This window comes from Xenopus laevis, chromosome 6L (assembly GCF_017654675.1).
Source record: "Xenopus laevis strain J_2021 chromosome 6L, Xenopus_laevis_v10.1, whole genome shotgun sequence".
Taxonomy (NCBI): Eukaryota; Metazoa; Chordata; class Amphibia; order Anura; family Pipidae; genus Xenopus; species Xenopus laevis.
In genome coordinates this window covers 45,740,316-45,812,404 of record NC_054381.1, presented here as the reverse complement: position 1 = coordinate 45,812,404, position 72,089 = coordinate 45,740,316, and the positions used below count along the sequence as shown (strand labels likewise).

The 72,089-nt window shown below is 39.5% G+C and overlaps 1 protein-coding gene across 1 annotated transcript; it reads left to right on the top strand.

Annotated features, from left to right (window-relative positions):
* Positions 1 to 30,027: 30,027 nt before the first annotated feature.
* On the top strand, positions 30,028 to 63,447 carry dazl.L (deleted in azoospermia-like L homeolog). The gene is given in 11 exon segments (NM_001088303.1): positions 30,028 to 30,092; positions 35,991 to 36,116; positions 36,201 to 36,292; positions 39,905 to 39,956; positions 48,407 to 48,464; positions 51,933 to 52,063; positions 54,884 to 54,961; positions 55,040 to 55,090; positions 56,585 to 56,698; positions 60,282 to 60,377; positions 62,034 to 63,447. Coding segments are annotated over 11 exon segments (861 nt in total). The 5' UTR covers positions 30,028 to 30,089; the 3' UTR covers positions 62,094 to 63,447.
* The last annotated feature ends 8,642 nt before the right edge of the window (positions 63,448 to 72,089 follow it).

The window sequence follows — 72,089 nt, the reverse complement described above, 5'->3', positions numbered from 1 at the left end:
ACATTAAATAAACTCAATAAGCTGACTTTATTTCCAATAAGGATTAATTATATCTTAGTTTGGATCAAGTACAAGCTACTGTTTTATTATTACAGAGAAAAGGGAAAACATTTGTAAAAAATGTGAATTATTTGATTATAATGGAGTCTATGGAAGATGGCCTTTCTGTAATTTGGAGCATTCTGGATAATGGGTTTCCGGATAACGGATCCCATATTTATTGTGTAAATGTTTCAAATCACAAAGGCTAAACCTCACCATTGTAGTGTTTTTAGGGGGAGATCTCCAAGACCAGCAGTTTTTCTTTAAGGGGGGGTTCACCTTTAAATTAATGTTAGTATATAATAGAATGGCTAATTCAAATCAACTTTTCAATTGACCTTCATATTTTCTTTTTTATCGTTTTTGAATTATTTGCCTTTTTCTTCTGAATCTCTCCAGCTTTCAAATGGGGGTCACTGACCCCATCTAAAAACAAATGCTCTGTAAGTCAACATATTTACTGTCATTGCCAAATTGCTATCGCTCATCTTTCTATCCAGGCCCTCTTCTATTCGTATTCCAGTCTCTTGTTCAAACTGATGCATGGTTGTTAGGGTAATTTGAATGCTAGCAACCAAATTGGTAAAATTGCAAACTGGAGAGCTGCTGAACAAAAAGCCAAATAACTCAAAGCCCACAAATAATTAAAAACAAAAGCCAGTTGCAGATTGTCCTAGAATATTACACTCTACAATCTACATCATACTTAAGGATTATTTCAGTAAAGAAGACATCAAAGTCAGATACATAGCCCGGTATCATGAACACAATATCCTATGTATTGTGAAAAGAAAGTAATACGAGTGGTGTTTTATTCTTCCTAGATCAAAAAATGTATAAGGCCTAACAATTCAGACAAATTTGTGAATATTTTACTGTGTTAACAAATGTGTCCTCTGAGTGTGTCCTCTATAGCAGGGCAGTCCAACTGGTGCCCCCCCTTGTGTGGCTCCCACATGAAAGTCTGCCTGCTTTGTCTGCTTTCCATGTGTACGATTTAAAAGGTATCACTACAGAGATTATCTGGCCCCTGCATTATTTAAACCTCAAATTCAGATTTATACCACATCTAATGTTCACACCCCTAAAGCCCTGTACTGTTCATACCTGAGACCCAGACTGAAACTGCCCACATTGTTCACCTGTTCACACCTGATAAAACTGCGGAAGGGGCACCAGCACTGTGTCACTGTATGTAGCACATATTAGAGTGGTTTCCCTGTCTCCTGCACTGTTCTGCCTGCCCTATACTCTCTTTGTGCGACATACTCTGCCTGCCCTATGCGTCCTGTGTGTGCCATACTCTGCCCGCCCTATGCTCCCTGTATATCCCATACTCTGCCTGTCCTATGCTTCCTGTGTGTGCAATACTATGCCTGCCCTATGCTCCCTGTGTGTGCCATACTCTGCCTTCCTTATGCTCCCTGTGTGTGCCATACTCTGCCTCTGCTATGCTTCCTGTGTGTGTCATACTCTGCCTGTCCTATGCTCCCTGTGTGTGCCATACTCTGCCTTCCTTATGTTCCTTGTGTTCCATACTCTGCCTGTCCTATGCTCCATGTGTTTGCCATACTCTGCCTTACTTATTCTCCCTGTGTGTGCCATACTCTGCCTTCCTTATGCTCCCTGTGTGTGCCATACTCTGCCTGTGCTATGCTTCCTGTGTGTGTCATACTCTGCCTGTCCTATGCTCCCTGTGTGTGCCATACTCTGCCTTCCTTATGTTCCTTGTGTTCCATACTCTGCCTGTCCTATGCTCCCTGTGTTTGCCATACTCTGCCTTACTTATTCTCCCTGTGCATGCCATACTCTGCATTCCCTATGCACCCCTTTGTGTGCCATATTCTGCCTGTCCTATGCTCCCTGTGTGTGCCATACTCTGCCTTCCCTATGCTCCCTGTGTGTGCCATACTCTGCTTGTCCTATGCTCCTGTGTGTGCCATACTCTGACTGCCCTTTGCTCCATGTGTGTGATAATACTCTACCTGCCCTATGCTCCCTGTGTGTGCCATACTCTGCCTGCCCTATGCTCTGTGTGTGTGACATACTCTGTCTGCCCTATGCTTCCTGTGTGTGCCATACTCTGCCTGTCCCTATGCTCTTCTGTGTGCCAAACTCTGCCTGTCCCTATGCTCCTGTGTGTGCCATACTATGTCTGCCCTATGCTCCCTGGGTGTGCCCTGTTCTGCCTGTGGAACATAAACCTGCTATTTGTTCTGGGGGCTTTGTTCGCATTTGAAAATTATTGTTAGGAGCCCCTAATCATGTGTTTAATCATGTGCTTGGGGGTGCTGTGTTATCCACAGAGGAGGAGGAGGAGGCATATGGATTTATGGGTATGTCTTAATATGACTTAACTTTGTTCACATAAGAGTGATATCCCTGCAGTGAGCAGCAACCATTTGTGCTACCACCAATAATGTGGACATGGGGGGCGTGGCCTGATGGCGACCTAGCTGCACGCACTAGCAGAGAGCTCCGAGCCGCTGCCATCCTGTCAGCCCATTTTTTCGCCTTACAGCAGCTGAAATTGCTCTTACCTGACGCTACATTATCTGCTGCCTTCCAGGTGCACGACGATGCGCAGAACAGCACCTAAAACTAAGCCAGATGCGGCCGCAAGACTTGAGCAGTTTGCCCGCGTGCCGAACCAAGATGGCGCCGCCTCACCACCACGCACTCCGGAGCGGTCTCCTGCAACATTGCCGACCAAGGACAAAGGCCCGGCACCCGACCCTGCTCCGGCGGTTCCCTCGCCAGCTGACCTGTTATCCGCAATCACGCAGTGCCAATCCACGCTGGCTGCCACGTTTACCTCCAAGATTGAAGAACTTAAGGTAGACCTGTCGCTTATTAAACAAGATATGCAGGCCATAAGGGAGCGCACTGGGCAGCTAGAGGAGCGGGTGGGAGGTCTGGAAGACCGCATGGTGAGAGTTCCAAGGGACTTGTCGCTTGTGCAGGAGCGCCTGATAACAGCTATGGACCGTATTGAAGATCTAGAAAATAGGCAGAGACGGTCTAATGTAAGGATCCTGGGCCTACCGGAGCGCGTGGAAGGCACTCATCCTGAGCTCTTTATAGAAAACTGGCTCAAAAATATACTGGGCAGTGAGAACTTTTCAACGCAGTTTGTGGTTGAGAGGGCACACAGGGTTCCTACAAGGCCCCTGCCTCCTGGTGCTCCTCCTCGGGCGTTCCTTATCAAGCTCCTAAACTATCGGGACAGAGATGCAGCCCTTAGAGCAGCGAGGAATAAAGGTGACATACAGTTTGAGGGGGCCCGTGTCTCTCTCTACCCAGACTACTCCACTGCCGTTCAGAAGAAGCGGAGCTCCTTTCAAGGGGTCAAGAGACGACTGCGGGATAAAGGGCTTCAGTACTCAATGTTGTTTCCTGCCAAACTCAAGGTGCTTGATGGCAACAGCTCTGTCTTCTTTGATAAACCCGAGGCGGTTGCTGACTGGTTGGACCGCAGAGTGTCCCCGCCACGGAGTCCACAGCGTTAACGTTAACAGACTCAGCGGTCGCTCACATCTGTGGCCTGAAGAAGACCCTTGCTGATGTTCTGGTACAGTATAATTCGTCAGTGCCTAGTTCACCTGTTGATTTTCTAATATTTGAAGTTGACTACCATTGACTAAGCCTGATCCGGCTTGTATCTTTATGATGGGACAATAGTTATTGGAGGTACAGTTCCTTACTACAGCTGCTTTGTTGAAACTCTGCTGTCTGTTGCTGTTTACTCTATGGAACTTTACAAAGTGTGGGCTGAATTGGCCTTGCCAACTGCGAGAAGGGGGCCTCCAGTACCCCTCAAGTGGGGGTCATCCGTCCCTCTATGGAAGGCCTCTTAGGGGAGAGTGGAGTATGACACAACCAGACTTTCCTTCTTTTCCTCCCTATGTGCCTACAGTTGTTTTGCCCCAGGACTTCCCCACGCTGTCAATTGCTGCAAATGATAGGGGAGACTGCCATCCTTGTCATCTCTTTGGGACTCGCTGGGCCGATTCTCCGTGCTTACTATTTCTTGCCTATACTTGTACACTCAGAGTAAGGTGTCTACTTCCTCTATGGCTCGGTTCTCTGGACTGGGCTTTGCTTGGACGTAACTCAGACCCTACCCTAGTTGGTTAATATGTTGGGGATGTATGTATCTTCAGGTTGGGGGAGGATACCGGGTGGGGGGAACATGTCTTTGGGGATTACTTGCTGTGTATCTTCTGTCTTCTTAATCTATCTCTTCTTTTCTTCTCTATGTCTCAAGGGCTGCTTGTGGTATGTAGCGTGCCGAACTGTGTTTCTGTATTGGGCCATTCATGCGGATGAGCCTGACCCTCGGGGCTGCCCGGAGTTGCCTCCACAGTCCTGTGTAACATCATCTTATAATGGCAAGTAACAAGTTTCAGGTATTAACGTGGAATGTGCGGGGGTTGAATGATAGGATCAAACGGTCTGTTATACTTGACACTGTAAAAAAGTCTGGCGCTGACCTCATTCTTCTCCAGGAAACCCATTTAGTGGGGCAGCGGGTGCGAGCTCTTAGGCGCCATTGGGTAGCTGCAGTGTACGCTTCCGAATACTCTACTCACTCCAGGGGTGTGGCGATCCTTGTTCGTAAATCCATACACTTCCAACTTGATAGCCTCACCACAGATCGATTTGGCAGGTATATTATCCTACAAGCTAAAATTTGGGGGACGTCCTATATAATAGTAAATGTTTATCTTCCACCTCCGGCAGACCTACACCTATTAAATGAAATAGTATTGAAAGTGGCTGAGCTTGGCCAAAAACCAACAATATGGGCGGGTGACTTTAATATGGTGCTAAATCCGACTCTGGACAGACTTAAGCCCAATCCCCATGATTCCCCTTCCTTTGCCCATTGGGTGGAAACATTAGGCTTGGTGGATGCGTGGACTTGGAAGAACCCCCACTCTAAACAATTCACATGTTATACGGCAGCTACGGGAGCCCTGTCTCGCATTGATCTTTACCTAGTCTCTACTGAGATACTCTCAACCCTGAGAGAAGTACGGGTTCTGCCTAGAGTTTGCTCGGACCATACCCCCATAATGTTATGCATTGGTGGCACCTCTAAACCCCCAGACCTACTTTGGAGACTTCCTCCAAAGTGGATACAAAACCCAGAAGTAGCGGAAAAAATTCCAGTGGCTTTGACTCAATACTGGGAGACTAATGAGGGCTCGGCGTCAGACTTAGTGGTGTGGGATGCAGCCAAGGCCTATGTGCGGGGAACGTATATTGCACTCATTAAATCGATTAGGCGACAGATCGATTCTAAAGTAACTGCAGCGCAATCTAGATTACAAAAGGCGGAAAGGACTCTGGTTGACTCCCCCTCCGAAGCCGCAAAAGCTGAAATTGCGGACTCTCAAAGGTTACTAGATCTGCTTTATGTGGATAAATACTCCCAGAGGGACCTATGTAGGAATGCTGCCTGGTTTGATAAGGGTGATAAAAATGGGAAGCTATTAGCAGTACTGGCTAGGGGGGCTCTCTCAAGTACAGTGATCAGAGGTGTCAAGAATAGTGCTGGAGAGTTGATTACAGAGCAACAAGACCTTGCAAATACTTTCGGGCAATATTTTCAGTCCACCTATGCTGCCCCTCCTGCTAAGCCCTTCTCTGACCTCGTAGAATATCTAAATGGTATTGTGTTTCCCCATCTCACTGTTGATCAGAGAGCCCAGCTGGAGGTTGATATTAGTCAGGAGGAGATAGATAGAGCAATTTCGGATCTTCCATCGGGTAAAACCCCGGGCCCTGACGGTATTCCCAGTGAGTGGTACAAAGCCCATAGAACGGTTCTCACATCTAAACTAGGTGGTTGGTTTAACGACATATCTCAGGATAGGCTACTTCCAGAATCTTGCTACCAGGCGTACATTATTTTGATCCCCAAACCTGGTAAGCCGCCAGACCGGTGTGACTCTTACAGGCCCATATCACTTTTAAATTGTGATTTAAAAATTTTGGCGAAAATCCTTTCTAATAGGCTTAAAGGAATTATAGAGGAGCTCATACATCCGGATCAAACAGGCTTTATGCCGAATAAATCCACTAATATCAATCTGCGTCGCCTATATACTAATCTTTCACTTGTGCATGACAATGTGGGACAAAGAGTGGCAGTATCACTTGACACCGCCAAGGCGTTTGACACCGTTAGCTGGGAATATTTATGGGAGGTGTTGGCCCGATACAATATAGGCCCGAGATTTAGGGTGTGGATCAGAGCCTTATATGCACATCCGCAAGCTTGAGTTTTGGTGAATGGAGCACTCTCCACCGCCATAACCTTGGAAAGGGGAACACGTCAGGGCTGCCCACTCTCACCACTACTGTTCGCCCTGGCAATTGAGCCACTGGCTATTCAAATTCGGGCTAACCAGCAGATAGAGGGGCTTAAACTTGGGGCTGTCACTGAAAAAATGTCGTTATATGCAGATGACATGTTGATATATCTAGCAAATTCTAACTGTGCTTTGACTGCACTCCTTTACACAGTAACTGCTTTTGGTGAGTTTTCTGGGCTGAAGGTAAATGAGAGTAAATCAGTGATATTTCCAATTGATCCCTCCCCTGAAAACTGTCCATCGACCATAGGTAATTTGCAAGTGGTTGACTCATTTCGGTATCTTGGAGTCATTATCCATAAGGACCTGTCCAAATATATTACTCTCAACTTGGATCCCATAGTGAGGTCATTTAGCGTAAAACTGGAAACGTGGCAGGCCCTTCCGCTCTCACTCCCTGGCAGGGTGAATTTGTTTAAAATGGTCTATCTACCAAAGTTTCTGTATGCATTTCAGAACTCTCCGGTAACCCCGCAGTTGAGTTGGTTCAAACGGATAGACAGTCTATTAAGGAATCTCTTATGGGCAGGGGGACACCCGCGTATTGCCTTAAAAACCCTATGTGCTCCAGCAACGGCGGGGGGATTAGCTCTGCCTGACCTCAGACTCTACTTCTTGGCTAGCCAGCTGGTGTTTGCACATTGGTGGATAAATCCTAAACTAGATAATCAGGCGGTGGTACTGGAGGCCGCATTGGTCGGTTCCTTTGAAGCGCTAGCCCGGTCCTTGTATAGAGGTCCGTCTCGACCCCAAACCAAAATAATTCCTATGGTAACAGTGATTCGAGCTTTTCGGAAGGCCCTCTCCATGGGGCTGCGACCCTCCTCTGTGTGGTCGGTATGGACACCGTTATGGGGTAATAATAATCTGCCCCACTTTCAGCTTATCCCTGAGGTCAGCTGTTGGGCACTGCATGGTGTTAAGGTACTGAAAGACGTAGTGGACAATGGGGATCTTAAACAGTTTCCAAGACTTAGGCAAGAATTTAATCTCCCATCTAACATGATCTTTCGTTACCTACAACTTAAACATGCTTTTATGGGGCAGTTCCCTACTCGTCCAATACAACTAAAAGAATCTACTCTAGAAAAGTATCTTCTTAGAGCAGACCTGCGAAAACCACTCTCCTGGTGCTACACAATCTTGCTGCAGGCATGCCCCAACCCGTTGGAAAAAGTTAAACAGAAATGGTGTAGAGATATTCCTGAACTAGATGATGAAATGTGGAGTGATGCACTACAACAAGTACCTGGAATAACGATCTCAATGCGAGATAGATTTATACAACTCAAATTTCTCAATAGGGTATATTACACCCCTTATAGATTAGCCAAATTGTATCCTACAGCCTCTGATGTTTGCCCAAAATGTGGAACCTCTGTTGGTACTTATATGCATGTATTTTGGGACTGCGCTGAAGTGCAACGGTTTTGGATAGAGGTATTGCAATATATGGCTGCAGAACTTGATCTGCCCAATATCCGTTCTCCACTTACCTGCCTCCTTGGTATAGTTACAGATCACACATTAGGCTCCCACTTGAAACTTTGCTACTTACAGCTTCTGTACTATGCTAAGAAAGCGATTTTACTGCAATGGAAGTCGATGACTGCTCCTACTCTTGGCTTCTGGAAGCAACTGGTCAACGAATCTCTTCCTAAGCAAAAACTTACCTATCTTGCTAGAGGTTGTCCCCGAAAGTTTGATGCGGTATGGGGGACCTGGGTGATGGCCCAGGATCAGTGATCAGCCCCGTGGGATGTTTCAGTTGTTAAACGTATGATGCATATGTCCTGTAAAGTACTGGTTGGCCCTTGAGACCACTCTCTCTCTCTTTCTTTCTTTCTCTCTTTTTTTTTCTTTCTTTCTTCCCTTCTCTATCATTGTACTTTTTTGTTGTAAAAATGGAAAAATAAAAACTTTTAAAAAAAAAAAAATAATGTGGACATGGGTCTGGTTTAAAGTGGGTGTGATTTAAAAACAGGGAGTGGTCAACACTGGCTTCAATTATCGGCCCTCCACCACGTAGGCCAGAAAACATCCAGCCCTCAGTACCACAGAAGTTGGACAGCACTGTTCTATAGGCTAAGTAACAGCAAAACAGTATAATCTATTTAGTTGGCCAGGGTTACACTATGGCTACATCTTGAGATGTTTCAGTGAAACAATATTGAATTAAGAAGTGGTTCGTGATGTAAGCAAATGCCTTCCATGGCCTCCTAATCAGATCAAAAGTTCACTGATAATTTATGGTATGCTATGGAATGTAAAGTGTTGCGTGTCATAAAGACTACAAGATTTTTCCTTCTTGAAAAATCACCCGATATTACACTAGGAAACAATTCAAAGGTGTAAAAGTGCTGTGCAAACACATACAAGGGGGGCTTTAGAGTATGGCTATACAACTGGTGATTATATCATAAACTTGTAACTTAAACGCCCTGTTTTTGGACAGGGAATGTGCATTAATCAGTCCCTCATTTTCCATATGTTTGAAGCAAATTTATCAAGGTTATTTGCACTGTACTCAGCTGTCGCAAATTGCACCTCAGATGTAGTACAAGTGCTAGTAAAATTGGGTCATGGAGGACTATATTTAGTTTTTTTTATAATTTAGACATAATCTGAAGGAAAACAATAGAATGATACATTTTTTCGTGGGTTGTGTATGGCGTACAGTATACAGTTTATACAGTGACTGAATGTGGCCGCCTTAGAGTTGCTTTAATTGTGAACATATTCATCTAATAATTCATCCAGCGAGGCTTACTCCCAGCAAGCAACATTACAAAAATAGCTTATGAGTGTGCAAATTAATGATGGAAGGCTTCTTTTCGCTGAATAACCTCGTTAAATGCATTCAAGGGTAGAATTGCTAGGAGAGAGCTAAAATCATATACATAAGCTGAAGGGAATGTTGCCACAACATTAGCTACTTGCTCTGGAGGGAAATTCTCGTTAGTAGATGTCTTCAGTGGTATTTGCGTGAATATGTAGACACTTAAGGGGTAAGGATAACAAGTAAATGTAGTGAAAAGCAATTCTAAGCATGTTGAATTAAATGCAAAACAGTGGTCTAACACACCCATATACAACTACAGAATTGTACATGCTAAATTACTTTTGTCAAATACTAATGTATGTATATATATATATATATATATATATATATATATATATATATATATATATATATATATATATATATAATCTTCAAAGTGGACCAGCACACCAAATTTTCAATCAAAGAAAAGTTTATTCAAACATCACTCACGTGTCCAACGTTTCGCCCACATTAGGGCCTTTATCTTCATCCTTGATAAAGGCCCTAATGTGGGCCGAAACGTTGGACACGCGAGTGATGTTTGAATAAACTTTTCTTTGATTGAATATTTGGTGTGCTGGTCCACTTTGAAGATTATATGCCTTCATTGACCAAGCACCCACCTCTGACTAACAAGGAAGGAGTGCAGGTACTTTCAGAACATATATATATATATATATATATATATACACATACACATAAATTTGTCTACATGAATTTTGTGGTCATGGCCTCATTGCACCCCTGCTTAATGGTTTAAAATTTAGTAGAGAAACAGGAGGGTTGTGGGAGCACTCTAAAGGCTTTAAAGTATATATATAAGTATAATAAATGCTATTGCATATGTACCCAAAACAGGGGTTATTTTGTTACAAAGTCACGATCATAAAATTGATAAGCCACCATACCACGTCAAGGTAAACCTCGAATGGCGGTCCCTAACTTGTTTTATTTTTTATGTGCATTTTAGCATTACCTGTAATCAATGTCCATTGAACACTGTTTTTTCACCGAGGGCTAAATCCTCCCCAGCCAGCAATCAGATTATTAAAGGAAGCCGGAAGCTGTGGCATAGCTTCAGTGGTTGTAGCACCCCATACCCCCCCTTTAAACTAGTGGTGATCCTATGCTTTTAAAATTGGGCGTTTGTTTTGGGAATATCTCTCCTTTAAAAGCCTGATTGCTGGCTGGGGAGGATTTAGCCCTCAGTGAAAAAACAGCGTTCAACGGACATTGATTACAGGTAATGCTAGAATGAACATAAAAAATAAAACAAGTTAGGGACCGCCATTCGGGGTTTACCTTGACGTGGTATGGTGGCTTATCAATTTTATGATCATAACTTTGTAACAAAATAACCCCTGTTTTGGGTACATATGCAATAGCATTTATTATACTTATATATATACTTTAAAGCCTTTAGAGTGCTCCCACAACCCTCCTGTTTTGATATTATATACAGTATATATAAGATCAGATGGAAAATCAGCCACTCTGTTGATTGCGAATGTGTGCTCTTTTATTTCACACAATGATTTGGAATCTTATACGACGTTTTGGTGTATATATATATATATATATATATATATATATATATATATATATATATATATATATATATATATATATATATATATATATATATATATATATATACACATAAACCAGATGGACTGCACATCCATAAGAATAAAATACGAAGCCTGGGTGCTAGTCCTGAAAAATAAACAATAACTGCAGTAATTGACAGCACTCCTAGCACGATTCCAACACATCAAAAATGAAGTAAAAAAAAGTGGAGAATCCAATGTTTCGGTTCCCCACAGGAACCTTCGTCAGGTTCCCCTGTGTGTCCCCTGTGTGTCCCCTGTGTTTCGGTTTCTGTGTGGAACCAAAACGTTGGATTCTAATAAACACTTTTTTTCTTTTTTTACTTCATTTTTGCTGTGTTTGAATCGTCCTTGGAGTGCTGTCAATTATTGCAGTTATTATTTATATATATATATATATATATATATATATATATATATATATATATATATATATATACACAGTATATATGTGTGTATATATATATATATATATATATATATATATATATATATATATATATATATATATATATAAAGACAAAAAGAGAGCGAGAGAGAGAGGTCAATGCACCCCTACTGTAATTTAAATGTAGTTAGGGTATATTGTCTCTCCAGTACTGGCTTGAGTGCCACATTCATGAGTGACAGAAGTATTATAAGGTCTGATTTACGAACAAAGGTGTTAAATTGCACCAATTACCCAGAACAAGCAATCAATCTTAGTGTTATGATGATGTGCTAAAATGGATTCAAAATTGAGCATGTTGACATCATTCATGAAAGATAGTTGTGTCCATACATGTTCCTTCCACATGCCTAGCTGAGGTAAGGTAGCAGGTAGTGTTAATTGCAAATCACGAGCTAATGCTGTTATTAACAGTTTGCACACTAGGGGGCATATTTATCAAGGGTCGAAGTGAATTCGAGGGAATTTTCAAAGTACAAAAATTCAAAATTCGTAGTATTTTTTTGGATACTTCGACCATGGAATAGGATACTACAACTTCGAATTTACTTCGATTCGAAGTAAAAATCGTTAGAATATTCGACCATTCGGTAATCGAAGTACTGTCTCTTTAAAACAACTTCAACTTCAATACTTTGCCAAATTAAACCTGCCGAAGTGCTATGTTAGCCTATGGGGACCTTCTTACACATCAAATAAAAATCCTTAGATCGTATGCTAAAATAGTTTGAATCGTTCGATTTGAATGATTTCTATTCAACCACAGGATTGCCAAATGAAAAAAACGTTGAATTCGATATTCGAAGTTTTTTAATTCGATGGTCGAATTTTGAAGTTTTTTGTACTTTGAAATTCGACCCTTGATAAATCTGCCCCTAGAAGTGTACAACACACACTTAGGGGCAGATGTATTAAGGGTCGAATTAAAAATACAAATTTTCGAATTTTTTTGTATGGTCAAAACTCTCAAATTCAAATAGTGAATAATCCAAACTCGATTCGAATTTTAATTCAATTTCAAATTTCGAGATTTATCAAACCTTGAATTAGACTATTCACCACCTAAAACCTGCCCAGATCATGTATAAGTCAATGGGAGAGGTCCGGTGACTATTTTTAAGATGTTGCTAACTAGCCTTCCTGACATTCAAGTTTTTTCGGAGAAAAAACTCAATTCAAGTTTAGTTGAGTTTAATTTGAATTCAATTCGATTTTTCAGGTTGGTAATATTAATTTGAGTTTTAGATATTCAATTTTTTTTATTACATTACCCCCTCAATGGAATTTCGAGCATATTCGAATTTATTAGAGTTAAAAAAAAACTCACGTGAATTCTACATAGACTAAACATGATCATTAGCACAGAATATTTAAAGGAAAAAGCACCAAAGTTTGGATAACAAACCGCCAATCAAATAAAGGGGCATATCTTGCCAATAGGAAAAGCTGATATATACAAGGTGAAAGTTTAACAAGACCAGGTACCCGCCTCCATGTTTCTGCTCCCAAAGGTAATTCAAATTTCATCAGAAACAAACATGAATAAAAGCACAATTAAATAAATGAACTAATTAGAGTCAATACAAAGTTAAATAAACTAGTGGTGGGAAGCTAAACATTTAGAATAAATGGGCAGAAGTACATAGCCTTTATCAGAAATAACAGTATACATCATATCCATTATTCATGCCAAATGGAAACCTGGTAGCCAGTACAAAAATCAATTAGGTTTCATGGTAAAATAATTAATAAATACTATATCTTCCCCTCTCTCATGGTTATTCTCTTAATGCCACATATGGTAAAGAGATTACCCGACCCACATTCATAATAATGTCTCGCAACATTAGTCTCATTCTTATTCCTAATGTTATTAATTTGTTCACAAGTTTGTTAATACCATTAGAAATAAGTTTTTATATGCCTATTTGGGAGATTGCTTCCTGAGTGCCTGCCTTCCATCAAACACAGTTGGATTCGCTCCCCTAGCTGAAGGTTTAGGGTGGTGAACCTGGGCCTCCCCTTGTTCTAGATGATTTTTTTTAAGCACTTTTAGGACTTCATATTTCCTTCATAATACACAAAACTGTTGAAGTCACTTACAGACAAATGGGTGCAGAACCATCTGAAGCTCAGTGGAGCTCAATTATTACAGAGGTGCAAAGGTTTATCACAAACAAAACTATTGGATTCATTTAATTTGCCCTAGATGAAGGGGACGTCACTCTAAGTGCTCATTTACACAACACTTGCATACACTCTTAACCTTGTGCCAGATTAAAAATGTAATTCCCAATTAATAGACCAGCAAAGCTCCTTCTGCCTGCAGCCCCGAGCAACATCTCAAAACTAATTTGAACATTTTTGAGTTTTACAGAGATTATTCATTAAAGGAGAAGGAAAGTCATTTTCCACTTACTGGTGCCAAATGTTAAGCACTCCAAGTGCCCGGGCCGGTCCTTCTATCAGCAAAAAACTTCACCGGGCCAGGGTTCTTCCAGTGAGCAACACAGAGCGATTCTTTCAGTGTCGGGCCAGTCCCCGCGCAGCGCCATCTACGCATGCACGCGGCACCTATTCATGCATGCGCGCTCATCTCGTCATAGTAGGGGGTCAGAGGGGGCCCTGGACAGTCCGACCCTGGATCCTCTTCCTGCTTCTTCCTCTTGCGATTGCATGCTCAGTAGAGTGAAAAGCCGAACTTTAACGGAAAAGATGGCTATTTCATTCTACTGCGCATGTGTCTGCCCCCGGAATTTTGAATAGTAAAGAAGCAGGAAGAGGATCGCTCCGTGGTGCTCACTGGAAGAACCCTGGGCTGGTGCAGTTTTCTGCTGATAGGAGCACCATCCCGGGGTGTCAGGTAAGTAAATACAATCACTTGGAGATGCCTAACATTGGGCACTGCCAAGTGGGATATGACTTTCCTTCTCCTTTAATCAGCCACTGCACTCCAGTAGAGCTTACATTGTAAGGTTACTATCACATTCACATAATACACTAAGGTCAATTTCAGAGTACCTGTAGGTGTGAGAGGAAATCACAAGTAACCCAAAAAGCTATAGAGAAACATACATACTCCTAGCTGCGGGAAAGATCTTTCATGTGCACATTTATTTTAATAAAAGGTAATAAGCAGAATATGATCTTCTGAACTTTAGGTTTATTTTGCTATTATCAATACAGGTTCTCTATACAGTAGCTGCCGTAGGCGAGCCCCACCCACAACCCTAACAGTCCAACACTGACCTTAAAACCTGCTGGTAAAACTCAGAGCCATGATAATTAAAGCATTTGGTAAAACTTATCCTAAAACCCTTCCATGTAAATCATTTTCTTTAATTTGGACTGTTCTGCTGCTAAAATACAAGTAGAGTGGAGTCTCACAGTATACCAGGGGCAAGCAGTAAAATGCTAAAGAATGTATTTCTGAGCATCCTGTAATGGAATAAAGGCTAATTGATATGAATAGCTGCAGAACATATTAAACAACAAGGGATTAAAATTATCATTTGCACATTTCTTATAAACTGTGAAGGTATAAGTGTAATTATCAGTTAGCTGTATGCTAAATATTTTCATGCACAGACACTTACTGTTCATCCTAAGGGGCTCACTTGGGTTGTGATGTGATTTGCAGGTGTGGGAGATGCTACTGCTCTTTTATTGATCTACGCTAGCCCCAGTGGTTGCTAGGCAATGCTGTACTCTATTATGCCCCATAATACTATATTATATGGTGCTCTACACAGGGAAAAAACCCATTAAGACTGCATTGCATATTCATTTTTTTACAGCTATATGAGAGATAAATTGGAGACTGACCTTCCAGCATGGCAAGCATGGATTCGCAGCAAAATTTGTATGAATTCTTCCGCGAAACTGCCACGAAAATTTGCTGCGAAAAACGCCAATAAGAAAAAACTCCCATTGACTTTATTGCATTTGCAGAAAAATCACTATAAGAAATAACGCCCATTGACTTTAATGCATTTGGAGAAAAAAAGTCTCCATAAGTAAAAACGCCTATTGACTTCAATGTTTTTCCTATAATTTTGACATTTTGGCAATATTTTTCACAGTTTCGCAAATATTTTGGCGAAACGGGACAGATTCACTCATCATTACTGATTATTTTTCCTGCTTAACGCAGCTGAAGAAATGTTGAAACGTATTTGATGAAATATGAGTGGCACCAGCCTACCATATGCTATAGTAACCCATCTGTGGCCACGTGGTTGATTAGGTTGCCCAGGGTGGCTGTGTGTTAGGGTGATGGCTTTCTGTGATGACATTGTTCATTTCAAAGTAGAATTCACAGGCTTTGTTTCACAGCACTGTTTAACAGTGGCTCCCAAACTGTGAGGCTTGGAGCAGTGATGGGGGCTCAACCTAAAGAGATTCTGTAATAAATGTTCCTACCGCACACTCGCCTTTCCTCTCACTGCGTTGGTGGTGCTGGTTTCTCCGTTGACCCCGGCCAGGTCCCTTAGCAACAGCAAACAAGAAACGGATCCGCACACACGCTATTATCAGCAGTTGGGGGGACACCCCTCTTTATTATATCACCTCGTGATCAACGTTTCGGGGGGATAAACCTCCCTTCATCAGGATGATAGGTGATATAATAAAGAGGGGTGTCCCCCCAACTGCTGATAATAGCGTGTGTGCGGATCCGTTTCTTGTTTGCTGTGGCTCAACCTAAAGGCCAGTTAGAGTAAGGATGGTGGATAATACCCATTTGCTGTCTTACATAGACTTGAAAGTCATATCAAAAGTCAGTAGTGGTAAAAACCTATTTGCAATCAAGATATTATGGCTGACTAACATTCCAATGTTTTATTATACAGTACCGAAATGGAGTGCTGCTTCCAGTATTACCTATTTGGTGTTGGGTGCCTTCAGGTGTATGGCCCTGCTTGTTAAACCAGTAGTGGGTTTATTAATTTAGCTCATAAATGGCATTCCAATGTTTTTTTTATATCTTGTAAGGGGACCTGTGACTCTAAGAAATAATTCCAGATTCTTTTCTATTGTGTGTTGTCAAACAAAATAAACTTTACAGACACTATATAAATTATTTAAATCTTTATTTGCTTCAGTCTTGGAAATCACAGCAAGCAGGCAGGTGCTAATTTGCAGACACTGTTATTAAGGTAAGCTTTGCATCATGCCAAAATCTTATTATGTGCCAGAATTGGGAACCTGGTGCCCATAGCTATGCACTGGCTATACACAATTAGATTGTAGGAAGGGAGGAAGAACGTGAGGAATGCAGGTACATCTAGGAAGTGCAAAATAAAAGTAATTGTCAGGGCAGGCAAAATATGATTCACAGCTCAGATTCTTAAATACCTTTCGGCATGAGTAAAACCCTGCATTGAGTGTACTTATCATGCTAGGGTTTTTGCAGGAAACAAAGTAGTATTCTCACACCCATTTCAGCAGTTTCCTTTGGGTATAGGGACTTTAGACTGGTGCTATACAAATAACAATATTACGTTTTAACATTGCATCTAAAACATTGATTGACTGATATTTATATAATGTTTAAGATTTTCTCAGGGTAGTTTCTCATTGGTGATTATTATAAAATCCATTCTAATTTCTTTCCATTCCATCAAAAGTGTCTCAAAGCTATAATCTCTCTAATCCATCAACACATTCTAAAATGAATATTATGTGGCTGGTTGGAACATCTATGATGGAATTAAGATACAATACAACTCAATTACATACTGCTCAGTCAGTCAGCAAAAATCCAGGGAGGAGGGGTGTTTGTGGGAGTATTCTAAGGTTAATTACTGTGGAAATGCTGCTGATTTGCAAAGAGACATACAAAAAAGGATTAATTAAGGCACACTTCCCTTTTCCAAGAACTACAGATTTCTTTAATGAAAAGGTATTGTTTTTGTCATTTGTATGCTCTAGATATTTCATTTATTGTTGAAACTGTAAAAATAAAAAAATAAAGTAAACTCCATATAGCAGACCATAACTATGGTACCAACATGCTGGTAGTAAATGAAGCAAAAACCGATCCTCATTCTTTCTCCACAGGTAATGAACCAGATTAGTCTAATTGTTTCACCAGTTTGCCCACTACAAAAATTGGTTTATAGAGCCATTCTAGAAAAGGTAGTCATTCCTTGATGGGATTTTACGGCTTTGCTAATCAAGAGTAGAAAGAGCCAGCACTTGACAATGGAACTACTTTCAGACAGGCTACTGTTTCTCCTACTCAATATAACTGAAGGAGCCGTGACTTTGGCTAGCCAGACTTGGATTTTTACTGAATGCTGTTATCATATCTACCACTAGGTGGGCCATGAGAGCTTTTTAGTAATGCAGATGTCAGGGAGCTGTTATCTGGTTCTCAGTTGCGGGTGGGTGCAGGTTGAGCTCTTCTCCTGCTCTCCCCGCACCCGCCACCGTCAAATGCCGGCTTCCGACTTCCGGGTTTGCTGCACCTGCTCGCCAGGCCCCTTTTGCGACTTCATTGGCGGGGCAGGTTGACGCGGGTCTATAAAAGCAACCCAGAAGGGTGGAAGCGGGCGGAAGCGGGCAGGCGTGGCCTAAGGGGGTGCGCACATCACTACTGGTTCCTTCCCATTTTTTTGCTGCTGGGCTGCTGGGGGAAATGGAGTAATATCACTCCAACTTGCAGTGCATCAGTAAAGATTGACTTAAGTTTTTCAGAGCACAAGTTACATGACTGGGGGCACCTGGGACACTGTCAACATGTCTACCACCATGCCAGATTTCAAAATTAAATATAAAAAAAATCTGTAAAAAACATGTATTGCCATAGCACAACATTTTGGCATGCACAAATTCCACATGACAGTGATCATCCAGTAATGCATGACATTTTTCTCCCCCGTGTAAGAAATTAATTTGTATTTACTCAGACATATTTTAGAACATATGCTATAGCTAAACTTATTTTGATGTTTGCTTTTTTCTGAGCTTACAACAGGTACAAGAAAATATATGAGGGAGCAATTTTACTGGAAGGATCACACCAATAAATGCTGAAATGTATCTTCTGGGTTAAACTGAAAAATATCAACTGGCATCCATCTAAACAATTTGTTTAAAGTGTGCTATGCTGGAAGAAGCAGGAAACTAAAATGCCTTAGTAAACGATCAATTTTTTAAACCTTTGGGAGGTTGGTAGGACACGTGAAGAGAAATCAATACCATAGCATGTAAAAATGTATATAATGGGGGAGAGCACTGAACCAAGCATGATTGTATAAGCTTTCAAAGCAAATAATGGAAATTCTCTGTGCAGTAAACAAAGAGTTGCAATGGAAATAATATTGTGTAGAAGTGCAGGAAATTCAGTTTAAGCTTAGAAATCGTTCAGCATTGATTTACACTTATAATTTCACTTTTTACCAGTAAATGAAAAGGGACAGATAAATTATATGTTATACATTTAATCCTACTGCTGTTTAATGGATGATTTTCACTCACTTACATGTGTTTCGTTCACACGCAAAGACCTACCTATCTCTGCATATGTTACTTTTTCCTACACCTCGGGGCAGATTTATCAAGGGTCGAATTTCGAGGGTTAAAAAACCCTTGAATTCGACCCTCGAAGTAAAATCCTTCGAATTCGAATATCGAATTCGAAGGACTTTAGCGCAAAAGCTTAGATCAAATGATCGAATAAAAATCGTTCGATCGAATGATAAAATCCTTTGAATCGAACGATTTTAAGCGATCGATCGAATGATTTTTATTCGATCAAAAAAAACTTAGAAAAGTGCTCTGGAAGGTCCCCATAGGCTAACATTGCACTTCGGTAGCTTTAATCTGGCGAAGTATGAAGTCAACGTTTTCTTTAAAGAGACAGTACTTTGATTATCGAATGGTCGAATAGTCGAACGATTTTTTACTTCAAATTGTTTGAATCATTTGATTCGATCGAATTTGACCAATTCGATGGTCGAAGTATTCTGCACTCACAGAAATAAATGGAAAAAAAAGTAATACATTTATTCAACACTATTTCCACCCATCCCTTGAGAAAAGAAATGTATAGGGGGTTATTTACCAAAGGTCGAGTTTTAGAGGTTTGTGAGGTTTTTTATACTTTCAAATGAATAGCGAAAGGGCAGGCAATACATGATTGACAGCTGAGATTTTTAAATGAGTTTATAACAGGTATGGATTTTTAATGAAAAAAAAATTATATAAAAGATTAATAAAAATATATATATATATATAAAAATAAATTTATGTCTGGGTGACAGGTCCCCGTTAATGCAAGGGGAAGGATCCTCAAATGGGATCTCCACCTTCTCAGGGGACACCCAGTTCACTGTATTTGTATCTATGCAAATGTTACTGCAGGCATTGAAACACACTTCACTTTAATCAGTGCCGGATTTACATAGCAGGCGGCCCTAGGCCCACCTTCATTTGTCCCCCCTCCCTTTTATTTGCTCAAATTTTCATCATCAGGACCAGAGCATTGGGGATTGGCGCATGGGAAATTTTAAAAAAACCATTGTATCTCCTGCGCATCACCAGTGTTTCTGAACCAATGTGGGTGTGGTTGGGTAGCATGCTGCCCCCTAAAATCCTGCCACACTAGGCCCGGGCCTTGGTGGCCTCTCCACAAATCCGTGCCTGACTTTAATAGTACCATCTGTGTAAGAAATGCATCATAAATTATGCAGTTTTTAAAAGTTAAGTTACTTTCATTTAGAAAATAGGTATGAGGCAGTAGGCTAGTGCAGGTATGGGATCTATTATTCAAAATGCTTGAGACCTGGGCGTTAGGGATCTTTCCATTATTTGGATCTCAATACTTTAAGGGGGTTATTTATCAAAGGTCAAGTTTAACAGGTTTGTGAAAAAAAACTGGAATCAGTGAATTTGGGGTGAAAAACCTAAAAATTTCAATTAACAAGAGTTTTTGGCGAAAAAAAATTGAGTGTTCGAGTAAAACAAGCGAAAACATCATGAAGGCTACAAACATCTTCAAATGGTTCAAGGGACCTCTGCCACTTTTTGGGAGGGTTTTGTCAGAAAATTATCAATTCAAGCGATTTGAGGTTTTTTTTTGCCAAAATTCCATCAATTTGAGTTTTAGGGAACTCGCTGATTTGAGTTTTTCTCCAGTGGTGGAACTACCGGGGGAGCAGGGGGTGCGAGCGGGCCAGGGCCTGCGCCCCCTCAGGGCCCCCCAGCAGCCCGCACACCACTGAAATGCGGGCCGTACAGAGGGGACGGGGGCCGGCTGCGCATCATGCACCAGGGCCCGCCCCCTCTAGTTACGTCACTGGTTTTTTCTATTACAATTATACAGACAAAAAATTACACCAGCAAAATGGTTGCTCATAAAGTAGGCAAATACATCCTTAGAATCAGTTACTATAACACAATTAACTCTTCTATGTTAACACTTCTCTTTCCAGATCATAACTATTATATAAACCCTACTGACTACAGTGCAAACTTCAATCCTCTAGATCCCAATAATTTTAATGCTGTAGGAGGTCAAGTTGGCTGCACCAAATTCTACAAGCCTTTCACATAAGCTGCTATGTGTATGACATGTATGGAAGAGTTTATCTTGTCGTTATCCAGACATTCCCTGCACCAGCCATATCTTTTCAGTACATGACAACAACTGCTCATAGATCAGATATGCACTCAAGGAACCAGCCTCAGCACACTTGTAAAATTGTAAAATTCATATAAAAAATCTGATATACCAGAAGAAACTTCTATGTGGGGAATTCTGTAACAGCACTCATTGGAACAGATGAAGAACCAGAATTTTATCCAGAATTTGTAGATAGCAAAAGTTCAACAACGCTTGATATATCTGCAACCTCAGTTGGTCAGAAGTTTGGCAATAGCAAGACATTTTGTGATGAACCTTCTATGTCTACAGAGGAATCTATTGTGCAGAGCCCTAAACTCTCTCTGATGATACAAAGGCCGAAGCAATGAGTGAGAAGAATACAAAAAAAGGGCACAAAAATAAAACTTAAACTGGTCAGCAACTTTTCTGATGAAAGAAAAAAAGAGGAAATGTCATGATCCTGCTGATGAATGCATTAACAAAAACATTGCAATAAGCTTCCACAAAGGAGGTTCCTGCTAAATATTCAGAAGGGTTTTTTTTTTTTTACAGTGAGAGCTATGAAGATGTGGAATTCTGATTCTGATTCTGTCAGTTTAAATTTTCCTGCAGGGGTGTGAGTAGTGCTTTATGGGAAATTTTTCTATTGGTCTAAATTACCAATGCAACACAAATTTGTCTTTCACTTTTCAGGCCACATCTTTAAAAGTATCATCTGACAGAAATAAGGAACTTTCTAAATATATTCAATTGAAAATGTTGTGCTATTTCTGAAATAATCAAGTTACTCTTCACTTCACTAGCAGGATAATAGTCTCTGGGAAGGGATTGTGGCTGTGGGATAGCAGGTATAGTAGGGAGAGAGAAATTTACAAAAAAGACCTTCAGTGTTGAATGCAGTGAAGTGAATGCAGTGAAGTAAAGAATGGGGTTAATTTACCCAGAAAAAAGGGAGGTCCAGGTGCTCAAGCCCCAGACCTTCAGCACAGGGAGGCAAATAATGCAAATAGTTAATGAAGGGCTAGCACATACCAGACCCCACTCCGTAGATAGATGTTGTAAAAAAAGTATTTATTAAAGCAAAAACATCACAATGAAGCCCTTCAATTTAACCATCTATTATGGAAGGTAAGAACAATTTGTACTTGTGTTCATAAATGTGAAGAGGTTAACAGCCTTCATGATGGTTTATAATATGTCACATGGACCTAGAGATCTGCTTTTCTCTGCCTGAGTTTTCTACATGGAGAAAAGCAGATCCGCTCTCATCAGCACCCATCTTTTCTGCATTGTAAAACATTAAGGGGGTTATTTACTAAACTCCGAATACCCGAAATTCCCAGAAATCTGAAAAATTGGTGATTTTTTTTATAATAGGCTTAAAAAAAAAATCACAAATTTTTCGGGTGAAAACTCCGAAAAAATTCTAAGTTTTCAGGGAAAATTCACAAAAAAATTTTGAAAATCAAAGCTTTTCCCGCAAAGGTGATTTGTAGCAGCCGATATTGAGATAAATTCATACCTTGATAAATAACCCCCTATGTGTACAGACACATTGAGCGGATTTCAGTGTAAAAATACTGAGCCATGTGTGACATTAGGCTAATCATATATTGTACAGTATTATTTATATAGTAATAGCACGGCAAATTATACAGTTTTTATAAAACATACAGTGAAAATAAATGAGCTATATCCAAGTTGCATCTCAGTACAAGGTGGAAAAACAAACAGGGTTAGAGTTATTATAACATATACAGTAATATTACATAGTACTGATGTGTATTTGGACAGGGAGAATAGTACTTAATAAGTAACAGTGTATTGGTTGGGCGGCGCACTCCAGAGCCCTCTTAGAACAGAATCGTTCATTTTCAGCATTAAAACAGATTTCCTTTATTCACACATCTTGGTACATCGAATCAAACAACGCCATGAGGTCTGACGCGTTTCGTGTCACTGCACTTCATCAGAGACCTGTACTTAATAAGTAAACCTACAAAATATGTAACATTATAAAACACTGCTCAGTTGTTGTTACTTGGACCAGATCACATAAAATCTTACCCACAAAATCTGATCAAAATCTTCCAAGTAGTTTAACCCTTAGAGTGAATGCTGTGACAGTGGTTTCAATTTTGTGTAAAAATGTTATTATCCAAGTTGGGATTTTGCCACATGATGAATCTCAGTGGGAAAATGGAAACCACTGATTTAGATAAATAATTAGACCAGTGAAATTGTACCATAGAAAACAAGCGAATATACCCTCAGATTAAGTCATTATTAATTCAATTTTACCATTTAACCCTCCAGACTTCAATGCATGCTGCAATTGTTGTTGTTGTAACGCTACAAGAGGACAAGTTGGCTATGGCATCCAGCAATTTCTGCCAGCAGGAGACCCACTATACCAACTTGCTGTTGGTATGCCACAGACTCTTCCCATGGTCTCCTATGTGTATGACATGTATGGAATGGCTTATCCTGTGGTTAACCAGGCATACCCTGCACCAGCCATGTCTCTTCAAGATGAACATTTCATGCAAAATTATAATGCAGATTATAATACAGTTAATTCTGAGTTAAAGAACCCATCTGTATGTTCCATTACTGAGAGTGGACAACCAGAATTTTGTCAAGAATTTGTGGAAAACAAAAGTCCACCAAAGCCTGATATATCTGCTACTTCAGTTACCTCTATGCCCTTATCTACAGAGGAACCTATTATGCAGAGCCCTAAACTGTCTGATGATACAAAGGCCAATGCAGTGAGTGAGAAGAAAACTAAAAAGGGCACAAAAAGAAAACCTAAGTTGTTCAGCAGTGTTTCTGATGAAACAAAAAAGAGAAAAACTGATGATCCCACTGACGATATAAAGGCCAATTCAGTGAGTGAGAAGAAAACTGAAAGGGCACAAAAATGAAAACCTATGTCGGTCAGCAGTGTTTCTGATGAAACAAAAAAGAGAAAAACTGATGATGATCCCTCTGAACAAACATTTGCCAAGAAGCATTGCAGTGAACTTCAGCAAAAAATTCATTTCATGCTCTTGGTAAAAAAACTATTGTGACAAGTAAATGGCAACAAATCAGAGAACCTGAAGAACAAGCACAACTTCAGTGTCCAAAGACGTCTTCACCAGAGCGTGGACAAGTTAAAGCCCACAGCAATCTACCAAAGGTAAAATGTGAAGGTGTGAAGAAAAAAACAGCTCCAAGCTTGAGCAAAATAGCACAAAATATTCAGTCTGAGACACCGATACAGAAATCACCTCCTTTGAGTGAAGACGTGTGGGAAGAACTCCTTAATCAGTTGGAGATTTCTATTCCACTTCCACCAGAGGAGAGAGAAGCTCTAAAAAGAAAAGCCCGACAGGAGAGAGAAGAGGCCTGCCAATATACCGCAAAGGGAAGGGTGCAGTACTTTAAACAGTGGCAGAGTGACATGGACATTTCCCTGCACTATGGCAACCTACCATATCTAGTGCATAAATGATTCAGCCATATTTGTCATGGTATTATTGTATTAGGCTATATTTTCAAAATGCTATTTTTTATACTTCTACAGAGATGCAAATATACCTGTAAATACTTTTCTATTTGCCAATATTTATATTTTAATAAAATAATTATAAATAAATATCTATCATAACATTGTCTTTACATACTATTTATAATTTTGCCATAAGTATGTGCCCAGTGCTTCCACTTTACCTATCTGATTCCGTATATTCTTTTATGAGGGGGCTGCCATATTTTGAACTGTTTTTGCCCGAATAGGTCTGTATTCAGCCAATTTCGAATCATACAAATTGAAGTAATAGCGAATTCAATCAAATTCTAATTAAAGTTTTTCCCAAAAAAAACGTTGATTTTTCAAAGTCCACCAATTGACTTGAAATAGGTTGTAGGAGGTCCCCCATAGGTTAAAACAGCAATTCAGCAGGTTTTAGATGGCGAATCGAATTTGGACTATTCCCTAGTCGGAGTACACAAAAAATAGCTCGAAATTCTAATTTGTTTCATTTCAAAATTCACCTCTAGGGATGGGCGAATTTGCCGCCAGCGAAAATGTCGCAGACGCCCATTAAAGTCTATGGGCGTCAAAATAATTTTGTCGCGCGAAACGAGGCGCACGCTGCCAAACAAGTCTATGGCCGTCATTTTTTTCGGCGAAACGAGGCGAAAAAATTAGCCCATCCCTATTCACCCTCACACAGCAGAGCGCTTGAGAAAGCTGCAGTTTGGAAAGATAGGATATTTTTATTAGAATAAATCAAGGTGAATGGATTATGTCATATTTTTGCCATTTATTTTGCCAGTGTTTCTTTAACAAAAATAAGACGGTAAATACTTTAGACTGTGATGCTGTCCCTACTAATTTCACATTATGCACTTATTCTATTTATGTATATTTTTACTTAAATGTCTTTTGTTTCCTCTTGAACATTTTCTTTTTGCAAAGTCTATTGTATTCATGCTATTTTGAATGTATCAGCAAAGAGTTTGTATATTATCCTCGTGTCTGCATGGGTTTCCTCCTGGTACTCTGGTTTCTTTTCCCACAAAGGATAGTGGTGTAACTATAGAGGAAGGTTCCTCTATCGCCAGAAAGAACCCCCTGTTCCCCAGCTGCTGTCTTACCTGCCCAGGGGAAGCAGAGTGCGTAGATACGGGGTGTATAGTGGGCAGAGTCCAGGCGGGAAGTGGGCGTGAGGATGGGGATTCTAGTGAGCTATCCCCTCTGAACATTATTTTGCACTCTATGCTACTGAATGAGGATTTTACTGCATGTCTATGAATTGTTGCTATTTCTCTCCTAACATCCAAAATTTGAGATTAAGCTGGTGTCTGTGATAATTGCTAATTTATTTTCCCTTTTCAGCTTCTTGACTGACACACTGGCATCCAGAATTTGCTATATAGTGGAACTCATTCTTCCGTCTACACGTACAAGTTTTCACATTCTACTGGCTGCCACACAAACCCAAAGCATAAAGAATCCACCCCAAAGTTTAACAGTTGCAATGTGTTTTTCTGAAACAGTTATTGCTGTTTAAAGCAGAGACAAACTAACATAACCATACAAATGTATAATATATGTAGTCTACATTTGGAGGCCTATTTATCAAGTCTCATTTTAGTGTTTTTTGAAACTACAGCTAAACTCACTTTCTCCAAATACACGAATGTCATGAAATTTATTGAAAGATCCGAAACTGAAAAAGCACAAATGGGAAAGATTGAGAAAACCGCAACTTTTTCGCATTGTCGCAAAAAAGCCAGAGTTAAAAACGCCCGAAAACCTCTAAAACCACAAATCAAAGAAAGATCTTCCAGTTGTAAAAGGGACATCTGCCACTGACTTCTACATAATTTCGACAGGTTTTAGCATAATGAATCCTGCAAAAGTTGCACCTTTTCGGTGCCAAAAAGCCTGAAACAAATGTTTTATGTAATAAAGAGAAGAAAGGATAAAAAACACCAGAAAACTTCTAAAACGGTCAGTGCAATGCTTGTTTTGCTTTCAGTTAAAAAATCCAAGGCAATTTCTTAAGTTAAATTTTCTTTAACATTAGGAGTTTTTTACTTAGAGTAGAAAATTCTCTTAAATTCTTTAGCTTTATGAATTTCTTGTCTGGAAACCCCTGTTTTGAAGAGGTTTCTTTAAATACCATTATCTAGAAAGTCTGATTTTTAATCGGGATAAATCTGCCCTCTGGTGCTAGCATATAAAAATGCAATCAATTACATTTTGGTTTTGATCAATCACAAAAGGTGTTTTTCTATACATGCTCCTACAGTTCAGCCTGCTTTATTGAATAAAGTGAGAGTTACAAAGCACAAGGTGCCCAGGCCTTGTTACTTGCAAGGCTCCCTTCACATGTTAAACCTACACATAACAAACCTGCATCTAAAGAATCACACACACTAGTGCTATTTTGGGCTTTGACAATTATGCATTTTGTACCCATATCAAACGATGGTTAAAATTGCAATGTATGCTTCTTTGTTGGAATTTTGGGAAATAATGCTGCATGCTGTGGATAAAAAAATAAGGTGGTCACTGACTCCCATTGAACTATAAAAATGAAGGTCAATTAAAACGTTGCTTGAAACTGACCATTCTATAACATGTTAAAAAGTTAACAGGTAAAACGCCCCTTTAACCTTTTAGGTGCCACAGAACATATATCAGGGGTGCCCAAAGGGTAAATCGGGATCTACCAGTAGACCTTTAGCTGGTGATCAGTAGATGTCAAGACACTGTCAACAAACAGCTTGTCTAAGTCACCCTCCTATTTCATTCTTTTCATTCAGAAATTATGATGATAAGGTTACATTAGAAATAGTTGTTTGTTAAATATAGCAATACATTTTTTTCTCATAAATCAATATAACATATTTAAGAAACATTTTCCATGGAAGAGAATGCTAACAATGTTTTTATGGATGTAGATCATGAGACAACATCATTAAAAGTAGACCTCGAATTAGTAAAGTATGGGCACTCCTGACGTATAGTATATAAAAGTAACAAAGTGCCACAGAATGTAGATTCTGCATTCTGCTGCACTTCTAGTTCTGCGAGTGGAGGAGCGACTTTCAAAGCTGCTTCCTCACGACCCATTCATTCCCCTGCCCCTAGGCAATGAGCAGCGTGGGGAAACGAGTGTCCTCTGGGGTGAGATGCCCAGGGGCCCCTAAACTGCAGCAGGCGTGTGAAATCTTTGTGTCTACTGCGGCGTCTTCTTCCTGGACCTCCCCTGACCTGGATCCTGTCTGATCCTAAAATCAGGTGTGAGTTCCTAAACTCGTGTATAATTTCCTCATCAAAATACCTTGTCTTCCTGATGTGTATTCACCCCCACCCCATCCCCCGAAAACCTGACAAGCTTTTTATTTTCTGGAAAACCCTACTTGGGAAAAAAACGATTGGCAGCTATACACCATTGTATTGCACAGGGCTTATCTGTTATGTGCTACAGTATATAACCTGTGCCTTTTTTTACAGCCCCATGGCAACACAGCAGCTTGTTTATATAAACGACAGTAGTCTTTCTGAAGCTAGTTTTACCAGTGAACATCAACAGTACATTATTTTTTAATTACTTTAATACACTTTCAGCTTTTGGTACTGCTGTTCCTTTAAAAACAGAGGAGTTGAAGGTCAGAGGTACCATCAAATGAGGAGTTGTAGGATTTACGTGTAGACTCCAGAGCCCTGATTTTCTATCTCCTGGCCCACCTGTAAGCCTCCTTTGATACAAAGGCCTATCTCTATAACGCTGACTATGCTTCATTGTCCCAGCTCAGCCCAGGTTACTACTCCAAACACCATAGGCTCTAGGGTTGCCACCTGCAGGGCCGCCATTAGAAATCATGGGGCCCCGTACATTTTCAGGGCCCCTGGGCCCCACCCACCCTGGCGCCCTGCCCCAGACCCAGCCCATTCAACATCACAGTTAAAAGACCACACAGACATCAGCGCTAAAAAAGTAACCCCCCCACACACACAAGTTATAAAAAGCTATTGATGTTCAGGGTCCCCTTATAAGTTTAAAAAAAAAACATTGGCGCCAGGGCCCCCCATAAAAGTTTTTTTTAAAAAGGGCCCCCCTTACAAGTAAAAAAAATTGGGGCCCCAAAAAAATATTTTTTTAAAAAACATTGGTGCCAGGGGCCTATAAAATATTAAAATAATACATTGGTGGCCATGGGATTAAAAAAAACCCCACAAATTTGTGTTCAGTAGAACTCATGGCTTCAGGACTTCAACTTCACCTCTTTTTGTGACTTCGGGTCTTTTCGCCACTTCAGGACTTCAATTTCGGCTGTTTTCGTGACTTCGGCTATTTTCATGACTTTTTGCCGCTTCGGGACTTGGCATTTTTGGCTGTTCGGCTGGCCGCAAATCTTCGGCGCTGGCAAAGGGGGCCGGCTCTTTCTAAACTGCAGCACTGCCGGGGCCCCCTTCATGCCCGGGCCACTTGTCCCCCCCTGTTGCCGGCCATGGCCACCTGGCCAGTATTTTACTGGCCCGGCTGGTAAAAATGATGGTTGATGACAGTGTTATTAATAGGGAAAAAGATAGATATATAGGAAGGCCGGTATTTTTCTCTAGAAAATGTGGCAACCCTAATAGGCTCCTGAGATTCTGGCTATGATAGCCATACTCCTTAATCTTTATTACACCATTTTTAATTAATTCAACATCTGAGAAAAAAACACATTCATGTTTCTGTCTGAATGTTGCTATTGGGCTATAACTATTTCTGTGGTCTGTCTTGATAAAGCCATTCCTGGTTGGGCCACAGCCTTTCAAACAAAATCATAGCGGAACAGCCCAATTAGTAAATCCAAGGCACCAGGTCCGGACTGAGAATTAAAAAAAGGCCCTGGCATTTCAGGTACACAGAGGCCCAAACAGCCCCCACCAGCCCACTAAATACTGACTTTCTATGGCAACTTATAGCAGCCCCTCTGGCATTTGCCAGAACTCACAGATTGACAGTCCAGGCCTGCAAAGCCCACTGCATAATTTCAGTGTCGGTGTGTCTGGCCTCCATTTTACTTTCCTCAGGCATCCATACCAATTATAGGAGCCCATCAATTGCACCTGGACAGGGAGTCAAAATAGGCCCTACCATTCCAAGTACACAGAGGCCCAAACAGCCCACTATATGGTAACTTTCTATGGAACCATACAGCAGCCTCTCTGGCATTTGCCAGAACCCACAGATTGCCAGTCCGGGCTCAGTCGGCCTCCATCCATTTAATAACACCCCTGCCATGCTGTTTTACAAAAAACAATTTTCACGTGATCCCTGCAGACCCTTTCCCGCCTTCACCCCTAAACCACTTGGGGGGGGGGTCTCTTCTACTATTTCAAGGATAACACTAGCAAAGAGCATACTCCGGACTGTCGCCCCACCAAGCACACCTAATACGCATTTTGAATTGTTTAAACTTTATTTTCCCTAAGAAACCACGTAAAGAACAATAAAATAATAAAGACCGTGCCCCCCCCAGATCAGTGAGCAATGCGCTGTTCCGCACTGTATAAATAGCGCAAGTGCGTTCCCGCCAGGGAGGAGTCCTAGTTGATGGTTTGTTCGGGTTGTGTGGTTTTAGTTGCGTTTGTTTTTATTGTTTCATCGTTGAAAGAATGGTAAGTAAATACCTCGCTTAAAATGATGGGTTTATGAAGGGTCTATTTTATTGTGACTAATGACCACATTTGCGGGGTCCAGATGCTCCTGGAAATAAACCGTTACGCAGCCAGTTTGCAGTATGAATAATAATAACAATGTAGTCTGCTATGGAAGCAGTGGGGCTACAGGTGTGTGACGCAGGTTGGACAGTGGGATAAGGAAGATGTGGCCGCCGTATGACTAGTCGGGCCTGCCGAGCGCCCTGTAGAGTTCTGTGAGACTGGGCTGAGTAAAGAGCTTTAGGGGTTCCCTCTGACTGCTCATATAAAGAGTTGTCTGTGTTATTCTTTGTGTCTGACTCAACGCACCCAGCTCTTACTAAAGCTCTGTCTGACCAGTATGGAGAAGCGGTTGGAAGGCACGAATAGGATTTCACTTCTTTTACTGTCCCCCCCCCCCTTACTTTTAGTGGCTTTTGGATCTATTAACTATTTGGTCATAATCTCTCAAGTTAAGAATTTCAACTTCTCTAGTTGCTTAGGGTCTGTTAATCCTAGTAACCCCGAGTAAATGTGCATTCAATAACTTTCTGGGGTTAGATCCCCTTTAAAAGAACTCATTAAAGTTATTCTGTCATTTTTATGGTCTCATTTGTTTGTCTTTTTTCTAAATTACACTGTTTACACTACAAATAACACTCAACCATATATAATTTCACTCCTCAACCAGTTTTTTTTCCCAATTCGTTGTAATATTGGTGTGTAGGCAGCGATCTTGGCTTATTTTACCTGCTCCCGTGCTTTCTGAAAGAGCCAGCACTTCAGGATGGCTGGCTGTTTCTCCTACTCAATGTAACTGAAGGAGTCTCAGAGGGACCTTGCTTTTTATTATTGAGTGCTGTTCTTCTATCTACCAGGGAGCTGTTTTCTTGAGTAGGGAAGCTATCTGGGTACCTTCCCATTGTTATGTTAAGCTGGCCATAGACGCAAAGATCCTATCATACGAATCGAGGATTCGTACGATTTCCGGACTGTGCGTGGAGAGTACAGACATTGGTCCATCGGACAAGTTTGATTTTGTTCCGACCTATCCCGCCGGAGCCCATTGCGCTCTCATCGTGATCTGAATGTTCGGCCATAGGGCCGAACGTTCAAATTACCCCCGATATAGCCATGCCCGTTAGTGGCATATCGGGGAAAGATTGGCTCGTTTGGTGATGTCGCCAAACGAGCGGATCTTTTCGTCTATGGCCTCCTTTAGGCTGCTGGGTGGGTGTGATATCACTCAAATTTGCAGTACAGCAGTATAGAGCGACTGAAGTTTATCAGAGCACAAGTCACATGACTGGGGGCAGCTGGGAAATTGACACTATGTCCAGCCCCATGTCCAATTTCATAATTTAAACATACAAAATCAGTTTGCTCTTTTGAAAAATTAATTTCAGTGCAGAAGTCTATTAAATGATGTGTGTTGAAAAAAACTGTTTTCCCGTGACCGTATCCCTTTAACTGTGTGCCTGAAAAAAAAAAAAGATCAAGTCATGTGACTGTAAAATCCAATGCCTGCTTTAAAGGGTTGTACATCTTTGAGAATTTTAGTAGGATGTAGAGAATGATATTCTGAATTATTGAAGGTTTTCAAATATACAATGAAAACCAATTGAAAAGTTGCTTAGAATTGGCTATTCTATAACACCGTAAAAGTTACCTTGACGGTGAACCACCCCTTTAAGGACCTGAAGGGCAATTTGCGGAATTTCCCTTTTTTTTTTTTTTTTTTTTTTTTTGAGCCATAAAATTGGGGCTCATGATAGTTGGCACATACATTGGATGGTTAACTCAAACCCTCCATCCTCATCTCATGAAGAGAAATTATGTACATTAAGTACACATAGTATTGCAGTTTAGAGGGAACAATTACAAAGTGTTTGATTACTACAGTGTGGTAAAATATTCCTCGTGTAGTGTTTGAGAGACTTATGTGAAAAAATCTTTGACCTACAAAGATTAAAATCGTTCATGCAACTACAGACGGGTGACTAGGTAAATATAGTGGGATTGCTTCATGTCCAGACCCTCTTGACCATTTAAATAAATTCCAAACCAGATTAACACAATCTGTAGTTTTATATTTTTTTTATCCATGTTCAACCAATGTTTCTTTAGTCCCGGCTAAACAGCAGTAATTTCTAGTTACAGTGAACAAACTAGCCCTCCAACATAATGGCCTGGTTTTGCTTCTAATAAGGGTGAATTGTATCTTAAGTTGGGATCAAGTACATTTTGTCATCCTACACTACTTTGCCTTCATGGCTTTATATGGTCGTTGAACGTATCTAGTACTTTCCTTATTTTACAGTAGGGGTTAATTTATCATCATGCATACCACAAGTCCTGTTGTTGGTTCTCAGTAACTGTTCTTGTTAAACATGACAAGCGGATCTAAAATAAAAATTTACCTTAGCTCTGTCAGTGGTTCCATAATGTACTTATGTCTGTTGCTAATGCATATATTGCAGTTTGCTTCCACGTACTATACTTCAACTGTAATGGTCTTGGCTAAATGTTATTAAAGGAGAATTCAACCTGTGGGGGAAAAAACCCGTACCCCTCCTCCCCCCCAGGCTAACTACCCCCCCGGGGAAATGCTCCATACTTACCCCCTCGGCGCAAATTCTTTCAGCCAAGTTCCACGCATCCATCTTCCGGGTCCTCTGTAAGCTGACTGAGAGATCGTCATTTTCTGTGTAATGCCGCGCGTACGCATTTCTCGCAAACTGCTCCAGCTGCGCATGCACAGAAATACAGATCTCTCAGTCAGCTTACAGAGGACGTGGAAGATGGATGAGTGGAAACTCCCAGGAAGAATCTGCGGCGAAGGGTAAGTATTGTGAGTATGGGGCGTTAGCCTGGAGAGAGGGGGGGTCTATTGGAGTGGTGGCTACGGGGTTCCCCCCCCCCACAGGTTGAATTCTCCTTTAAATATGTTTGTACCATCATACAAGACAAAGTTTAAAGGCATCTATCACCGAATATAAAATAACCCCCCCCCCCAACAAAAACAAAAAAAACTAAACTAGCTTCCCTCTGTGTGCTGTCCTAGATATACTGGGGATCATTATGTGTGTGTGGCTGCTACACCTGTCACCTATTTCTGGGATAAAAAATGCTTGTCTCCTACCCCCCATCCAGCGCGTGGGCACCGTAAACAGAGCACCTATGTCAGAAAATGTGTACCCCACTCCAGAGGAGCCAAACATAGGTATAACCCTGCTCTTTGCATAATTATGCAACAAAATTTGAGTGTATAGTGTGGGCTGTAAAAAGCAGAGAGTTAAATCTATTTGCAGAACTAAGAGGATAGAGGAAATGACTTTTTGCCTCCACTGCACAGAAAGAGTATGACTAGCCATGGGTGATATTCTAGGCAGTGAGACTGCTAGTGTTGCCAATGCAAGATGCTTCTCTAATATGCAAACAACCTTGGTATATGCTTTAGTTTAAGGTAGCAGATTGGGATGGCTTGGAGACCCAAAGCAGTAGATATTGGGATGATATTTTTTTTGTCAAAATGGTTGTTGTACTAACTTGTACAGCAGCGCAAAGCCATTGGCAACTGCTAACCACATTTTTAGGCTGCAATTGGGGAGTAAATTCTTAAGGTGGATGTAAAAATAATATTGTGCAGGGCATTGTTCTTACCTTGTATATTTGTAGTGAAGGATGTCCACTGAATTGAATAACTCCAGTTAGGACAACATATGTGTATGTGGCTACTGTGTTGCAGGTTGTTGATACAGGTACACAGGTCTATGTCTGCATTTATTCACATGTAATTAAAGAATTACAAAGTGCAGCTGGTAAACAACTGTTTTTTTTTTGGGTTTTTTTTTGTGGAAGAAAGCAGATAACTGGGCTATTTAGTCCCATGAAAGATTCATCTCAGGGAAGTATTTGATGACTAATTGCCCCTCATTTGTGGTCCGGTATTTGTTCAAGGCCTTAATATAAAATTGCACATAGATGAGGAAACTGCACTGGTATAGTTCCTGAAATGACTAAAGGCTATACACAGGCTGATAAAAGCTGCTGACAGACCAAGCTTATTGACCCGTTTGTGGGGTCATCTGACGGGCTTCCCCCATCGATACCTGCATGAAAGTCACCAGATGTTGATCGGGCAGGGTAAAAAATCCTGTCTGATCGCGGGCGCATCTGTTTGTTGAAGTGGTACTGCAATCCGACCGCCTCTATGGCCTCCATTCTGATCCGATCAGTGGGCCCTCTATCGGATCAGCCAGATATTAACCACCTCAAAGTGGGCATATCTGGGAGAATCCACTTATTTGGCCAAACAAATCGATCTCCCTGTTTATGATCACCTTTAGAGGGCTGTAAACCCAGTAGGAATGCTATCCCACAGCACCCCCAAGTCTTCTGTAGAAGTTGCCAAAAACATGTTACACTGGGATCGGACATGGGGGGGAAAAAGGACAGACTTGTTCATTGCTGGAAATCTGTGCTTTAAGATTCCAGTTGCAGGAACAAAGAACATGCCGCTGGATTAATAAGATCAGCTGACATTCTCATTGGAGGACTTTTTTTCCATTTTACAGCAGTTGCTGGCTGTTTAGATTTCGGGAAAAGTGTTGTGCAATATTGCTTTAAGAATACAGCCCTGATGTTGATGGACTACAGCTCCCAGCATGCCTCAACCTTCATTTTTTTGGGCTATGTAGTCCAGCAACAACTGGTTAAACAATGCAGTTAGGGATTACTAACCCTTTAACCCTAAATAACACTCCACATATGTTTTATACCGATATGGAATCTGTTGTCTGGATATTCCTAAAACTCCATAAAATCCCAGGTACAAAGCACTCCAAGTAATAGATCTCATACTTGTACTGTAAATAAATATTTACTAAAATGGCACTATGAGGCCTCCTGGGAGTAGCTCCGAAGTTTTTGAAAGCTGTTCCTTAGGCACCAAAAGATTTGTCATTTCCCCTGAGATTGATGCAATATTTGTGATTTATTGTAAATGCAACAGTTTAACTGCTATCACTAGTGTGCCTTTTGCATGGAACAGCACCTGTCTTTTCAGTACTCTGCTTTCTTCAGTGTGTTCTTGATATTACAGAACTTCATACAGCAGTTTTCTCCACAATGGACCAACCTTGGGCCTGCCACCCTTGCTTATTGGAACAAAATACTACAGAAAAGCAAACTCCATGTGTGACCACTAAGTTTTCACATTCAGCTCTACAGTGTACTTAATCAGCAGGGCCATAAAAATGTTACATTTTTTTTCCACTAATAAGTAATTTCCGAGGGTTTACTCTGCAGCTTAGGTGCAAATGGAAATGTGTACAACCGGGCTGCTCATTGCTTTTTCTACACAGGAGGCTAATGTGCTCCTTTCCACCCTTTTTTATTAGTGCACTGACCAGTACCATTTTTATTAGTGCAGTGACCAGCACAGTTTGCTATTGAGCAATGTGTGTATTACAGTGCATTTTTTGTGTGCTCACTGTCTGTGCACTTGTAAGATGACTGAGCAGATGGGAATGCATTGTTTTTTTTCACTCAGCGTAGAAAACGCAGACAAAAAATCCCAGTGAGCAGCCCTGTGTGCTGCTAGCCTAGAATGTTAAACACTCTGTAACATCTGTGTTCTGATATTTGCCAAACTGTTGCTTTATAGTCTAGTAGTAACCTTCAGTGTTTCTTTGAAACAAAACCTTTTGATGCATTTATATGAATGACTCGGATTCTCCTTTTAATGATATTGGGGTAGCGTAATGTATTTGCTTATAGCGCTACTGCATACATTATGTGTACTGTTTGTTGTTTAAGGTTGTGTTTAAAGTTTGTTGTTTTTTCTTTTTTTTTTTTTTTTTTTTTTTTTAATAGTCTGGAAAAGAAGAATCTTCAAACTATGCAGCCACTGCAGAGGAGGAAGCAGTTAACCAAGGGTTTGTGTTGCCAGAGGGTAAAATCATGCCAAACACAGTGTTTGTAGGAGGAATTGATATTACGGTATTTTTTTCTTCTGTTTTGTTCTTCATTCAATATATGTAAACATTAATGTGTAAAATAAATAGAATTGTTTTCTCTTAAAAGATGGATGAAATAGAAATTCGGGATTTCTTCACACGTTTTGGAAACGTGAAGGAAGTTAAAATCATCACTGACCGGACAGGAGTGTCCAAGGGGTAAGTCAGTGCCTGAGTTTATTTTTCTGGTAAAATAAGGAAACTTCCAAAGGGGTATACCTGTTTATTATATTATGGAACCATTGCAAGAGTCGAGCTTTGTGTTGATCACTTTTCATATTTGCAAAGTTCCGATTCCATGCTAAACATCCTAGCACTTTTTTTTTTTTTTTTAATTTCCATGAACCCAGTCATTCCTAAAATGCAATTAAAGGGGAAACAAACCCCTTGCTATTCAACATCGCTACCCCCTACCCTATAAAGCTCCCCCCTCAGCCTAGGTGTTACCTCCTGTAATTGCCCCTAATTCTTTACTTAACTCTCCTTGCAGAGTCAGCGGAGCTCAAAGGCGCCATCTTCTGGCTCTTCATTGTGCTTCATGTCTTCTTCCTTCCCTTCGATAATCTAGTCAATTATGGCACACGCGCAGTTGTCATGATCCGCAAGACTGCTCCAACTGCGAATAAGCCGATCAATTCCCGAAGAAGCGAAGATTGCGCCTGTGAGCTCCGCTGCACTGACTGCAAGGAGAGCTAAGTAAAGAATTAGGGACAATTACAGTAGGTAACGCCTAGACTGGGGGGGGGGCAATGTAAGGTAAGGGGGTAGCTATTTTAAATAGGGGGTTTAGTTCTCATTTAAGACATTTAGCCAGATTATCTGTTGTCTAAACAAAGCCCCTCCCAGTCTGTGTTCAATAGGGCATGTGATAATTCATATTTTTCCCCATACAGGCAATGACACTGCATTATTTGTAGCCTGCTTCTTGAGCAGCTAGAAAAGTTCTGCCATAGACTATACTGCCAATTCTCTACTAAAACAGTCCTATCGTGACTAGTATTGTGCAATCATCCAAAAAATGCCTTTGTACGTATATTTACACACATGCTTGATCTTTTAGCAGAGACCATTCCCAGCATGGCAGGGTATTTGTTGGTGTTTTGTAGCCACTAGAAATAGTGCCGCGTGTCATTGCCCTAAGGATGATGGCAGACATTGCCTGCCATAAATCTCCACTACGGTCTGTGACAAATCTGGAAATATCTTCCCGTTAACGAACGTTCGGATCGCTGCAGTCCAAATTTATTGCTGGAAAATGCCTTTAGCACCACTGAGAAGCAAATGAAAAGTAGTGCAGGTGGCCCAAATGATTGAACAACCATTTTAAGCCACACCATATACATGACTATGAAGATTTTCAGTCATCCAGGTCATGGTATATCTAGTATAGATAAATCTAAAAACTGGACTTGCTGAGTAATCAATGGAAGAGAAACCATCCCTGAACAGAGGTGGGGACCTTCGACACCACCTGCCTGCTACATGCAATGCTGTTCTAACATCTGTACCCCAGCGGTTTCAGAACACTTCACACATCCATTCATTCAACTCCCACAAGTAACACCTGTTTCTAGGAGTTGCATTGGATAATCCTATCACAGTAACTACACAGAATCGACACCTGAATTTCTTCAGATGTCACCTCTTTGAAGAGTTACAATGTGCCATTGTGATTGGATTACTGCAAGAGTTTATAAAACGAGAATTTCCACACCAGTCAGTTGAACTGAAGAAGCTGCTCAGATGAGTAGTGAAACGTCTTCATTGATTACTCAACAAGTCCAGTTGTTTTTAGATTTACCTATACTAGACACACCATATACAGCCCCCAATTTGCTCTTGATTTAATAAAATGCAGTGCAGTTGAGTTGGTGGCTGCCTTGTTTAGCTGGTCTGTCAGACAACCTACAACTTTGGTTGATCTGAGCCTTACAACTACTACTGACTTTCTGTAAGTATGTAAGTAGGCTTATTTTTATGAGCTTTGAAGAGAATGAAACTCTCCCTGTATGGGCCTCACTCCCTGCCAACACAACGTGTTACTGTTATACTAGACAGAGCATTTTTAAGTTATTTTTGGGTACATGCCATGTTTAGAATAAGATAATCAATGCAAACACACCTTCCCCACCCATGGAGGTTAGAAGCATTCTACTTTGAGGCTACTTTTGTGATTACCTTGATGGAAACTGATGCAGTCTACAAGAAACCTTGGGAGAAGATTATCGAGCACGACCCCAAGCAAAACAGCTAAAACTTTGTTCTATTTAAGCCATTCTTGTGGAATCTTATTTGTTTAAAAAAAATAAATAAATAAATAAATCTTGGCCTCTGCACCTGACTGCATTGTGTGGACATTAGTGCTAAAATTGAAAACCGAAAATAACCAATGGCACAAAAGCAAAATATAAACTAGAAATGTTCTAAACTAAAAATAAAACCGATTAAAATATGACTAGAAAGTGCTGTTATTGTTAAAGGGCATGTAAATTCTAAAATAGAATAAGGCTAGAAATGTTTTATTTTGTATACTAAATAAAAACATGAACTTACTGCACCACAGGCCTAATCAAACAAATAATTTATGCTTTCAAAGTTGGCTACAGGGGGTCACCATCTTGTAACTTTGTTAAACATCGTTGCCAGACTAAGACTGTGCACATGCTCAGTGTGGTCTGGGCTGCTTGGGGATTGTCATAAACAAAGCTGCTTGAGTTCCGTATGGCTGCGAAGTAAGACGGGGGCTCCCCCTGCTGTTCATAAGTATGATTGTTTCCCTGCTCTGCAGTTAGGGACCATCTGGAAATTCCTATCCTTAGCAGTAAATTAAGAGAGAATTTCACTGCATACAGTCAGGTTTCTTATAAAAACGGTAGACATTTTTTAATTAAAGTATATTGGAAATAGGTTTCTTTTCATTAAAGAAAGTAAAAATGGGATTTTATTTTTTTGACTTTACATGCCCTTTACGAGTGAGGTCTTTGCACTGAGCTTCCTATAAAGCAACTTTGATCATATAAAGGAGTGGTTTACCTTTCTGGAACAAGCTAAAAGTTTAAAATTAATGTCTTGTTCTCCTAGTTTTTAAACCACTACTGCATACATACAGTATATGATGGGACCTGTTCTCCAGAATACTTGGAACATGGCTATTTGGGTTACCATACAATTCAATATATAAAAATTTCTTTTTAGCCTATAAACTCTAGATCTTAGAGGTTTTTTTTCCCACCAATTGCATTGTTCATTTTTTTTTTATTCAATCTGGTTTTGTCATAAATTAGCAAACATATTAGAGTTGTGACTTTAATCAAGGTAGAAAAAAAACCTCACAAATGTTGATAAATATGCCTCTAAGTAAACCCTGTAGGATTGTTTTGCCTCCAATAAGGATTAATTATCTTAGTTTGGATAAAGTACAAGGGTTTTCTGAAAGGTTTTTTTTTTTTAAAAAAAATGTATCCTATAGTATTTTGTTACTATGCAAAGAGAGGAAAGGTTAATTCACACTTTATTTCTAAATGCACTCCTCCATGACATCTAACCTTGGGCCAGTGTCCATATCTACCAAATTCACCTTTTGTATAGCGGCATGCAAGTTTTGCTAAACTTAATTTTACATTTAAGGCAGTAACAATCTAGTGAACAGCAGCATTCATGTTAACAATGGCATTTTCTTTTCAAAGCATGAATTAATTGAATCACAGTTAATTTAAAATTGTAAAAGTCTTACAGTGAGCATTTTCGCTTAGAGCTTGTCTGTCTTTTCAGGTATGGCTTCATTTCTTTTTCTGATGAGGTGGATGTCCAAAAGATTGTTAAGGTATCTCTAGTAGTTTTATTTTAAGCAAAGAGAGATTTTCTTTCATTTAACACCATGTACAAGTGACATGAGTTTTTTTTTTTTTTTTTGTTTTGTTTTGTTTTTTGCAGCTTAACAAATATGTCCTGTAAGGTACTTTGGTAATTCTAATTTAAAAAGTTAAGATACAATTTCACCATTCAGTAGACTTAATTTTTTTTTTTTTGTTGAGTTTGAATAACAGGCTATAATTCAGTACTGTGGTAATTTCCAATCTACAGCTTCATTAAATCATGTTTAAAGTTTCATGATTGAAATTATGGGAGATTTGCTCTTAGAAACCACTTGTGTCCAAACATAACACACTGATCAGTTTTCCTGAATGCATGTAGGGAAAAAAGTAATAGGATCTCTGTGTTCAAAGGTTTTTTTATTTTCTCTGTCGTCTCTGGGGGACACAGGGAACTGTAGGTTAAGCTCCACCCTCCAGGAGGCAGGACACTTTGTAAATTAATTCAAGGGGGCGTGACTGGAGGTCCAGTTTAACTCCCCCCTCACTGTTCTCAGTCAGTTTTTTTTAAGTGTCCTGCACCAAGATGGACAGCACTACAGAGATTTCTTTTCTTTCAGAGTTTTTTCATTGGATTCTGGGGCAGCACCAGGAACAGGAATACCTGTCTCCTACAAGGGATTGTTTCACCAGGGGGGTGCCTATATAGCCACAAAAAAAGCAAACAATGGAACCCACAGATGTACCTGCTCCTCACCGGGGCAGAAGGTCTCACCGGTGAACACAGATGGAAAAAATTATTGGTCTGAGTCAGGTAAGGTCACAAGACCTTCCTCCTCCATACTCCAGAAGAACTTCCCAACACTTCTAGGGCTCACCAACAGCGCTGGCCTTGTCAGTGAGGGGCGGGAGTGCAGTTTTTTCCTCAACACTGCCCCTGTCGCTGACTTCACAGCATGGTTCCTTTATTCGATACCCCCAGGGCCGCTAAAGGAGAGTGCTGACTTGCCACACGGCGGGTCAGTCTACCGCCATATGTTTTGTCGGTGCGCTCACGGAGCCCCTGTCTTTTCCGCAGGGAAACCCAGAGCCGCCATCTTGAGTGTGGGCAGACTAGCCTGCATGGGCGCCATTTTGGAAGAGCGCGAGTGGCAGTAAGACGCCATTTTCTCGTCTTACAGAGTACTCCACTTCTTACCTTCCTCACTCACGCTCCGCTTATACTCTCCTAATACAGAGGAGAATTAGAACAGGGAAGCACCAAGCTTAACAGCAGAGGCAGCAGCGCTGCTGAATCCCTGTGAGGTACCTTACAGCAGCATGGCAGAAGGCAAGACGGGCAGTCTGTTCCCCAGGGCAGGGGTAAAAGCAACAGCAGGGCTGGTAACCTACCTTGCCTGCACAAAATGCCAAGCCAAATTTTCTGGGGTCCATGGTTAGTCACTGTGCAAATCCTGTTTGGGGACAGCATCCTCCTAAGGGAATAACCCTAACAACTCGCCTCAAGCCACTACCCCTGATATACAAGGGCTATCACACAATACAGGGGGGAGCAGGAGATCCACCAGCCCCTTGGGCTATATAGCTATCTCAATCTCAGGCATCCCTTCAGGGGATGCCTCCCATCTCAATGTCTCTGAAGCGTCATCCATAGATCAGAATTCTTCACAATCTGAAGAGGAACTCCCCCCTTCTGACATTTCCTCAGAAGAAGAGGATAATCCGAGCGAGGGTAAAGATAAGGAAGGACAACATGATGTTGATGGCATAATCAAAGGAGTTCCCAATATCACGCAAACACAGGAGGAAAAGTCTCAATCTACAGGGTTATTCAAGAGACAGAACAAATATGTAGCTTGTTTTCCAGCACATGATCAGTTAACTAACCTGATACAGGAGGAATGGAACTTCCCAGAGAAAATGTCAAGCCTCAAAGAAATTCTCTAAATCTTACCTTTTCCCTAAGGACTTGGTGGACAAGTGGTCTAACCCTCCTGTTGTGGATGCTCCAGTTTCAAGGCTATCCAAGTCCACTACACTGCCAGTCACAGACTCTGCAGCATTCAAAGACCCATCTGACAGGCGAATGGAAAGTTGACTTATTCTTCCTCTGGGTCAGCACTACGTCCACTACTAGTGTCCGCATGGATATCCAGAGCTATACAAGCTTGGGCTGAGGGTCTTCTTAAAGATGTACAAGAAGGCGTCCCTGGATCAGACCTTATCTCATCTGTCATACACATTGTGGACACATCCGCATACCTATGCGACGCCACATAAGGCGCTTCTCAGGCCACGGCTCTTGACATCGGCCTTGGCAATAGCAGCGAGAAGGACCCTCTGGCTAAGAGCTGGTCAGCAGACATCGGCTCTAAAAGATCGCTTAAGTCACTATCATTTAGGTAGGACAACGGTTGTTCGGAGAAGAATTGGAAAAGATTTCCCAAGTTTTGGGGAAAAAGTACCTTCTTCCCACAATCTAAACACGCATCATCTACAAATACCAGACGAAGGAAATATTTTCGAGGGCAGAGTGGGCATTTCCAGAGGAGAAACAATTCTCCGCAGAGATCCAGCTTTCGCTTCAAACAAAGTGACAAGGGTCGTGCATATACGACCTCTGTTCCCCTCGCATGTCCTAGGATGGGACCTGAACTTAGTGCTTGAGGCATTACTGGACCCACCATTTGAACCATTGGGGTCTGTGTCGGATATAATAGTTACCAAAAGTGGTATTTCTAGTTGGCCAGAAGAGTTTCAGAGTTGAGTGCACTCTCAGGCGAGCCTCTGTTTTTGATCTTCCATAAGGACAAAGGGGTGCTCCGCACCTTACCTTCCTTCATGCCAAAAGTAGTTTCTCAGTTCCATGTGAAATAGTAGGTCCGTCCTTGTGTCCGGATCCAAAGAATTAAAAGGCAGTGGAGAAAATCATTGACATCTTATGTGGATGGTGGGGTACTATAACTGTCTGAAACCCCAATATACCACAAGGCATATGGTCACCATACACACTCCGAAATGGCTGTTTATTGGCCTGTGTGTGGGGCCCTCTGACTGGCTTCCCCGATCGATATCCGGGCGAAGTCGGGCAGGGGTAAAAATCTTGTTGGATCATGGACGGCATCCGTTCATTGATACAGTCCTTCGATCTGACTGCCCATATTCCATACATTATGCCTGATATCGCCAAACGAGCAGATCTGTGTTTGGCTACCCTTAGGCACTTAAAAATAAAATCATGTAATTTAATATTTCACGGAGAAGTGTTCTCTAAAGACCACCTGGTATATAATAATATATAACCCCCTGGTCAAGTCACCAGTAAGGTGGGATGTTTTGTTGTTTATCATCCCATGATAGCCGATCTTAAAGGAAAACTATACCCCCAAAATGAATACTTAAGCAACAGATAGTTTATATCAAATTGAATGACATATTAAAGAATCTTACCAAACTGGAATATATATTTACATAAATATTACCCTTTTACATCTCTTGCCTTGAACCACCATTTCGTGACTCTATCTGTGCTGCCTCAGAGGTCACCTGACCAGAAATACTACAACACTAACTGTAACAGGAAGAAGTGAGGAAGCAAAAGGCAGAACTCTGTCTGTTAATTGGCTCATGTGACCTTACATGTGGTTTGTATGCGTGCACAGTGAATCTTACGATCTCAGGGGGCGGCCCTTATTTTTTAAAATGGCAATTTTCTATTTATGATTACCCAATGGCACATACTACTAAAAAAGTATGTTATTATGATAATGGTTCATTTACATGAAGCGGGGTTTTACACATGAGCTGTACTCAGTATCTTTTAATAGAGACCCACATTGTTTGGGGGGTATAGTTTTCCTTTAAGGCTGTCACACTGGGCTGAATATTTAGAAAAAGCCAGGCTGATAATCACCCCCTATAATGGCATTAGCCAAACTCGTTTTTGACTGCTAATAAACAGTTTGTGTTTTTAAATCACTTCTTGGCATATTCTATTTTGTCATTTAAGGCTAAAGGATTTTATTTATTCATTTATTTTTTCCTTTATATGTTGCTAAAGTTATAAATGACGACTGGAATCGCCTATAAATTAGGTGTGGATTAAAAAGGCTTGTCTTAATCATACCTGACTTAAATTGCAAAATTAAGCCTGGTTTTCAGAAAAACCTACGTGTGAAGTTTACACAAATTTGTTTTAAAATCTCAAGGTTACATGTAGCATTGGCACATTTACCATCGGTGTTGTTTATATGGCCACTTGGAGAATTTTACCAGTCTTCTGTGGGGGACTTTGTGGCCCAGTATTCTATGTCATATTGATGTGAAGAGGAAGGTATCAAATACCTGTATTTCATTGTGGACACACTCAGGCTGTCTTTCCTGTCAAGCTACAGCATCCATTACTACTTAGCCCTTGGCAGAATCCACCTCAGGGTAACCACTAATCAGAATTGATGTGATTGTGGGATACTACTAAAACTTCACCCCCCAAGTAGGTAATCTGTCTTTCAGTTTATTAAAATTTAGGTTGCTATGTATTGTTTTGCGGACTCCTGCAAATTAAAAGGAGCCAAAACTTCATATTAAGTTACATCTCCTTTTATTTGGATAATATATAGCAAAATCCATTTACTGTGATGTGCAAACCATTTAATAGAAAGTAATCCTTGACAGACTTTAAAAATGGTCAATAAAAACTAGGTATGTACCAAATCCAAAAAGGTTGGATTTGGCAGAATCCTAAATTTTACAAATAGATTTGTCTGAATCAAAATTAAATCCTAACTTGCATATTAAAAGATGCTAAATTACTTTAAATTGTGGAAAAATGTGTTTTGTGCAATTGGCTAGAGCTTAAATCACATTAATCAGATTTGGTTTGTCTGAATGTTTAGGATTTGCCAAAACGCCTTCAAAAAGTCTCCTGTGGTTTGGTGTGTCCCCCCAAAAAAAATCTACTCATGACACTTTGGCTAACCTTTGTTGATTAGGTTCACTAGAAGCTGCTTAAAAAAAAGCCTGCAGTGTGTACCCAAGGGTCAACCTCCAGGAGCCTTTAAACATGTTGTTTTTAGACAAACATTACACTGCTATTGACATTTTTCAAGGATTTTTGGTTTAAAATGTAAATGTCAAAAACTTATTCAAACCCATTTGCCCACAAGTTACCTGTTCAAATTCTTCATTACGTGTGACAATTCATTTAATTAGTCATGTCTTTCATATCTCTCCCACTTCTAGGCGTGGGAGAGAATACAAGTTCTGCCTGGGATAGGTAGAAAAGAAAGGGCTAAGGGTCCATGGGGGAGAAACACAAAGTAACACAAATTCTGCTACGTGGGGTGTTCTGGCTTGGGCAGAGTAAGGTACTCGCGTTCATACCCATCTTGTAGCAATTAATACTGAAATAAATGATCCATTTGGAGCAGAGACCAACTAATAGAATGACCTCTTTTATGCATTTTTTTTCATTTATATGAGAGAATAACTTTACTGGGAGTGTCTTTGACCACATTCTATGTAAAACATTGAGTCAATGCATGGGTTTCTCAAATTCTTTATAAGCTTATCACCTGCAGTCTTGACATTTTAACAATAAAATGAAAGAAAGCCAGCTGATGGATGAGAAAACTGGGATCAGTTGAACTGGAATCTGTTTTGATGCTCTATATGGTTATGTTGTGTTTTTAACTGATATTACCAATGTAGAAATAAGTCTGTTTTGGAAAAGGATAAAGCTTACACTATAAACCGTGGGACTAGCTTCACATGTCTCAGACCTACAGCGTTGGGAGTCAACCAGGAACGAAAAACTTACAGGCTGCTACTCTTCTGGAGCACCATTTGAGATTGGAAGCAGCTGGTTGTTTTAAAAACTCATTTGTTTATTTTACATCACACACAATCAAAAAAACACCTTTGTAACTGATATGTAAAATTAAAATTCAGATTTTTTTTTTTCTTCTTTCGTTAAACATTTCCTTTTGCAGTTAGGACCATAGTTAGGACCATGCCAGATGGCAAACACACCATCTACAAAGCTGCAATACTACTATATTACAAGTATATTCTATATATTACAAGTAATGTTCAGAATCTGTGCACGAGGGATGTGCGGGTATTTGGCTGGCCCACATATCACTGCCCTGCACCTCCCACAGTGTCTTTTCCTGCCTCCACCAGTGCCCACTTCCTATAAAGTGTAACCATGCTCTTGGCCTACAACCTTACATTGCATTATTTGCTGACCGGGCTGAGAACACTCCTAGTTTGTTGTAAAGTGGGTAAGGCAGGGTGGGCAGTGCACTGAGTCTTGGGAAATCAGAGGAGCTTTTAAGTCCCAGAATTCACTTTTCATGGTGCTAGGAGAAGCCCCAATTCTTCTTTGTAGCATTGCCAAGGTGAGGTAGATGAACCATAAGAGTGGTATTTAAATCACACCCTGTGGAAACTATTTTTTGTTTGTCTTGAACTGTCATACCTTGGCCTTAGTTGAATGGTTCAAACATCCAGATTTTTTTGGAAAACCTATAGACCTTTGGGAAATGAAGCAAGGATTGAACATAATGAAATCATATGCTTTTGGGAGGCTGAGCCAAAGTCAGTGATCCAGTGGCCATCATAATTATTTCCCTGGGCTTGTTGAAATCAAACCCTGACATACAGTACCTTGTATATCATTAGTTAAACTAAAATTCATCTTTGGGGTTTCAGTTGGCCAAGGCATCTGTGCTACAATTAATAGATTAATACTTCAAATTATAAGCTCCATCATGACAGCAAATTATGTAGAATCTCTACATCTGGAAGTTAGTGATGCTTGTTTTAGAGACAGGTGCTGGAAACAGAAGAGAGGAACGAGTATGTTTATCATATATGTAAGCCCAAACAAACTGTTCCATCTTTAGAATGGCAGGCACAATGATCCCAAAGCATGCTGCTGTTTAGTAGACCATGCAGTGACCCACTTCAATTGATGTTTATATTCTATATCTAAAACTTAAAGCTTGTCTCTTTCATTTTTTTTGGAATCCAGAATTATAGCACATAGGCAAGAGCCATTTTGTGAAAACAATGCCCATCATCCCCCAAATTTTGTTTTTAAGAGCCAGAATGGGGGGGGGGGCTTATGCACTGGCTACACAATTCTGTGTGGGGGGGGGTTAGAGATGTGAGGAATGCATCCAGTAAGTGCAGGATATAAAGTGAAAATAATTGTTTGCCTCATCTTTATGCTTGTGGCAGCAGGGATCTTTAAATATTTTTGTAACTGATATGGATGTTTCATTTATACTTAGAAAATACATTCTACCTTTATAATACACTTTTTTTATGTCTGGGTGAGAGGTACCCTTTAAGTTCCTTACGTGTTAAAATGCGTTGGTGGTTGTGCATTGGCCCCTTTTTCTTTAGAGTAGAATCCCTATTTTACATTTTCAAGTGTGTAAAATCGGGGAAATGCAGGCGCTCTATACCATTTAGATTATTTTAGAATATTTACAAGGTTATAGGTGAGGTGCTAAACAGGAATAAACTGAACATTATGTGTCATTCTCATCAATATTACAATAAATCGCTTACAAGCAGTAAACTACCTCATTACTGTTTTGGATTTTTTAGTTGTTTTTTTTTATTCTGTCTTTTGGTCTAGAGTAAACATCACCAACTCCCAGTGAATTTAAAAGACCAGTAACATTGAAAAAAAATTGTTTCTACATAACGAAATAAAAACACCAAGACACGTTTAAAAAAATGTTGTTACTGGTCCTTTAAGCGTTGTATTCTAAACTACCATTCTGCTTTATGAGCATCAATTAATTATAAAAATCACAGAGCTTACATTGGCCTGGCCTGTTGGTTAATCGATGTAGACCTGCAGAACATTCTGCGTGGAATTGCCTTGATGGGATCCACAGTAGATTACAGAATGCCTTTACCAAGCCACATTGGAGCACCATAAAGCAATATGGTTTATAGTCAAATGTGAATACAGTGAGGGTCTCTGTATTTTCTGAAGCTTGGGTTTAGGAGGTCCTAGTCTTTGAGAAATCACATAATTTGTTCTTGAAAGGTCATGGCAGCACAACCTAACTTCACTTGAGACCATCATGTTCCAAGAAGAGCAATTCGTTATTTTAGATCCAAGATATCTTTTTCCCAAATTATATTTGTGGTGGTTCAAAATGAAAAAAAAAACTTTATGTGCATGCCTCGAAAGGCACCTTTGGGAACAAAGCCTGGATTCTGTTATTCCTTGCCAAAACAGGTTTGAAGACTAATTGGGGTGAGGTTTGGGAAAAATGCTTATTTGCTGTCAGACACTACTGTAACAGCTCAGGCTTATTCTGTATCTTCATCATGTCAGTGTCATGAAACGAAATGTAAAGGTGTAGCTGGATTATATGTCAACATAAATAGTTTTTTTTCCTTCAAGTTTATAATTGGGAATTTTTCCTTTTAGTCGCAGATAAGTTTCCATGGGAAAAAACTGAAACTGGGCCCTGCCATTCGAAAAATTTGTAAGTAATCTAGAATCCTTATTTCTATTAATGAGATAGATTAAAATAATATTGTTTAATGTGCAGACTATTATATTTGTCAGTCATCCAAATATTTGTGAACACCTCTGCATTCATTAAGATGTGTAATGGTTTAAAGGTATATATGGTAGAAAATCAACTTCTGAAAGGCCCTTGGTCCTTGCTATTGTGTTGGACCATGTACAGTAAAAAGAAAATATTTTGAATTTGAATTCATTTTTTTTTTTTTCCAACCTTGGGCTGGTTTGATATTCATTGAAGAGGAACACTGTTTTGGGTTTAATTTCTTACCTAATTTATGGATTCAATTCTAAACAGTATTCTACTAAAGTACTGCTCAAGAAATCGGTATAATTGTGGCATGTAGAGGCCCCAATATAAAAATAGTAGAGATGCACCAAATCCACTTTTTTTTGGATTCGACCCCGAATCCTTTGTGAAAGATTCGGCCGAATACGAACTGAACCCTAATTTGCATATGCAAATCCGCAAGGGGGAGGAAAAAATAGTGGCATGCAAAAAAAAATTTACTTCCATGTTTTGGGCCGAATGCTGCTGAAAATTACTGAATACCGAACCGAATCCTGGATTCGTTGCATCCCTAAAAAATAGTGCATATGAACTATCATGGTGTCATTTCAAATATAGGTACAGGACCTATCATACAGAATGCTCGGGACCTGGTGCTTTGCGGATAATGGGTCATAATTTGAATCTTCATACCTTTAGTCTACTAGAAAATCATGTAAACATATAATTAATCCTTAATGGAAGCAAAACATGCCAATTGGGTTTATTTAATCTTAGTTTGGATCAAGTACAAGATACTGTTTTATTATTACAGAGAAATAGGAAATCATTTTTAAAAATTGGATTATTTGATTATAGTGAAGTCTATGGGAGGTGGCCTTTCCGTAATTCTGAACTTTCTGGATAATGGGTTTCCGGATAACGAATCCCATACCTGTACTGCAAAATCAACACATTTATTGCATTAAAAAATTAATTCACCACAGAATACCATATATTTTTGGAAAGTCCACATTCTTAAAAATACGGCCAAATCACAAAGCTTTCTTAATATCAGTTATGATGAAACTTGTAGTTTGCATTTTGTAGCATCTTATCTCCCATTTGTCATTAGGTACAAGGATAAAACTTCATAAATTTGAATACCAGGTGCAACTGAACAGTTGGGGAGGTGTTCATACAGTATGTTGCATGTCGAAACCCCCAAAATATACTTTGTGCAAAATTCATGGTTAATATTTTAGCTACAGCAATACAGATACATTCGGTCTTGGGCAATACTAACCTCCGAAAATTTGCCAGCGACAGTTTCAATCACATCGCAACACTTGGCAAAGTTGCGTCCAGGGTGCCGAACGCTGGTGAAGTTGTACTAGCGTTGCTTCATTTGCATAGGGTGGGAATTTAAAGTTGAATGGACATATATTTTGCAGCAAATTCATTACATCACACAAGCCCAGGAAACCTTAATAAAAGAAAATATAGTTGTTATATTGCCCGACACATGAGCCCAGTGTATAGTTTATGTGCCATATGTTAGGAAATGTGGGGGGAAGCCGGTTACCCAAAAAAAAAATTATGATCTTTTTCAGTCTATCACCCTGAAAAAGAAAAAGACGCTAGCGGTTTTTGGGACTTAGAAAAATGTTCAACAATGTTTTTTAGGAAGTCCTATCCTATTGCACTTAGCCTGGTCTGAGGTTGGCGAGGGCAAGTCTGGAGCAAGAGATAATGTTCAGAAAAATCTGCATCTTTGTGAATTTGCGTAGTTACGTCCATTCGCCAGAGCGCAAAATCGTCAGGCGTTGGGGAGTGAAGTACCGTTAGAGTCTATCTCCTTCGTTAGCGAAGTTACGCCAGCGACCGTTAGTAAATCGGCGAAGTACCGGAATGACATCACGCTGGCAAATTTTCACCCGCGTTAGTCACTTCGCCCTTTAATAAATTTGCCCCTTAGAGTCTGTTTTATGTGTTGTAAAAGCCAGCCCCTGAAAACCAAATATTTTTGGAATTGTTTAATTTTTCCAAATCCAAAATAGGAAAAGACATCTTTATACACTAAACTGCAAAGCTTTGGTAAAGTTAGTGGGTTTCATGAAATTTGTACAAATCACCTCAAAGTTATAGATTTTATTGCATATTAACTCCTACATATCCTTATTTCTGATCAAACATCCTGAAAATTTAATTAACACATGTGTTTGTTATGTAAGGCCCTAATAAATAATAATGTATATGCATATGACTTTTCATGGTTAATACTTTGGGGCAAATTTATTAAGGGTCGAATTGAAAATTCTAATTTTTAAATGTGAATTTCGATTTTATTTTAGTGTAATTCAAATTTTTAAATTTATCATGTACTGTTAAGAATTCTAATTAGACTATTCACCATCTAAAACCTGCAAAATTGGTGTTTTAGCCTATGGAGGACCTCCTACAATCAATTTGAAGTCATTTGGTGGACTAAATTATTTCAAATTTGCAGCTCGATCTTATTCACCCGTTTTTTAAAAATTCTATTTTTTAAAAAATAAATTTCGATTGGTCGTTTTTTTTTTCCTCTCGAGTTGATGGGATTTTTTAGAAACTCCGATAAACTCGAAGTTCGCCCCTTTGACTGCTGCAAAATAAATTCCCTGCATGAATTTCATGTGTTCTAAGAGCAATGAAATCCAATGAAATCAGCAGCATGTGTTCTAAGAACAATGAAATCCATATATTTTTGGAAAGTTCACATTCTGTTGAATCAAAAATGGGTAAAGGTGTCTTTTTACTCCAAACTGTAAAGCATTGCTAAAAATTGTTTTTTTTTATAAAAGGTCTAAAAACTTGTATTTTTTTTAGCATCATATGACCATGTATCCTACATAAATAGCTTAAAAAAACAGAAGATGGACGCAATGGGTGTACTGAACAGTGTGATGCCCAGTATACATAGTTATCCAAACTATGTGCCATGCCACACAATTTATATGGGCAACAACAAGTAATCAAGATGCAGAATGCAATAAAGTTACTAAAAGCAAAACAAAACCATTTTTCCCCACCAAGTGAGAGCAGTAGTTTTACTGCACTATGAATTGTTTGCTGACACAAACAAAACATTAAATGGATATTTTCCACATAATGTGATTTTATTTTGCCAGAGCACTTTACTAGTAGAAAGGCTTGATAAAGCCCATTTGGTAATACATGTCTTTGCTGAAAAAGACCAGCCTGTGAGCACCAAACTCCTGCACTCCCACTCTGATTTCAAAGGGCAGCTGAGTATTTCATACTCCCTAGGCTACTGTTTCAGTGGTACAAGACTGGAACTAGGTAAAATTGGGGGATACTTGTGCAATAGTCAAAGATATTGTACTATCTTTTCTTTTTCATCACTTCAAAATTTTCTTTTTCCACTTTTTGTTTCAGGTACTTATGTGCAACCTAGACCTGTGGTGCTTAGCCACCCTACTCCATTCCACCATGCATGGAACAATCAAAATGCAGACTCTTACATTCAGCATTCTCCCATAGTCAGCCCTATTACTCAATATGTTCAGGTAAGATTGATAAATTGAACCACCAGTTTAATAAACTCTGCATTTACAGGGCTTTAATGCACACAATTTGTAGCATTCTAGTATCAATCAGACATTCATATTATAAATATTAATGCAGGTGTTTGGAACTTTGTTTTCTTCCTTCCAGAACTGGGCCAAGTTGTATTGCTGACTTCAGCAGCCTGCCCCCTGCAATGCCTATACCTACTACCCTCACGCTCCTACTCTCGTATCTGCTGTCACTCCTTTGTGTTGTCTGTCTACAAGACTCCAACTCAGAATTGTGACCCAGTCCAAATGTGTTCTATGCAAATGCCTACCCTTAATTTCTGGCCCTGCTGCTTTTAGTTCTTATGTACACCATAAAGAGATGTTTTCAAAGTATTCACTGCTCATTTTTACATGTTATGGTTCCATTTGTATTAAGAACAACATAAACTGAAATAATTAACAGAGTTAAAACACTTGCCATTAAAAAGCTGTTTGGCTGTAAGTTAGCATTGCCCTCTTCCCTTGTTGATCCCAAATATTTGTCACCTGGGCAGCTGGCCTTATACGTGAGTTCTGCCCATAACCTACCAACCCACACACTGAATCCCCCCCCATCTCTTGGGCCCCATTACTATTGTAACCCCTGTGCTTCCCTGATGGAGCCCAGACAGATTATATCTGGTAGTAGAGAGAAAGGTTGATACCTGGAAAACTGCAGCACTCTCCATGTTTCTTTGGTTTCCTGGAAACTGTGTATTTGTAGTAGAATTAAAATTATAATTTTAGTGCACATGTACACCATTATAAATAGTTGTCTGGCATATGCCTCAGGCCAATGCGTTTTTAACACATGCAAGAGGAACACCGGCCTGTGGTCCACAGCAAGTGATTGTGGCCTTCCACATCAAAGTCTGCCTGCTGTGTCTGCTTACCATTTGTAAGATTTAAAAGTTATCACTACAGAGATTAATTGACCGCTGCATAGTTTAAACCTCAAATTCACACTGTAATCCCCTGTATTCACACATGTAATCCCCCCTGCATTGTTTACACTTGTGACACCTCTATTGTTCACATCCTAAAGCCTGTACCGTTCACACCTGAGACCCAGACTGAATCTGCCCACATTGTTCACCTGTTCACACTTTATTCAAAATAATAATGGAGCACCAACACTGTGTCACTGTATGTAGTACATATTAAGATGGCCATAGACGCAACGATCCGATTGTACGAATCGATGATTCGTACGATTTTTGGACCGTTTGTGGAGAGTCCCAACATTTTTCGTCCGGCGGATATTTGTCGATTGGACAGGTTAGAAAATTTCTGTCGCCTGCCGATATTATCTCTGCGTGTATTGCCGATTGTACGATTTTCAGTGGGAGACTGTCACTAGCTTTGTCGGACATAGATATCGTACGATTGCTGTCAGGGGCAGAAGATCGGCTCATGTGTTCTTTTACTACTTTATTTGATCGGAATGGTAAGACTTTGATCTGAATGGTTAGTGGCAGGTCGGGAGATGGGAAAGTCCGATCGTACGTTGATTTGTACGATCGGATCTTTGCCTCTATGGCCAGCTTTAGAGTGGTCCTGATTTTCTTGTCTCCTGCTCTGTTCTGTCTTCCCTATGCTCCCTGTGTGTGTCATACATTGCCTGCTCTTTGCACCCTGTGTTTGCCATACTCTGTCTGACCAATGATCCCTATAGAACATAAGCCTGGTATTTGTTCTGGGGGTTTGTTAGCATTTGAAAATTATGAGGAGGCATATGGATTTAAGGGTATGTCTTAATATGACTTTTTTCACATATGAGTGGCATCCCTGCTGGACCAAGGTAGTTCGGCGCCCTAGGCAAGAGCTTCAATCAGTGCCCCCCCTGTCCTGCATTACCATTTACCTCCTTACCATGATGAAAGCAAGAAAGTGTACAACACTTTCATTTATATTACTGCCCCCTGTACCAGCCAGCCCAGCAGCCATCCGTAATACAGCCCCCCTGTACTTGTGCCAGCAGCCATCCATCATACTGCCCCCGATACCTGTGCCAGCAGCCATCCATCATACTGCCCCCGATATCTGTGCCAGTAGCCACCCATTATACTGTAATAGAAAGAATGTCTTCCGTTCAAGTGCAGCTGTGCAAGGCTGAGAGCAGCAAGCGCGAGCCACACCAAGCAGGCGAAAGCTCTCTGCCACCCAACCGCATCATTGACGCATATGCGCACGTCGCACTGCTGCACCACACAGAAGGTACTATTACTTGCTGGCAAGAGGGAGAAGGTGAAGGAGGGGTATTCCACCCGACTGAGTGACCATGATTACTAAAACAAATTATTAAATAAACGCTTGAAAAAATGAAGAAAAAAAAACCCCATTAAAAGTGCGCCCCTCAATGATGGCGTCCTAGACTGGCGCCTACTTTGCCTACCCGTAGTTCCGGCCCTGATCCCTGCAGTGAGCGCCAACCATCTGGTTTTTTGGTGTGCTTTTAATGTGGACATGTTCTTAAAGTGGGTGTGGTCTAAAAACAGGGAGGGGCTAACACTGGCTTCCATTATTGGCCTTCCACCATGTAGATTAAAAAAATTCTGGCTCTCTGTACCATATAAATTGGACAGCACTGGTCTAAATGGTAGGCATCCCCATTGAATTTGTTTCCTTTATTTTTGAGTCTACATAGCAGGTAAAAATGTGTGTGTGGGGAGGGTCAGTCTATTAGCTTATTGAAAATGTATGACCATGAATGTAGCCACCTGAAGTGGAATGGCTTCCTTCAAACCAAGGTGTTTGCTTTTTAACTTTTATTTGTTTTTTTTTTTTAAGGCTTGCCCATATCCAAGCTCTCCACCAATGGCGATTCAGCAGATTCCTGTAGGCTGCCAACAACCTGGCTACTTTCAGGTACAGATCTTATCCGATCCTTTTATTTCTGAATATGTATTTCATAACTTCTAATTTATTTTTTTTACCCCCCACCAGGTATCCCCACAGTGGCCTGCCGATCAACGGAGCTACATGTTTCCCACACCGGTAAGCTTACATTTATAAATATATTTTAATAAAGCAGTAAGGTTATGATTTCATTACCCATTCATAGTGTAACCTGCTAGCATTTATTTAATGTAGTAAGTAATGCTACTTTCTAAGATGCTGCATTGTGGGTAAAAATGTATTCTACTTTGCAAACTGCACTTGCGTTTGTAAATGAGCCATTTGTTTTGTTGTTGTTTTCCTGAATAATAAAAAAAATGTATTAGGGTGGTGGCAGATAGGGACATTAGTCACCCAGCTACAAATCCTCTCTACTGCGGGCGACTAATCTCCCCGAAATGCCTTCCCACCAGCAAGAATCGCCGACGGGGCAGCATACGAATCGATTTGGATTTCCGAAGTTTCCTTGTGAGGCAACTCCAGGCAACTTTGGAAATCCGAAGCTATCTGTATCCCCCGGCTATTCGTATACTTGCCGGCGGGAAGCATTTTGGGGAAATTAGTTGCCCGCAGTAGAGAAGATTTGTCGCTGGGCGACTAATCTCCCCATCTCCCACCACTCTTAGTGTTCGCATAATACTCTCTGCCATGGCTGCTGAAGCAACATTTTAGCCAGCCCTGAGAGCTGATAGGCAGGAAATCCGATCTCCCACAGCTGTAATGTAATGGTGGATCAGATAAAGTCCAAGTTCAATCAGGAAAAAAATTCTTTCCAACACCATCAGTTTTTTTTCTTCTTGATTAAAGACAGTGTGCTGCGTTCCCATCGTACAGGTGTGTCGGATGGCAAATGCTTCATGTAGTTTTACCCATCAGTTTTTGTATCAATCAGCCCTATTCTATTTTAATCCATGTGACTGTGTAGTTTAGCCCTAACTTTTGAAGTACTTTTTATTAACTTCCTTTATTTAGGTAACCCTTGTTTTGACAACTTTCAGATTAGTCAAAAGCCTGGTATTAAAAGTCTAAAAACACAAATATCTCAAACTCTTAAAATAGAAAATGATTGTTATATGAAACTTACATTTTCTGTAGTATGCAAAAAAAAATACCACCCCAAAATGTAGTGTAGAGTGGAACTTACTGTGTGCATAAGGGGTATTGCAGTACTTATGCAGTTTTGTTTTCAAAATTCATCAGTTCAGACGCTTTCCTCATAATTTGATGTAAAGCAGATGGCAGGGCCTGTTAGCCTGTTTGTCGGGTGCGGAAATCCCTTGGCGTCTCAGGCCGGAAAGAAGGAAACTTGCTCCGCAACATCGGGACGTTTTCTGCACTCTGGATACCGATCATACATGATTATGGGCAGAAGTGCCCGAAACGTGTTGGGTAACATTATGCCGTGTGCTTTTTAATGTGGATGAATAAAGATTCTGGTTTTTAAAACGTCTCGGTGTTGCGGAGCTCCAGTGTACTTGTATACATTCAGAATAAACTATCACAGTTTGCCATATGAGTAATTTAAAAAAAAGTAGATATACTTATAAATTGGGTTATACTTAAGCTTGCTGTAATGTGCACAACACTTTGCAGGCTTTCACATTCAATTACCACTGCTGTGATATGGATCCAAACGGAGGTGAACCTATTCCAAGAGAATATCCTATTGATCAGACAGTGTCTGCTTCTGGAGCCAATCCACAGAAGGTGAGCATGCAATGATACCAGATTTTGGCCTGGATTCCAAATCAGTTATATTATAGTATTTATCTTACATTTTCAATGAAAAAATTCCATCATTTCAGTTAGACACTTGTTAGTTTTACCACGGCTGGAGCAACATCTGTGTAAGAAGTAATATTGTCTCCTGCTTACTCTTAATGATTTAACCGCAGGTGTCTAGCTGGGGCAAATTTTCTTAAAAGAAAACTATACCCCCCAAAATGAATATTTAAGCAACAGATAGTTTACATCTTTTATATCATGTTTATATCATATTAAGTGGCATATTAAAGAATCTTACCAAACTGGTCTGTATATTTAAGTAAATCTTGCCCTTTTATATCTCTTACCTTAAACCCCCATTTCATGATGGTCTGTGTGCTGCCTCAGAGATCACCTGACCAGAAATACTATAACTCTAAAGCTGTCCATAGACGCAAAGATCTGTTCGTACAAATCGAGGATGCTTACGATTTTCTGACAGTGTGTGGAGAGTCCCGTCATTCTTCTTCCGGCGGAGATCGGTCGTTTGGCCGATCAAACAGGTTAAAAGATTTCTGTCGGCTGCGAGTAATATCTCTGCATGTATTGCCGATCGTACGATTTTCAGAGGGAGACTGTCACTAGCTTTGGTCGGACATAACTTTCGTACGATTGCTGTCAGGGGCAGAAGATCGGCTCATGTGTTCTTTTTTACTTTATTTGATCGGAATGGTTAGTGGCAGTCGGGAGATGGGGAAGTCCGATTCGTACGATTGGATCTTTGCGTCTGTGGCCAGCTTAAATGTTAACAGGAAATGTGGAAGTAAAAGACAGAACTCTGCCTGTTAATTGGCTCATGTGACCTAACAAGTATAGTTTGTTTGTGTGCACTGTGAATCATACGATGCCAGGGGGTGGCCCTTATTTTTTAGAATGGCAAATTTTCAATTTATGGTTACCCAATGGCACATACTACTAAAATAGTATGATATTATGAACATGGTTTATTTACATGAAGCAGGGTTTTACATATGAGCTGTTTTATGCAATATCTTTTTATATAGACCTACATTGTTCGTTGGGTATAGTTTTCCTTTCAGCACTTTTTTATTGTAGAGGCCCCTGAGGTCTGACCCCCCCCCCTCCTGAAGCTTGTCACAGGTGTATAAATAAGTATGGGCTTTCTCCTGCCTTTGGACCAGTCCATAGGTATTGTGATAGAAACCCTATAGGTATTGTGATAGAAACCCTAGGTAGGGTTGTTGTTATCACAGTTCATTTAGTACAAATATATCCGTGCTAACATATCATATCATTACAAAGCAAAGCTCAAATTTGCCTAGTCTGGGTATTTATAGGTTTTCATGAAGGGAAATGGACCACATATTCATCATTTAATGTAGCCAGGTCATTTCTATAAAATTAGGTTAATGTAATGCCATTTATTTCATATCTGGTTAATTCATTTTAAAGTAGGGTGCACAGGATTTTTTTTTAACCAGGTGGGTCTTAAGGTCGTATTTGGAGGGAGCATTTGGCATTACCAAAAAATACACTGTATGATTGCTGCCTCTTTTATCGAAAGGGGAAAAATATTGTCATACACTCGCACAAAAATGTGTACTAAACTGATAAAGCTTGCAATTTCACTGTTTTGCACTCATTTTAGATGCAATGGTTATTCACAGATCAATTTCAGAAATATTACATATCATGTCATTCAGCTTTATATCATATTTAAGGACAATCTGTTCCATATTACACAGCATTTAACAACTCTCCTGGCCAGCCTGCAGTTGTACTTACATAGTCCTTGGTGTGTAGATCACAATTTTGTGACATCCCAAATCAAAATCTGGATGTGTTGCTTATCTAATTATGACTGTATTTGTTGTGATGGAAACAAAACTGTAATTTTGCCTTTCTTTACTGTGCGTAGATCTACTGTCAGTGGCGTAATCGGTTTATTGATATTTTTTTTAATGTATGGGTGTTGGTAGGTCTCATGTCTGCAGCACTGATTACTAGACAATAGAAATACAGTAGAATCCCCATTTTATGTTATTCAGGGGACCATGGGGAAAAAAAGTGTAAATTCCAGGAAAATATAAAACCAGGGAAATGTATTATGGATAATATATAGGTGTGACCACAAAACAACAATGTAAAATGAGGGGAAACATAAAATCAAGGGATACCAAATTGAGGTTCCACTGCATTGGTTTGTAAGTCTTATCGTTGTGTTGCACTAACATACAGCACTACTATTATGTGGATCAAATATGTAGTCGTTTTTAACTTTAGTAATGTATTGATTAAAATAGACTCTATGCGAGATGGCCTTCCCATAATTCTGAGCTTTATGGATAACTGGTTTCTGGATATGGGATTCCCATACCTGTACAGGAAAAAGTTGCACTTACCACCATGGGTAGGAAGAATGTTACACAGTTGCATTGGGCTGGGAGGAGGGCAATATGGGGATGACTGTGCCCTCTGAGTTATTGGTCTTTGTGCCATGGCAGATGTGGAGCTTTATCACTCTGATGCTAAGATTTAACCGAGGAAGCAACAAACCTCTCCTTCTACCATAGCCCCAGTAACCCTAAAACCCCATTCAGTAACACCTCCATCCTGCACAAGGTTAAATATTTTAATGCTTTATTCATAAATACCTTGCTAAAATTCTGTTTCCAGTTGTGCATTGACTTCAGAAATAGGGCAAAATGCCGTCTGCTACATTCTACGTGCACTCCAGATCTCCTTGCCCCACTTCTTTTAAAACTGACGCACTTGGAAGGGTTTTTCAGCATGCCTGTATTATCCTTCAGCGGGATTTGTTTCTGTAAGTACTGCGATCAGTGAAGGCTGCACTTGGGTCAGCTGTAAGTCTTATAAGGACCACAGAAACCCCCATCATTACGCTTATTCCTTCACCTCGCAGCTGTAACAGAAATAAATCATGGCAAGGAGATAAGATTTTTGGCTAGGAGATTTGGAGCATGTAGTTAGGATGTAGAAGAGTCATTAAACAAAAAATTATTCATAAAAAATCCAGTTTATTCAGTTAACATAATGTCATGTTAAAAATTAGTACATACTGACCCCATATGATCCACCTTACGCATTTCGTACCCTGCGGGTAAACACCTGTGACTAAGTACCGGAGGGTACGGTCAGTATGTACTAATTTATAAAATGACCTTGTGTTAACTGAATAAACTTGAATTTTTATAAATAGGTTATGGGGCAATGTTTTGTTTAATGACTATTTAATGGTGTACAGGGAACTGGGACACGTCCCTGTGGCCTTGCTGCTGATTATTGATTGACAGCATACACTCACCCTTTCTTTATAAGAAAATTATTAGGGTGTAGAAGAGAACATGTCACCGCCCCCCCCCATTTGTGAAGACTGGAAGCAGAATCTTATTTTTAATGCTTTATTCAAAAATACTATGCTAACTTTGTTTACGATTGTAGTATTAGTGGGAAGACTACAAGGGAATTGTTGGTGTTACTGTTGTCCCTTTAATTAAAAATGCGTTATCCTGAAGGATGTTTACTATCTGTATTGTGATTTTAGAGATATGTGGAAATGAGTACCCAGACTATTGTATCCTGCTTGTTTGATCCAGCAAACAAATTCCATTCATTTGTTTCACAGGAGGACTACTTAAAGGTAAATCTTTTTAGCTTACCCTTTTGTATAGTATTAGTACATTTTGTACTTTTGCTTATCGATCAGAACTAGACTTTTTCCGAACAATTTGTTTTAATTTCATCAGATTTTTTCCATTGATACTGCTGGAATCATTACAAATTTATCAGAATCTTTTAATTATTTTTGGTAAATCTGGCCCTGTAATACAATACATTGCCATTTTATAAATATGTGTTAATAATATAATATGGTTCTTGTTTCTGCTTGCCATTCACTGTTATTATGTTGGTTGGGATCCAAAATAACTATTAAAAGGTTAAATGATTCTTCCCAAATGATTGGTATGAGCCCCCATCCTGAAATGCCAGATGAGAAAATCAGTCATTTACTGGCTACAATATGTTGAATAAAGCCAGAGCTTGCAGTTGCCATTTTGTCTGCCCACATGTGGCTAACTGCATCTTCACCCATCTGTTACCAACTTTGCTACTCTGTCCATTCCCAGTGAACAATCCCTCACATCAGAAGATCAAGTAACTGGAAGACCGTTTTTTTTATATCATGATGAAGGAAATATTTTTTCTATATATTCCGGTTTAGATAGAGATGGGAACTTGATTAGAGGCTGATGGCATGTACATACACACACAATGTCCTTTTTATTGAGCTTTATATATTTTATGAGTTTTATTCACCTGCAGAACATAAAGCACAAAGCCGGCATCCCATTTTTTAGGTGCAAAGGCTCCATACATTCCTGAAAAGAACCCTTAGGCACATATCTATTAATATTGAAGACAAACCTCACCGGTGATGTTGCCCAATCAGCCTTCCCCTGGCTATAATGAAAATCGCCGAAGGGAAAGCACTCTGAGCGCTTTTTTTTCTGAAGTCGCCCGAAGTTTCCTCCTGAGTTTTAATTATAGCCGGGTGAAGGCAGTTCAGGGAGATAAGTTGCCCCAAAGAAAAGGAGATTTGTCGCCGGGCGACTTATCTCCCCAAATCTGTGTGTGCCCTGACCCTGACGTAACTTTTAGCATGTTATAGGATGGCCAATTCTTAGCAACTTTCCAATTGGTTTTCATTATTTATTTATTTTTTATTAATTTAAAAGAAAGGCATATTGCTTTATACAGGAACGGCGGATGATTGATATTCCCCAGCCTGCTTGGGCATAATAAAATACAATTTCACCTCTTATTCCTGTGTAGCGTTTAAACACATTTACAATCAGAAACAATGAACAAACTTGTTTAATAATATTGGGGGAAAAAAACAGGAAAGTAAGCCAAATGTAAAATAAAAATGAAACAAGTAAAGCAAGTATAGATGTTGTCAGTTATAGGGTATAGCAATTGTAACAGTTGTCTTGTGGTGGAGATTGGTTGCCTATTACAGGGAACCAAATGGAACAAGTTTTGGGTTAGTAGGGGTTAATCATTTTGTTTGCTTCTGTAAGCCGTCCATGGGTTCTAAACCCTGTCATGCCGTTTGTTTCCCTGTATGATGGCTGGTTAGTTTTTTCAGAATTAGAACACTGTCTAATTTAGTTTAGGCGTGTACCTGCACTATAAGCACAATCCCCATGGAGGATAGCGGTTCATAATTTCGTTACATTAATTGGTAAAAAAACATTTGAATATTTTACATTTGCTCTTGTGTTTTTCTTTGAAGGACAATAGAGTGCACCACTTGAGGAGGAGGGAGTCTGTTATCAAGAGAGTTTCCAAATGAAAACTGCTCTATTCACAGCTGAACACAGTTAAAAAGAATGCTGTACTGATTTTGAAAGCACTTTCTCCTTTTGATGTTATATTGTGTTATTAAGTTATGTTATAATGTTAAGGTAAGCATGTAATTAGTTTGTACTCACAATTTTAAAGGGATACCATCATCTGTAGAAAAAAAAAAAGAACCTGCTCTGCATTAGTTTGAAGTTTAGTTGTTCTTTGAGTTCCCAAAGCAGAGTGATAAAAGAACCAGCCTCCTTGAATTGCAGCTGAAAGTCACTAGTGTTTCCCAGTGTGGGCTTGGGTATATTTGTTTTTAATGTAGTGCACAATGTGGATGGGTCTGAGTACTGCTGGGCATATAGACATGTAGTCGTAGGCAGTGGAGGGGCCTCCAGTCCAGAAGGAAGGAATAATATCACTGAGGGGCTTGAGAAACACATCAACATGGGTTGTATAGAAATGCAGCAGCTGTATACACTTCCACATTTTGTCATTTCCATTTTAGTATTCAGAATAAGATTGTTGTGTTGAACACAGGAGTCACATGTTTTATGTGTCTGTACACACTTCTAAGTACACAACCTTTTCTGTTTGTATGCACCTTTAAGTAGACAACTACAGTTTGGTCACTGTTTCACATTGAAATTTATACTTCACTGCCCAAGAGCACTGGATCTTTTTCTCTCACAAGTGGTGTGCACATACACAATGACTTAATCCCATGTCACTGATGAGCCGCTTCCCCTTTAATTTGGGATCATGGCATTGTGTAGCTTGAGGGTTAAAATAAACACTAATATCCTAAGATTTTTCAAGTATTTACACAAAGTTTTGTTGTTTTTCTTAGCCACATAGCCCCGTTCACTTTTGTTGTATGCTGAACTGAAACACGTTTTATGTTGATTTGTCTGTCGGAATACTATCTTGCTGGGATTACTATGCAACATCACTGCTATACACAAGGCATATACTGTATCTTTTTTACTTCAATAAATGGAGTTATTTTATTAGGCTTTTAATCTTCCTTGGTTTCTATTACAAAACACTTATTGGGAATGGTTAGAACAATGCAAGTGGTATTTCTGCAAGTTAAGTGACCACTTAAGAGAAACGCATCCTTTATGAAACATTTTAATGCTATTTATGTATTGGTTTTAGTTTTGACATGACCCCATTTTGCTCTTCTCTTTAAGAAAAAAACCTTACAGTTGACAATCCATTAAATGAATAACATTGCTTTTAAAAATTAGAAACAAATGTTGCTGAAATGTCAGATTTCTAGCACTGAGCAATCTGTATGGTATGATGTGTTATTCCAGACTTGTTTACCATAAAATAAATGAGTGCAAAACAAAGAATTGTGTGTGGTTGATTGTCATGGATATTTTAAGTATTAACCCTTTTATTGCCCCTAGTCTTTTCCCTAGTGTATGTATTATGTAATCATGTATGTAAATCACAATGCTCAAGTGTTTTCACACCGAGGCCTGTCTGTCACTGCTCAAGTACATCCTATGTGGGGAGGAGTCGGGACAAGCACATTTTCATTTTGTCTACCTCACTTTTCCATCTCACCGAGGTGGACAAATGCTCTTGTGCCATAGACTTCTAAGGGACACATTTAAAACTAGTAAGCATTAAGAAACATAGCAAAATGAGACTGGGAATAGAAGGGAAACCGAGACAGCACAGGGGAGACAAAATGCAAAAGAAAAATGGTAACATATTGGACCAGGGTGCAGTGTTTAACCACAGCCGTTTTGTAAATCTGTTTGTTTATTGCCATGAACCGCTGCTAAATGAAGTTCTACTCTTGCTTGTGCAATCTCATTTATTGAATTGAGAACGTTTTTTGGGGGGGGGGTCTGCACTCACTCCACTCGTCGAGTTTTTGGATGCCCTCGCTATAGCACTACAGTACACTAAGATTGATATTAATTGGTGTAGAAGATCTTGTACTCGTATGCTGTGATACATTTTTGGACACATGAAATCTATGGATTATTCTGCATTAATCCACTCATACTGCTTATGGGAAATAAACACAATTTATTATGTCACATGCTAAATGTCATAAATAGAGGCGCAGGACTAACAAATAGGAGCTGACATTGAGCAGCATTCACTAGAGCATGTAGATAAGATGGATAAGAGGATGGGAAGCAGCCATATAAGTGTTACAAGATCAAAGACCTCTAAAATGCCCGCTAAAGCATTACCCAAACTGGCAAAAGCCTGTAGCCACACTGAAACAAAACTGGTACAAACAGGAAGGCATGGTGTAAAACAGCAGCCATACACACTCCACTTTTTACACGGCATGATAAATAGACCCCTAAATGTTGCACAAACTAGCAGCCAAGTATAAATGAAGGAGCTGCACATGCATATGACATGAGCTGTCTCTGAGGGAACTTATTACTGCTTTATTAACACAGGAAGATATTGTTCAGATGCTCTAAGACATGTTTCTGGTTCCCTAAAATGTAAATTGGGGATTCTAGTGCAATTCTTTTCTAAATGATTTGAACTGAAGGGGTTTTGGGCAAAGTCCTCCTCAGCACTGCTTCCTTTGATTGACATTTGAGGTCACGCATTGACGTACAACATCTAGGTAGGGTGAGGTCTGAACTTTGACATGTCTATCCCAAAGCCTTGCTCCCATTTCAGCCATTCACTGAGAGATTTTCTGTTTTGCTTAGGATCCTTGTCCTGTTTTATGATCCAGTTTCATTGAGGCTTTTGGTGTTGGCCAAATACTGATCCTCCATATCAGAATGCATTTCTGAGGCTAGATTGTTATTAATATTTGTATATAATTCATATTCATATTTCAATCTGCATTTGGATCCATTGCTTGTTTGAGGCTAGAAACCAGATAACATTTTCTATTCTAAGGGGGAGAATTGCAAAATACAATGTTACATATTCACAAAACCATAAAAAATAAAGACAAATTGCACACTGGTTTAGAATACTACTGTCTGCATAATACCAAAACCATGATTTTCGGTAATGGTACATTTCCCTAATTAGATCACTTGAAGCCTCAAAAATTGCATAACACTCTTGGAATGGGGAAAGGAGTTTCAGATAAACTGGATTTAGAGATGTCTGGAAGGAATGCATATGGAAAAGGAATGAGCGAGTAGTGAGGTGAGTAGTAGATCTTGTGTAGAAAATAAGGCACATTTAGGTTAATACAGATGACATAGTATGATAATCCATAGATGTATGTTAGTGATATTTAAAAGGCCTGTTCACCTTTGTGTTAGCCTTTAGTATAACATAGAGACTGATAGTGAGACAATTTGCATTTAGTTTTAATTTTTTTATTTCATTTTTTTTATTCAGCAGCTCTCCAGTTTGCAATTTCAGCAATCTGGTTCCTAGGGTCCAAAGTACCCTAGCAACCATGCATTTATCTGAATAAAAGTTTAAAATATGAATAGGTGAGGATCTGGATAGAAAGAGGAGTAATAACAAGTAGCAATAACAATATACGGTATTTGTAGCCTGACTGAGCATTCATTTTGTAGATGTTGTCAGTGACCCCCATTTGAAAGCTGGAAAGAGTCCAAAGAAGAAGGCAAATCATTTTTTTAAAAAAACTATAAAACATAAATGATGACCAATTGAAAAGTTGCTTAAAATGACCATTCTATTGCATACTAAAAGTTAAGGCAAACTGCCCCTTTAATAGATGATATCCTACCAGTCATGACCCCTTTGTTGACTAGTTCTACATTTCTACCTATACTTGCTAACATTGTCATACAGAACAAAACTCAAACTAATATCACTGTCCTACAAAGATGTCCCAATGTCTTTCTGATTCTTCTTTACAATTTTATATTATTATTTACAAAAAGACAACAAATCATCTGCACACACCCGCACACCTCAAACTTTTTGTGTAAAAGCTACTAATTGATCATTAGTTAAGTGCAGAACATGCTAGGCATTGTGGGAAGTGAAGTCTTGGCTGAAGGCGACAGCAACAGTATTTCAGTCGTACATGCAGTCAGAATCAGCAGTGCAGCACAGAACAGACTTTTCAATAGTACTTCTATTAAATCAATTGAATTTTATTAAATTAAGATTCAGATAACTGGAGATTTGGATATATGAGAGTTGCTTAGAACTAAATTTGCTTACATTTTGCAAAATGTTATGGTCATTCCTTTAAATGTAAGTATGTATAATATCTGATAGTATTTTTTCTGCTGGGTCTATATTTCGATTTTTCTTTTTTCTGTACCCTTTTTTAAAGTAAAAACCTAATTAAATAATGTATTGTCCTTCTTTTTATACTTCCCAGTGTATGTGGGTTTATTGTGACAGGATTACACTATCCCAGCCTTGGTTTCTTTATGTACTCCATACCCTATTTCCTTTGCTTTCTCTTCATTCTCATTTATTCTAGCATTGTGCCTAATGTATTGGAAAGCTACAGTTCAGCAGCATCTCATTCTGCATCTTCTAAACTCCTTTTTTTCTGTTTCAATATTGTAACAGGTTTATGTTGGACATGCCATTAATAAGAGTAGGGCACTAAATAAAACATACTTGCTCTTTACCCTCATAATGTGTTTTTCACTATTACTGACTGTTTCTTTTTTTGTATTTCTGTATGTGTATGGTCTGGTGGCAAGTGTCTGTTATAGTGCCACTGAAACTCAAGGTATATGTATAATATACATATAATACAATATAATAAATAAATATACAGATATTGTTGTGATAAAAGACATGGTAGGAAGGAAGGTATGGGTATTGAATGCCATGACTGTATTAGACTGTATATTTATTCATACACATGTAATTGAAATAGGGTCAAGTTTTGAAAATCTTTTTCTCTATGTAAACAAATCAGTTACACTAACATTAGATAGGTAGACTACTGGACACATCTCCATGGAGACCACATAAGTGCCATTGGGAGATCACATAGGTTCCATTATGACATCAAATAGGTTCCATTATGACATCATCACAGTGACCAGTAAACAAGCTGAGATGCTGTTGGTACACTTCAGTTAGTTCAGAGATCTCTAAGAGAAGGAGGACTAACACTTTTTACTAGATTTTTTATTCCTGAATTCGATTCAACCATCTATTATGGAAGGTAAGAACAATTTGTATCTGTGTTCGTCATTGTTAAGAGGGTAACGGCCTTTGTGAAAGTTAATAATATGTCACATAGACCCGGGGATCTACTTTTCTCTGCCTAAATTTTGTACACAGGTGGAGAAAAGCAGATCTGCTCCCATTGCTCCCGACTTTTCTACATTGAGAGACACAGCGTCAGCCTGTATACGGACACTCTGATTTCAGTGTAAAAAGATATACTTTTGTGTTTATGTACCGAAATCTGCTCCACGTGTCTCTGGCTGTGTTTTTTATGCGTATGAAGAAAAGCAGATCCTCAGCCCTTGTGACATTAGGCTAATAGTATTCTGTATATATTTATATACTAATAGCACCATCAATTTTACAATTATTATTAAACATACAGCGAGAACAAATATGTAAGTGCTACGAATTTTAATACACAGTTGAACAGAAGTCCCAGTCCCCAAAGAGATTACAATCTATTAGGTTGGGCTTGTGTTGTATGTACTGTAGATTAGTGGAGTAGCACTTTATCTGTAAGGCCTAAACTAAATGTGAGATTGTGTAAAATGGTGGCGAATTGACAGATTTCATCCTACAAGTCAGATGTAGTTACACGGATTAAATAATAAAAGGGTTGGTATAAAATCTGATGTGTAAACTACATAGAAGTTTTGCCATCTGACCTGACACCACTGCCGACAATTATGGGTATATTTATCAAAGAGTGAAGTTAGCGATCACCACAGTCTACTAGAGTGAAATTCCGACACTCTCCATTCATTTCTATGGGATTTTTAATAGTATTTATCAGTGGGTGAAAGTAAATACGCCTTTCAAAATCCCATAGAAATGAATGGAGAGTGGCGGAATTTCACTTTAGCAGACTTTGGCGATCTCTAACTTCACTCTTTGATTAATATAACCCTAAATCTGATGGTGTCTGATTTTGTAGCTTTTTTGTTGCATCTCAGTACAAGGTGAAAAAACAAACAGGGTTCCAGTTATTATAACATATACAGTAATGTTACTTAGTACTGATGTGTATTTTGACACATAGTAGTACTTAATTAGTAAATCTACAAGTAATGCTATTTCTAGTTTGGATAACACTTTAAATCACTGAAAGTATGACCAATACATCGTAAGACCATAGAAAACAGTCAAATATAGAGGTTCTTATAATAGTTATTAATTCAATGTTATCATTTATCCCTCCAGATAATAACGATTATAATTACTCGATGAACCCTAATGACTTCAATGCATGCTGCAATTGTTGTTGTTGTAACGCTGCAAGAGGACAAGTTGGCTATGGCATCCAGCAATTTCTGCCAGCAGGAGACCCACTATACCAAGAGCAAATGCCACAGACTCTTCCCATGGTCTCCTATGTGTATGACATGTATGGAATGGCTTATCCTGTGGTTAACCAGGCATACCCTGCACCAGCCATGTCTCTTCAAGATGAACATTTCATGCAAACAGCTCATATGCCTGAGCAAAATTATAATGCAGTTAATTCTGAGTTACAGAACCCATCTGTAAGTTTCATTACTGAGAGTGGACAACCAGAATTTTGTCAAGAATATGTGGAAAAGAAAAGTCCACCAAAGCCTGATATATCTGCTACTTCAGTTACCTCTATGCCCTTATCTACAGAGGAACCTATTATGCAGAGCCCTAAACTGTCTGATGATACAAAGGCCAATGCAGTGAGTGAGAAGAAAACAAAAAAGGGCACAAAAAGAAAACCTAAGTCGGTCAGCAGTGTTTCTGAGGAACCAAAAAAGAGAAAGAGAAAAACTGTTGATCCCACTGACGATGCAAAGGCCAATGCAGTGAGTGAGACTAAAACTGAAAAGGGCATAAAAAGAAAACCTAAGTCGGTCAGCAGTGTTTCTGATGAAACAAAAAAGACAAAGAGAAAAGCTGCTGCTGATGATGATATCGCTGACCAAACAGTTGCCAAAAAACAATGCAGTGAACTTCAGCAAAAAATGCTTGAATCAATTAATACATTTCATGCTCTTGGTAAAAATCCTATTGTGACAAGTGAACGGCAACAAATCAGAGAACCTGAAGAACAAGCACAACTTCAGCGTCCAAAGCCATCTTTACCAAAGCGTGGACAAGTTAAAGCCCACAGCAATCTACCAAAGGTAAAATGTGAAGGTGTGAAGAAAAGATCAGCTCCAAGCTTGAGCAAAATAGCACAAAATATCCAGGCTGAGACACCGATACAGAAATCACCTCCTCAAAGTGAAGACATGTGGGAAGAACTCCTTAATCAGTTGGAGTTTTCTATTCCACTTCCACCAGAGGAGAGAGAAGCTCTAAAAAGAAAAGCCCAACAGGAGAGAGAAGAGGCCTGCCAATATACCGCAAAGGGAAGGGTGCGGTATTTTAAACAGAGGCAGCGCGACATGGACATTTCCCTGTATTACGGATACCTGCCGTATTTAGAGCACAAATAAAAAGACATTCAATCTTATTTTCTTTATAGAATTCTTTTATGTAGAATTGCATTTTTGTGTGATGCAGTTATATACTTACTTTTTTACATAGTTATAGTTTTTTTAAAAAATGTTTATTATCACATTAAGAAATATATATTTTTAAAAAATTATTTTGTAATGTTTTCTGTTTAAAATGAACATTCAATAAAATTGTTACATCTATTCTGTTTATATTATATGAAATACAGATTATTTAAATGTAAAGTACTACGAAGGGCAACAATCTGATTATATTACATATTTGTTGTCTGCCAGATGTATGTATCCGCCATATTCAAATTGACGTAAGCGTAAGTATGCTAACAAAGTTTCTCTAACAAGAAAGTAAAGCTAGTGAATATTCGCTTAAAATTTTTTGCGTTGATGAAGTTTCGATGCCAAACTTTGTATTTTGATAAACGTGTATTCACTGCAAAATAACATCTAACAAAGTTGCGCAAGTAAATTTGCCCGTAAGTGTTCAACTACACAAAAAGCACTGATTTGGGAATTCCCCTAAGAGCTCTGGAAAGGAAACCCCTAATGGCTAAGCAAGTCCCCATAATAGTAACTTATTGTGCCTTTAGCTTTGGGAATACTAGGCTCTGGGAAGGGACTGTGGCTGTGGGATAGTAGGGAGAGATGGTGCCTATAGTAGTAGCAGTGGGATAATAGTCTCTGGGAAGGGACTGTGGCTGTGGGATAGCATTTATAGTAGGGAGAGATGGTGCCTATATTAGTGAGAATAATAGTCTCCAGGAAGGGTCTGTGGCTGTGTGATAACAGGTGTTGTAGGGAGAGATGGTGCCTATAGTCTCTGGGAAGGGACTGTGGCTGTGGGATAGCTGGTATAGAGACCACAGGATTCTATTACAATTCCCAGAACTAGGGGTAGGCAGAAGAGGCACGTGCCTACGGCGCAAATCAGGGGAAACAGACTTTATAACAGATGTTGTGACTGAGGAAGATAAAGTGATGAAAGGACAAGAGAATACAGAAGTGGCGTAAATAAGTTGGAAAAGAAGTTATTGAAAAAAGAAATAAAGGGAAAATGATTTGATGCATTGTGTTAATCCTTGGAATAACTATGTGGTATTTTGTCAGCAACCACTGGGTGGCATCAAAGATTTATCTTTCTAACATTAAACAGAAATACATTTCAAGTTCTGTTTTTTTACCTTTTAAAACCTATTTTCATATTCCAGTCTCTTATTCATACCAATGCATGGTTGCTAAGGTAATTTGGACCCTAGCAACCAAATAGCTGACAGTGCAAACTGGAGAGCTACTAGATAAAAAGTTAATTAACAAAAACCACAAATAATAAAAAAGTTAAAACCAATTGCAATCAGAATATCACTCTCTACTTCATACTAAAAGTTCATTTAAAGGTGAACAACCCCTTTAATTGCAATGGACTATGCCAAGTCTAGTGTAGCAAAAAATATTTTAGGCATTAATCTGGGGTAAAATAAGTTATCTTTATAAATATGGCCTTGAACTGTTCATAATGAATGATTTCAATGATGGCCACTGATGGCATTAAACCTCATGTAATGGGAACAAAGTACACCATTTACTTCACAATGATTTAATGCAATTTTTTGTCAAAATATATTCTACTAATCTTTAAAAACATGCCTTGGTTTTGCTACTGCAGTCATCATCCATTCAGATTTTATTGTGGCATCGCCTGTGAAGTCTTAAATTCATTATGGAGTATAAATACATACAGCAGAGTCCAAGAACTGTGGTTAGTTCATAATTTAGTATTAAACATTACCCTGTACAGTATCAAGCAGGGACCAAATCAATCTTTTTTAGCTTTGAATAAATAGCGAATCTTTCACAAAAGATTTAGCTGAATCCTAATCCTTTTACATATTCATATCTGTGAATTAAAATTGTTGTATTTAATTGTCCAGAAAGGCTTTAAAAAGGCTTAAAGGCTGAATCAGAATCCTACATAAAATGCTAGCATGCATTCAAACCATACACCAAATTTTAGATTTGGAAAAAGCAATTCATATTTAACTATTCCATTTAGAGTACAAGTACAGTCAGAAAGTAATTAGCAAATTGCAGCTCTCACGGTAGAGTAAAGAACAAAACAAGTGCATCTACACTTGGAAACTTTTGCATTCTAGTCATGGTTTTAATCATACGTTAACCCCCTTTATGCCCATTCACCTCCTGTGGAGAAAAACGAAACCTGGTTACTCTGCCTGTCTCGCTCATTCCAAAAAACGTCATTTGTTTCTGATTAAAGATATAGTTGAGCCTATAAATGGGAATCTTCTTACTTGGGCGGGTCTGAAAAATCAATCGAACTTAAAAATCTCTGACCACTACCAATATATGATTATTAAAAGTGCATTTCTCTC